Here is a 72089-nt window from a genome sequence, read left to right on the forward strand (position 1 = left end):
ACAGACTGGAACCAAATAAAATCAAACTAAACAGAGTGATAAGACTAATGTGGCTTTTAAATCCTGATACACTATTAACAATGTCCTCTGCCTTCCTTTTTTAGACAATTCTTTCCCTTTCCCTTTCTCAGGGTGCTCTGTATATTTTGGGTCCCACTAACTCCTTTAGTTTTTAGGTTGGGGGGGCAACCCATTATCTAAGTGCTGTTGAGCCTTTTTACCCCTGAGATTGATATTGAGCTGGATGCTTTTACTTACTAAAACCTCAAGGTTTCCCTTCCTTATAGCTGAGTAGTTCTCCACTGCACAAAAGTGTCATGACTTTTCAACCTATCTGCAGCTGCTGGACAAGTTGTCCCTATTTCTCTCTAGTTCTTTGTCACATAGAGCATCATTTTCTCATCTTTGACTTTCATTTTATTAACCCTCTTTCAGGTTGAGTATATTTCTTATTCAGAGCATCTTGATGGATCTTATATCCAGATCTACTGTACTGAATTTCTTTTCGGTAGTGTATCAAGACCATCTATGTTAAAGATTATAGCCCACCTTCTCTGCCCTCATTTTTGCTATTCTATTTTTCTGCAATTATTTGTCCACTTTTCTCCTTTGTTTCACTGTCCTCCCTGTTCATTGAGGCCTCTCTGCCACTGTTGCTGGAATCCTGGTAATTTTTTTTTTTTTTTCCCTATCTTTCTCCAGATTGTCCTTCAGTACTTTTTGTAGGGTTGGTCTGGTGGTCACGACCTCACACAGTTCCTTCTTGTCTTGGAAACATCTTGGTTCTCCATTAATTTTGAGAGAGAGTTTTCAGGGTACATCATTCTGGGTTGGAGGTTATTTTCTTTCAGGGCTTAGATTATTTCACTCTAGGCTCTTCTTGATTTGATATTTTGTGTTGAGAAGTCTGTTGTTATTTTGATGGATTTTCCTTTGTAGGTAATTTGCTTCTTTTCTCTGACTGCTTTTAATATTCTTTTCTTGTGGTGATTTTCTGGGATCTTGATTATTATATGTCTGAGTGTAGATCTGTTTTGATTGTAGTTGACTGGAGTTCTGTATACTGCATTTATCTGGATATCATTTCTTTTTCTATGCTTGGGAAGTTTTCCTTAATTATTTCTGTGAATAGCCTTTGTAATTCAATTGTGTTTACTTCTACTTCTTCACTCATTTTTTTTTTTTCCTTAAGTTACAGATCCTCTTATTGTCTTCTAGCCTTTGTATTGTTACTTCCTAGTTCCTTGGTTTTTTTAAGAGGTCTTTTCTTTCACGATCACACATTGCAAATCTATCTTGAAATTTTGAAAAGCTAACTTTAGTTTCTTTCAAGGCATTTTGCCAGCTTTCGATGGAGTTTATAATGGAGTTGGTAATCTCTTTGGATCTGTTTCATGTATTCTAGATTTTATTTATATTCTTCACCAAATGTTTCTCTTCTTTTTCTGGATTCCTCCATTCTTCCATCTGTGTCTTCTTGAGAGGGGCTTAGAATTTCTTTTATTAGTCTTTTTATATCTTGCCTCAGTTGGATTTGAATTTCAGTTTTAAGTTCATCTATGAGGTCACGAAGGTATTTCTTTATGTCCACTGATGTTGTGGCCAATATTCCATGATTGCTGCACTGGATCCCTTCTGTATTTACCTCCCCTTGACTTAGTTTCCCAGGGTAGGTGGCTGGAGGCTTTTTCTTATTTTTTTCTCTAGTTATGTTTCTGGTTTCTTTCAGACAGGTGTATGGTTAAAGTTTCAGGCCCTCTCTGTATTGCTTAAGGTTTTTCTGAAGTGTGCTGGTTGGGGGCTTGCTGCCTTCTCCAGTTTGCTGTTATCTGAGGTGCACACAGGGACTGTGGGCTGGCCCATTTTCTCTGAGCCAGTCAACTGGCAAGTGCCTTCAGCATGTTAGTCTGTGCTGTGTGGATGTCACAGGTTCAGGGCACTTTTATCCCTGGCTATGGGGTCCTGACCAGGGAGGGGTGTGACTCAGCCCAAGCATGTCCTACTAGTCCTCTTTTGGCTAGGGGCAAACTGACTGATGCCACTGTGGTGGTTCAGGCCTGTCCTGCCTAACTCCAATTTATCCTCCAGCTGGCCCCATCCACCATGGGACCCAATTTCCAGCATTCACCATGAATTATTACAGTTCTCTGCCTTGGATCCACTCTATGTTGCACCATGTCCTCTCACCAAAGGCCCCAGACTCACCAACCCCCAATTTTGGTAGCTGTGGCTTCAGTACGACCATGAACCATCCAACTCCATGGTATGCCCAGCACAGCACTGGACCAGTCCCAGTGAGCACATCTGGTTCCAGCCTTTCATCCACGTTTTTCCTTCTTTTCTTTTCCTTCAGTTTCTTCCTGGGTCATGAGAAACTCTCCTTTCATCTGGTCTTCTCCATGTTGTTAAATTGTAGTGTCTGAGTTGTTTTACTCAGAAAGGCTCTCTACCCTGCTACCTGTCAATCCGCCACCTTCAGAACTTCTTAGTTTTGTTTTATAGTCTGTTTTGAATTCTGCTTGAGTGCAAAGAAATTTATTTATTCATTTATTTATTTTTATTTTGTACTACTAGAGATTGGATGCTAGGGCCTTCACATCCTCAGCTCTTTTCTACATTATTTACTATCATGATACATCCTTATAATCCTAGTATTCTGAGTTGATGAGACAGAAGGATTACAAAATCGTGCATTGTTTGGACCTTGTCTCCAAATACAAAGTTTAAAAGGGGGGCCACTGAGGTATAGCTGTTTACAAACCTAGCTTTAATTCTTAGTAGTGAAAAAAAAATGTAGGTGTGTGTTTTAGATTCCCATCCATGTATTAGGTACATTTTCTTTTGTTTTGCACGTGTGTTATACTAAACTATGGATTGTTTCTTTATCCTCTTGACAGTTTCTTTCATAGAAGAGAAACCTTTAATGAAATCCAATTTAATACCTTTCTTTCATGGATTGTGATTTTTGTGTAGTATTTAAAAGTCACCACAGAACCAACAAGATCTAGATTTTCTCCTATATTTTCTTTTATAAATGTTACAGAGTTTTGTTGTTTGTCACTGTTACATGTAGGTTTGTGATCTGTTTTGAGGTAATTTTTGTGAAAGGTGTAATATCTATTTCTAAATTAATTTTTCATTGCAATATATATCTTTATTCTGACATCATTTTAAAAAAGACTGTCTTTATTGTGCTGCCTTTGTTTGTCACAGATTAGTGGACTATATTATTATAGTTTTATTTATGGGCCCTTTTTTATCCTACTGATCTGCTTGTATTCTTTCACCTTTGCAAACCTCTCTTGGTTATATTATTTTTATAATGAATCATTGAGTTATGTAGCAACAGTCCTCTAATCTTTTCTTTTTCAATGTTTTGCTAAGCTGGGTTTTTTTCCATACATTTTCCCATATAATTATGGAATGAATTTACTGATACCCAAGAAATAATGGATATGAAGCCATAGTTTTTAACCATAGCATAGCATTATGAAGTTATAACCATTACATGATTGACTCCTTATATAGTTTAAACGAGTTTTGCTTTGTTGATATTATTTTAACTTTTCCATATTCCATAATATTAACACTAAACAAAATCAGCTTAACCCAACTTATCCACTTTATTCTCTGTAAGTTGATTTTTACAAGTTTATTGCAGTTTTTTCATGAGCACACAAAACCTATGATGACTGGATCATATCTTCTTCACAGTTAAGTCCTACTATCCTGAATAGTCCCATGCACAAAAAATTCTCTCACAAATATTTATTAGCTAAGTGAATAAATCATACGTGATAATGCTGGTAAAGAGAAAAGAAGCTTACCAAGTTTTAATACTGTAATGTTGTAATTAAACTTCCTATTTGTTGGTCCCCCAGTTGCCTAGCTCTTTTTTATTGTACTAATTTCTCCAATTAGCTTTCCATGAACTGCCTTTTACTTTTGTGTTCAAGTCATCTACTATTTCTTGGAACTATTGAGAAAAGAATCTAAAGATCTAATATTAAGCTCTTGAATTTATGAGTTTCAGTTAAAATAAAAAAAAACATGCTACTTTATCAAAATCACTTCCTGAACATTTATTTTTGCTGTTGAAAGCAGTATTATACAAAACTATTTTTTTAGATACAGCTAACTATGAATCAACTTACAGAGAATAAATTTGATGAGTTGGGTTAAGCTGATTTTGTTTTTGCAGTAAAATAGTGGGAACTGCTAAAAAATCTTCTTATACAGAAACTATCCCCAATTTAGCAGCAATGGGTTTGGGCTTGTTCCATAATTGGAACATGAACTTTAGATTCTGTATTTGGAAGTTTCACATTGATTTGGAATGTAACACACATACACGATATCTTGTCACTCATATTCTCTGCATTAGATCATAAAATGAAAGTACTATAGTTAACTTTTAGAGTCCATATTTTCCTCAAACTCAGTGTAAGAGACTAAAAGAAACTAGCAGCAAGAAACTAAACAACAGTATGTTGCACTAGTATTTTCCCCATTAATTAATAAGCTCAATTTAAGAAGTATTTATTGAATGCTTTGTTCAAGGCCATGGACATCTTTGTATATTTTTCACAACTTCCAGGGAAGAGATACTTAAGTATCTTTAAAATAATGAACACTAATGCACACTTTGTCTGAATAAGTCAACTCTAATGAGAATTCAGACATCCGGTAGCACCACCCTATAGATAAAAACAAATAACGATCAAACACAAAACAGGGCTTATTATACAGACCAAATGAGTCTTTCTTTAGTTTTAAAAATGGGGCTGACATACTGCAGAATTGAGAGTTTATCCCAATAATGTTGGAGTTTTTCAAATAAACATTTGCATATAAATTGCTTTGAAGAATATGTTATAAATTCAGAAGGTAAGAGAAACTTTGAATTAATTTTAATCCTACTTGAGCAGTGCGGGTCTAAAGTTTACTGCTAAAATAGGATTTCTTGAGAACTTCCAATTTTGTAAATATAGTTCTTAGTTCTTAGGCTTTAAAACTTTCAATAGCTCCAGTACTTCAGAATAATAACCACTTTAAAAATTTTCATGTGTGTGTACTGCTCTTCTCCCATGAAAAATATATTGCCGTAAAATTCTAATGTTTTCAGAGGAGTAATACTATCTTAATCTTTTCCTCCTTTGCTAAACTAAATAAGACTTTCCCATACCAGTTATGTTAAATGTGAAAAATGGAAATTTTAAACTTGGCCAATTGAAAATGAGTAAAATGGGTAATGGCAATAAAAAATTTAAAATAACTAGTTTATTTTTGTTTTCAAAAACTAAAATATTCTTAAATCTTCATAATTTGCCACAAAACATTTTATTGAAAGAATAAAAGTAAGATGCAATATCCTTTCAAATATGGGGCTGGGGATGTAGCTCAGTGGCACAGTGCCTACCTGGCAAGCACAAGGTCCTGATTTAATTTCTGGTACAAAAATAATAAAGAGACTAATTGCCAAACTTATTTAGAATAAAAAAAAAGTAGGAAGTCAATGATTTTTAGATCTCAACAGCAAAAATAACATGAATAATTTTAGCAATTAATATTAACATAGTATCTTTATTTTCAACAGCAATTTTCATAGATTACCTTATTTGCTAAAAGAAGTTCCCATAATTTCAGTAGTACAAATTAAGATATTAAAGAGCAGGAATTCAGTAATTTATCAAATCTCACAAACTAATAACTGATAGTATATTTTTCCAAATTTAAAAATTTTTATTTTATCCTGCCTGACTGAAAATTAATATAAAGAAATTGCTTAATCTAAGTTTTCTAAATCTTGAGAACATTAGCCTCATTCATAGCTGCAATAAATGTGAATTCTACCTTAAGAATATATTGACTGTTTTATGCATGTGTAGTACAGATGAAAAAAATAATTTTTAAAGGCACATTTCTCTGTAAAATGTTAGGTGATTTTCCTCAAGGTTTAAACTCGATGTCATTTTCATGTAATTACCCCAGGTAGTTAATGCATATATGTATATGCTGATCAAAATGAAAATACTTGTTCAGTTGTTTTTGAGTAAGACACTATAATAACATAAGTCATTTTTTTTTCTTGTACCAGGGATCAAAGAAACAACCTAGCTCTTGCCAGACAGGTGCTTATGCTGCTGAGCCAAATCTCTGGCACCAGTTATTAAATCTTAAAGCATTTCTTTTTAGAGAATTTGCATATGATTCTTTAAAAACAGACTCTATAGTATTAAACAATATTATTTAGCTTCATTTCAGGTATTTAAATTAAAAGTGAATTAAAACAATTATAAATAATATATCTGTTTGTAAATGTTTAGTCCATGTTTAGGCTTATTTCATTAATCACATTTTAAAGTTTGGTGAAGTAGAAGTGAGCTGGAACCATGTGTAAGAACAGTAAAATAATAGAGAAAATGCTTAAATATTAGAAGGAAGATCAAATGCACTATGGTATGAGAAATTACCTTAACATAAAAGAGAATAATGAAAACTAAAAAGAAAAAAAATACCCTAGGATGATCAAAGAAACGTACTGGTAACTGTACAGCACCAGTACTCATCAGCAAGCTCTGATTATCAAAGAAGAATGTAGGATAGGAAATACATTTTACATATACAGAACTTCAGACCCTGGAAGATTTATTCATATCATTCACATACATAGAGTGTTGTCAGGATTTAACTAAATCGATGAAATGAGATTGCTGTCAAATGTAAGAAATGTTATAGGTTATATTTATTGGAATAATCTTTAAGATCATTCTATTAAAGCTTCTATTATTACAAATTGCTTTTATTTTCCATTAAATTTTGAAAATAATGTAAATAATAAAATATAAATTATCTAAAATATAATTATGCATAAAAAGCTTAATGGAAACTATCTTTTTAGATTTGTAGACTTAGACAAAATATTGCATCTTTGGAATAATACAATAATTTAATGTTGTTATAAATATTTATTTGTGTCCCTTTCCACAATGTCTTACTGTTTACTATTCTTTGTATTTGGCCTAAATGATTATATGCTTGCTGAATATTTGGAGATGCTGAATCCTAAAATTCCTGTTCATATTGTTTGCTCATTTTTCTTACAGGGCATATAATTTAACTCACTAAGAAAACTTTATGAAAATTATTGTTTTGAAATAAACAAATATGATAAAATCATTTTATCTTGTGATATTTGAAAAGTAAGCATCATAAAACATAGAGTAAATATTATAAACACTCATATCGAATGACATAGGTAAAAATTAAAGCAGTTGGAAAATTTTAAAATTACAGACAAACATGTAAATTGGCAAAACTTACTAGCATTTAATATTTACCCTGACTATAATACTTTTAATATATCATATAAATTTCCAGATGTACCTTTTCAGTTAATCACATTAGATATGATTCACTAGACAGAAATAGTGTTTTCATTTTCCTTCATTTTCATTTAAAGTTTGTGATTAATCAATGCTGAAGGAACAGTATTTTTTTAAATAAGTAATTTCTATGAATATCAAGTTGATTCTATTGGTTTTTGATTAAGAAGTAACTAATTAGCATAAACTTAGTGGATTAAAATGGTACAGTGGGTCAGAAACACAGATCTGAGGCACCTAGTTTCTTTCATTGAGATTTCCAGTTTGAAACAAGTTATCAGCCATGCTGCATTTTGAGAAAGACACTTGCTTAAGGAAAAGTTAATTTCAAAGTGCACTCAGGTTGTCAGAATTCAGTTACTTAATGTTGTAGGCTGAGAATCTCCATAGTTAGAGGCTTCCTGTTACTTACTGCCACATGACAGGGAAGTTTTCTTCTTCAAGATCAGCAGGAGAGCTTTCTCAATTTTAAAAGTTTCTTTTAAGTGCTCACTTGGTTAACTCAAGTGACTCAGTTAGAAACCTTTGTTTCTAACTGAGAACTACATGGCCTTGGGAATGTATGCTAAAGGAGGGATTATTTAGGTGTGTGCATCATCAAAACCATTTTCAAATACACTCAAAATAGTGTTCTTTAACACTAGATCCACATCAAAGTTTCTTTCTTTCTTTCTTTTTTTTTTTTTCTTTTTCTTTTTCTTTTTTTGGTATCAGGGATCGAACACACGATCTCATACTTCCGGGCGGGCATTTACGCCACTGAGCTAAATCCTCAGCCCTATCAACCTGTTTTTTACAAATTATTTCAAAGCAATCTATAATTTTTATGAACAATCTGAGTACAATATTTATTGCTGTATTAGAAATTATACACACAGAAAATTAAGACAACGAATATTAGTTCATACTGTTTGGATCAGTAAACTTCACATAACCGTGATAGATGTGTATTTGTTTGTTGCTGTAGAATTCATAACAGCTAGACTTTGGAGGCAGCCATTGTGGCCATCAACAGATGAATGGGTAAAGAAAAGTGGCATTTACACACAAGTAAATGAGTACTACTCTTGTCATAAGGAAAAACTTGAATCACTTGTAGAGAAGTAGCTTCACCTTAAGAATATGTCAACTAAAATAAATCAGATGTACAAGCTTCCATATTGCATGGTTTCACTTTAAGGAGAAACTGAAAATGTAAATAAGGAGCAAAAAGATGATAGATAATAGGAAATAGAGAGAATAATCCTTTGCAAAATGGGACAAAGAGATGGAGAGAAAAGAATAGAGAAAAAAAGGATGAAAAAAGAATTAACATACTGTTATGAACATGTACCAACACCCCACAAGGAATGTTGTTACTATATAGTACAAACAAACTAAAAAAATTTGAAAAAAAATGCAAAAAAATAGAATTCAGGAAAGGATAAGCTCAGTATTCACACAGGTTTTACATGAGGCTTAGGGTTTAGGGTTTTACGTGAAGTTTTAGTAAGGATGTAGGCTGGCGATACATTTTCCTCAAAATCTTAACGAGGCTGGAGAATTTCAGTTCAAAGCTCACACATGTTGGCGGAGGTCTACGTCACTCAGTATTGATGCTTTTCCACAGTTTATGGCTGTGTAACTGAGTTTTCTCAGAGCAATGACTGAAGAGTGATTGTTGAAGTGAGAACAAAGACAAAAGCTGAAGTCTCGCAGTCTAGTCCTACCAGTCTTTGAACCATTTATGCTAATTCTGTTGGTCAAACAAAACAGTCCTAGAGCAGAGAAGAGATAGCCCCAATGTGAGAACAGGACCAGGAAGATTGGGTGTCCGCTAGGAAGCTAATCACATCCCTGAGCAAATCCCAGCACAATATGAAACACATAATTACAGTACAGATATTCATATTATTATAGTGAAATAACTGTAAATTAGGAACTTCAGTTCTGTATTTTAAAAAACCCTTCTTTAGAATACAAATGTGCACCATTATGATTCTGGGGATGGGGATGGGGAAATGAGATAAGGAGAGAAGGATGGTGCAAACGTTATAAAGAGAACACCTATGCATCTTTAGTCTCCCTTTAAATGGTTTGCATTATTATCTGAGGTGTTATGGATTTCTGGTTCAATTGACTTACCTTTGTTCACAGGTGGCAGAACTATTAGAAAACATCTTGCAGGTTATACTTCCCCTCCGTAATCATAACATGATCTTTATCATTCTTAACTTCCCCAACTATATTCATAGTCTCCACTGCATTTCAGCCATTAAAATTGCAAGCCACTGATTTCTTTAAATATCCATTGATCAATTTTTATCCAGTTGGTTTACATTACTTGTTCTTTTTGCTCTCAACTCTGACCAAATTCTGAGGATTCTAACCAGAACTAAAGAGCTCTCAAATCCATTTATTTTTCTCCATTGTTACTTCAATCACCAGAACAAACTGCAATCATAAATACCCTAGAATTTTTCAAAGAGTCTTGTTACAAATATTATTACCTCCAAGCTATTCCTTTTTGTAGATTTTATAGAAAACACCAGGGAAGACACCTGCAACTTCTTGATTGATGTTGAATGATTCCTTGTTCTTCACCACATGGGTCACTTGAATGACTTCTTACTCACATGACAGGTAGCCACGTTCATAAAGAGGTACACTAGGGCAAAGCAGAAAGAAGAAAAGAACAGTGGCTTTTATGACCTAGTTTCCAAAGTCACACACTGTCAGTTTAGCTTCATCTATTCAGTTGAAGGAGTTTGAATCCAGTTCTCATTCAGTGGGCCTTAGGCTCTGTTCTACATAGGAAGATATGAAGTAATTGTGAACGTATTTTGAACATTGTGTTTAGCTTTCACAACCTTTTTACACCAGAGAAAACCTTGAAATAATTTTTGGTAATCAGGGCTCCAATGAACAAAAAATATTTTATATGAATCTCATTTTAATTAAGCATGATAAAATATACATTATTCAAAATAATTTTCAGGACTCTCTTAAGAGCATATATGTATCAATTGGCTTATTTTGGCCTAATCATGTTTTTGGCTTCATTTTTACGTGCAAAATAAAACATGATGAAACACAGTAGTTTAAGGAGGAAATTGTCAGTGTTTTATTTTTTCAAAAATATTTTACCATTGATAAACTACAGATGTGTTCCAAGTGTGAGGAACAATAGAGAACTCATGTTCCCTTTACTTAGTTTCCTTCAATAACAAATTTGCAACAATAGAATATTTATTATGACATGACCAAAGTTTTGACAGTGATACAACCTATGTTGCTCAGATCTATTGTTAGTTCAGAACAATGAGGTCAAATGAATATATTCATGTGTCATCCCTATCAAGATTCAGAGAGGTGATATTGTCCTGATGTTACTTCATAACATTGTATTTTCCTTCCATCTCTCTCCTGGGCTTAATTACTGGTGAGCATGAATTCATTAGCATTTCCTATAAGTTTTCCATTTCAAGAATTTTAAAGAAAGAGATCATTCAGTGTGTAAGATTCTAAACCTTGATTTTGAGTTTGTTGTACATATCAGCGGTTCTTTTTTATTGTGCGTGATACTCTAGGACATGACTATGCCACAGATCTTTTAAACATTCTCCCCAAGAAGGACATTTGAGTTGTTACTAGGTTTTGGCTACTATAAATAGAACTGTTTACAAAATTCACAAATGGGATTTGTGTAGATTTAACTTTGGAAAAAAAGACCATTATTGTCACTATTAGAGTTGTATAAGAAATTAACAAACTCTTTTCCATAATGGCTGAACTGTTTTATATTCTCACCAGTAATATACAAGTCAAGTTTTTCACATCTTGGCTAGATATTGTTGTTACTATACTTTGTATTAACCACTTGATCATATAATATCACATTATGGTTGTAATCTACATTCCTCCAATGACCAATGAGCTGCTTCCTACTATTTGCTTATGAGTTTGAGGACTCCTGGTAGTGATATGCTGCTGCTAAGTAGAGGATGAGAAGTTGCCATTTCTGGTTGGCTGTCTGCTATTGGGTAGAAAATTGGGTAAATTATGTCTCATGACTTCTGTCTCATGACTGAGTAGAGGACAGAGTGTTGTATCAGACTGTTGGTATCAATAAATGTAGACAGAAGTGGGCCTTTTGCTAACAGCAATTGTGGAACTAAAGTTGAATCAGCCTACTTGGGTGCTGCATTGACATGCTACTACATGCCAAATTGTGGCTTTTACTGCCAGTGGCTGTGGAGCGGGAGATGTGGTAACTCCCAAAATGACACTTGTGTCATTGCTGGGGAATATTACCCAGCCCCCACTACCAATAAGCTAAGATAAAATTTTGGCCCAAGAATATTAATTGAAAATTTTACTGAGTGATAAATTTATTTTCTAAATAGCATGTCTTACAACATGATCACTTTTAGACATATCGGTCAAAAGCTGCTATTTACATGTAATTTCTTGATTTCTTCTATTGACCTGTAAGTACATATAAGAATTATTGTTTAACAAAAAAAAAAAAAAAAAATCAAAAAAATCTCAAAGGAAAAATTTTCTGTTTCTACAATAGAACATATTCAGAAAAGTAAATTGTTGTATGTCAAATTGGATTTTATGATACCAAAGATATTAGTGGAACAATGGACAAATTTAAGTAAAATTTTAATTGACTTAGAGGTATGCTAACAGTTTGTTTTTAGAAGTGTACCACTGTCAATTTAAAACAGGATTATTAGATTCAGATAGATTAAAATATATAAGAGGGCTGGGGGCTTAGCTCAGTGGTTCAAACACCTGCCTGGTAAAGGACTAGGTCATGAGTTCGATTCCCAATACAAAAAATAAAATATGTAAGAACAGTAGACTATTTATTAACTCTTTGGAATTCTAATGTTATGTCAAAATAATAAGCAAAATACTTGTTGAAAAACTATTCCAAATTACTAGGTAGGTCCCCTAAAATATAACTGACTTTATTAGAAATCTTAAGAATTACAAACTAAGAGATGAATTCTTACATATACTTAAATAAAACAACTGATATTATAAAATTTGTTAAATTATAAATGTGACCCAAAATAACAGATTAAAATCCTAGGCATCCCAAGCACAAGCAGTAGCACCTCAAGTCTTGAGAAATGTCAGCAATTTGAGCGGATCACCTGCAGTCGTGCTATAAAATCCAGTAAGATTTGAAGATAGAGCAAAACCTGGGAGACCAAGCAGATTTCGGTTCCTGTATGGCTGAAAAAATGAGTAAAACCCGCTGAAGCCCCAGGCTTTGACCTTGGGAGAAGCAAGACACATATCTTTGTCCCAGTCAGATCATGCTCTCCCATAAGGTGGAGTCACAAAACACTGCAGGGAAGAAAGAAAACTCACCGCATGCATCCCATTTTCTGACCTGATAGCAATCAGAGTCAGCTGTTACCCCTCCTTTGAGCATAAAATGAGGCAGAAAACATTGAAATGTTTGGAGAACCAACAACTGAGGATTTCAATACTTGTGAAAGAAATGAGAAACCACAGGTCTAAGGAATAAAAAAAAAAAAATGAAAATGAGAATATTTTGTTCTCTCCTTACTATACTATTTTTTCTCCCCTTACCAGTTGAGTGACTTATGTTATTTTTATGCTGTCTGGGAATATAATAACACATATTTGTTCTGCATCCAAAATCACTTTTGGATTCTTTGGCTCACTTCTCTAATTAGATTCATTACTTGTAATGAGTCTTTCTGAGTTAATTTGTCAGTTCTCTTTGCTAACTTTTGCTTGGAGATTCACTATGAATTTCTTGAGAATAATAGTCCTGTGTAACTGGCATGGCCAAAATGATTTTTCTTTTGCTTTTGATATTATATTAGATGCTTAGGTCAATTTCTTTTTTTCCTGGTCATCTAGCTTTGACCTTTTTCTGGTGAAGTCTAAAGCCAGCAGTGATGAAGCTGTCTTGCATTCCAAATACAGATTTTCTGCTTAAGGAAAAATAAAACTGTGATTTTGTTTTCATAAGTATGTGTGTCTATATCCCTCTATCATGAAACTCAGAACGCTTCTAGCAAACAGTAATTTTCATTCAGTCCCTCATTTAATGCCACATCTCTTGCTCTTCACCCTTCGAGTCACGTTTCTCCTGGTACCTCTGTTTGACTCTCTTTCAATGCTGCAATCAAAATATTTAGGATGGATGCACAAACTCGTGTCCATCTTTTAGTCTATGCCTAAACTTTTCAGTTGCATTACCCTTTAGCCAGGGCACTGACTTAAGTTCTTGGAACATAGTTTTCTTTTCCCAAGTTTAATTCCTAAATTGAACTATCCCTTACTTTCATAAAAACTGACATTTTAAAAAGCTCTCTTTTTTCTTGTTTCTTTATAAATTAGTTTCAGGAAAAAAAGAAAACTTCTAATTTGTGCATTTTTGACTTGAAATGAATGCTAAAAAATGCTAATAAAACTAAGGTAAATAAGATGATACACTTTTCACTATGGGGAGCCCTTTCCTGAATCTCATCTCGATTCCAGGAAGTTTATATTTGTAATCCCATGAAACATTATTGGAATTCCAGTGAGTTAATTCCAGCCTACCACTTCTAGTGCAACCCATGGCAATAATGAAGACATTGAGACACCCCCCTCCCCCATACACATATAGTTATGGGGCCTCAAGAAGGTTCTAAAGCCACCCAAGATGGTGGTTCACCTTAACAAAGGCCAAGACCCAGGTCCCAGTCTCACTCCATAAGGGGTGTGGCTCCCGGATGAGTGACAGTGAGACCGGCGGGAGATATGCGAGTGCTATGAAGGGGCTAGATAGCAGGACTGAGATCACCTTGGTGATACGCAGAGGCAAAATTGCAGAGAGAATAATCTGCATGAAACATCTGAGGAAGCATCTAATATCTTAGGGTCTATGCTGCAGCTCTGATGTACACTCTCTTCTGCTCTGGGAAGTCCTAGGCTCTTTTCTTCAGGCTCCACCTTGCCCTGCTCAAATTATGTTTTTCAAAATTCACTGGGTAGGGAAACAGCTTACCTCGCTTCAAAGATTACACATCAGCTCCTCAGCTAACTTCATTTATATTGCTTAAAATCAATTGAAGAGTCAAAGAAATGGCCTAATCAGCTCTTTACATATCAATACATGAAGTTCTGGCCAAATTTATCCAAAATGAACATAACTGCGCTTCTTTCAAGGAGAATCCTCCAGGTGATTTCCCACATTTCACAACATTATGGATGCATTTAGTATTTTCAGACTCATCAAAATAATATAACATAAAGTAATTTAGTTGTTTATAAGCATTTGATTTATTTTATATGTTTTTGCCTTGTCTCATTATAAAGTGTGATTTGGAATCTCTTTATTGAACTGCATAAATAAAATATGATTGTATAGAAGAAAATCTGATTGAATTCTACTATCAACTTACTTTTCTTTAAAATTAATTCTTTTTGTCAAAATAAATGAAAATCTTATCCCACTTTCCACTCTTATCAATATATAAATTTATAATTGATTTCTCTAAATCTTACAGATATAGAACACATTATATAGGCTGAACTCATTTAGTTCTTACAACTTGTTCTATTAGCGTATTAGCCCATATCACTTGATCCTAATTCATTTTAATAGCCTGATAGATGAATAACATTGAAATTACAAGTAATTCTTTAAAATTTATTCTCACGAATTTTTATATTTTTTAAAAATTTCATTATTGACAAATTATCATAAAGGCTAGTAAAAATATATCACAACTATGGTAGAATATTATTTTTAATTCTTATAATTTGATTTTAATAAAAATTTTTTGATTATGTATTTCTCTCCTAATTGGGTAAATATTTTACTAAAGTTTAAATTTTAATGGACTAGCAATAGTTTATAATTTATAATAGTTTATGATAGCTTATAATAGTTTATGATGAAAATTGATGAAATATTGATGAAAATTATTTTAGAAGTCAATAATTTTTAGAAATATAAAAACAACTGAAAGTTTAGAAATTATTATAACACAATTTAGCTTAATATTTAACATATGTTAAAAATTGAAGTAATATATATTACCTGACCACCTATGAAATCCAGAAAAAATTTACATGGAATAGGTAAAGAAAAATTTTTAACTAAAAGATGATTAGTAGAGTTTACATTTCAATTAAATGTAATGGACAGAATGAGTGAACAAAAGAAACATCTTTGAATTACAAGAATATCTTTGAGTCCTGTATATTGCTGTTCCCAAGATGAATAATTGTGGTCACTGTCAAAATTTGTGGCACTACATACTTAGATTAAAAATACCCACACCCTTTGGCCTACCATTTCTGTTTCTAAGTTGACCATTGTATGAATATGAATATCTGAAGTCTTCTTAGAATGTTCAGAAGCTGAATTCCAGAAACTGAAAAGTCTTTCACTGCTCATTAGCTGAAAAATGTACACAAGGATATTATAGAGTGCTTATGTAGTGGGATAATATATAGCAACATTGGAGACTATACTAAATTCACATGGAACAATGTGATTGCATTTCATAATCATAACTCAGTAAAGCATGCTAAATATGAAAGAATATTAGATAATGGCACTTCTGGAAGTTTGAATTCAATGAAATTATCCTATGTCATTATACATAAAGATATGTTCTCTTTGGGACTTAAGAGGTGATGCAAAAGGGCTTTAGGAACATGGATGTTTTGTTTCTGGAGAAGAGAATTTAAGTTTTCAATGGTGTTAGCTTTGTGAAATTATTGAGTTAAAGTATATGTATGTAATTTGATATTCAAAAAATTTAAAATAAATTAATTTCACTATATATATGTTTTCACAATATTTCTGGATAAAACCAATTATATACATATAGTATTTATCTTTCTTAAAAATCAATGTGTTTAAATGCAAGAAAAATTTCTAATCAAAAATGCCCTGAAACCATATTTTTTTCCTGATATCATCAGTCAAAATTTTACTGTAAACCAGAACATAAAGTTCTTACATTTGTATTCAAAGGTTCAAATTAAGTAGTAAAAAGAAAATCATGAGAAACTGACTACTTTAAGTGTACTTTGTGTCATATAATGAAAAATAATTCAAACTAAAAATCTATACTAGTTTCATTTTGTTTAATGTCATCATCTCTATTGATTACATAAAGTATACAAATGTAGAATCTGATTTTTTGAGGGTAATGAATGTTACCTAAATGTCTAAATCATATTGCACCAGTGGAAGTAGGGATGTACAAATGGATCTAGAAATGGGTCATTAGTCTTTCAATTACTTCATAGAAGTTTGTCCTTAAGTTTGTTTCAGTTTTGTTCTCCCCTTTTTGTGACATTCACATAACTTCACTGCTCCAAAATCAACTGAGTTTCTTTATTTGAACCACAGCAGTAACTTATCAGAACTTCTGATGTGGCAGTTATTTCACTTTATCATCTTTTATGGCTATTTTTATGGATTTTCTTCTTTGCTAGATTATCAGCCTTTTAGGATCAGAGATTATGCTTTGTGTACCTTTTTTTTTTTTTTTTTTTTTTTTTTTTTTTTTTTTTTACTTCAAGAGCTGATTTTAAGTCTTTCCATTTGAGAAGCACTCAACAATATTTTTTGAATGAAATATTTTCACTTCAAATGAGAACTACAATCTCTTAGTGGAGACTTTGGAATTTCTAATTGGTGTTTTCTGGGAGCAACAATCCAGTTGCAAGAGCAATTATATTAAAGCTGAATTTTTATTACAAGTAGTATTGGAGATGTTGATCCAAATTCTGTTTTGTTACATACTCCTTAGAAGCTTCTTTGCAACTCTAAATTCCAAATATTTGTATGTTTTTAAAAGATTTTATTTAAAATACAAAATTCTTTTACAAAGTTAAGCAAGCTCTCAGATGCAGTAAGCAAAACTTTGTAATGTCATTTGTCATATTTTATAATTAAAAATCTGCGAAAAGCAATAAATTTTAGGGGCCATTTTAAAATATGTCATTTCATATAACTTGATTAGTTGCTTTCATATTTAAGACCAGCTACCCCTGTCCATAGCTTTTCCTAGTATTATAAGCAAAGTTGAAGTTTGTTACTTTTATCTATAATTTTAAAAAATACAGATAATTTTCTATTGATAAAGGGTGAGGCAACACATTTGGGATCCATCCTGTCTCTAAGGAACTATTCCTGGTCCCCATTTGTATTTCCCAGTTAAATTTTTATGCTCTTAAAAAAAAGATGCTTACAGTCAGTATAATATCCCTTGGTGCATAGTCAATCAAAAAAAAATGTAGCTTTTAAGTCTCAGAAGACACTGAAGCTATTCTGCAAATATCTGTCAGTAAGCTGTAGAGAGTTCTGGGCTTTTATCCATGGTAATTTGAAATAATCAGGAGTATAAGACTTAAACCTGTTGAATACCACTTGGCTGCCCAGGTTTTCATATCTGTTAGTAAGCTAAAAGTTAATGAGCATTTCCTGAATAAACTAAAGAGAAACAGATGAACATTTTCTTCCAGTGGCACAGTGCTAAATACTAATCTACTACAGAAATCATATTTGATGATGGCTGAAATTTGAAGTAAAACATTTGCTCGTTGCTGAGCATGACTATATGTCCAATGCACAACATCTTAATTTATAACACCAATTTTACAACAAAGACAACATTAACAAAGACGCAAATGATTTTTGTTCTAGTTTCTTCGTAATTCTAGGCTAACTTCTAGTGGTGCTTTTCTACTCTAACTCATGGTTACAGTGTTTGGTGTGCTTGTCTATGTTTACATACCCAAAAGGAAACTATGGTTTGCCAGCTATATTAGGGAAAGCTATATTACAGAAAGATGGAAACAGCTGAGTGATTGTATGCATGGTTCCCTGGAAGTGAGTTATAAAATCAAGTCATGATAAAAATGACATAGGCTAGCTGGTCAACTGTAGTATACTCTTTAAAGTTTGACATTCCTCTGCGAGAAACCTAAAGTAAGTTTATGAAACTGTTTAGAGATGATTTGCAACTGGCAGCCTGTCTTTGCCATAATTATGAGTGTATTTTAAAAAAAAAGACAGAGAGGTGGGGATGTGACTCAGTGGTAGAGTTCTTGCCTTGTATGCACAAGGCTCTGGATTCCATCCCTAGCACTACACACACACAAGTTAAATAAAAAGAGAAAATGCTAATCTTCATACAAAGATCCTCCTGCGCACTGGGAATTCATAGTACAGAGATGAATCACCTCCCTTAAAACTTAAGAAGGACTCAGAGAGGTGAACTTCAAAGTCTCCTAGGCCCAAAATGCTTCCCTGAACTCTCTTAATCTCCATTATCATTAGAATCTTAGGTGTCTATTATCTGCAAAGTTCTTTAAGTTCTTTACATTATTACATCATCATAAATGTTTGCATGAGTTGACAGGTTAATGAAACTATTTCCTATAACCAAAATGACAAACTTTGTTTTACATAATTTCATCTACAAGTTAAGTGAAATCGATTTGTGTTACAAAAAATCACGGTAGTACCTGTCAGTATGTGCAAAACATTTTGAATTTATAGTAAGTTATGTTCTATCATCAAAGTGCTCCACTAAAATACTATCAAGCTCTATCTTTTTACATGGTAGTGATCATAAAATGGGTTACATTTCTTCTCATCTCCATAAGCTTCCTAACAAACTCAAAATGTACACATAACTCTAAGTAAAACCAAAGCAAACTTCTAGCTCCCATTTTAGATATGCTGAGGTTTGTTAAGTCACCTGACATTTGAAGATTATCACAACTGATATGGAAACATCTGTTTCTAAAAAGAAAACCCAAACCAGTAAAAATTAAGACTCAAGAAATTTAGGCACACTTCCTATATTAGTCAAGTTTCCCATGTCTGGGATATAATAACCTCTTTGTGCAAATGAAAGGAGAGGTTTATATTGGTTCATGGTTTTAAGAGGACGCAGGTTGTGATTGGTTGGCTCCAATGCAGAAAAGGCATGGTAGAAAGACCTGGTAGAGGAAAGTTATTCACATCATAGAAGCCCTAGAAGTAGAGATCAAAAGTGAAGAGTCTGGGACAAGAATGTGTTTTTCCTGGCCACTCTCCAGTGACCAACCTCAGGCTAGTTCCTAACTGCTAACAGCTTGTCCAGCTATAAACTCATGAAGGCATTAGTCCACTAATGTTAATAGCACCTTCATAATCTAATTATTTTCCATAAGCACCACCTATGAACACAAGCACCTTTGATAAAACATTTTAGATCTAGATCACAATATTCCTGAAGTCTCAAAGAAGTCACTAAAACTTGGATCCTCATTATGCAACTTAGCCAATGTAGATTTTCTAATAATAGTTTCTAATACAAGTTTTAGTGATTTCACTGTTATGTTAGCATATTAATCATGTGAACAGTCTCAAACACTGAATCACTTACACTTGATGAATCTCATCATTTATAATAGAAACCTTAATTAACTGGATCCATTAACCTCTTGCTAAACACCTTATTTGATTATTTAATGATTGTATAGTTTGTAATAGGTTAATTTGTAAATTCTGGGATGAATCTGAGCTAACAAAAAGTATACTCATTTTCTTTTAAATAAAATTTCTCCAGAAATACCTGTGTATTTTTAAAAATATTATAGACACAGTTTTATCGTATTTTTTCTAGGATATGAAATGGTAGCTCAGGTAGAAAATTAAAGAAGACACATAGTACAAAAGACACATAGTCTTAGTTTATTGAGGGAAAGTAGAATATAGGTATGAACAAATGCAAATATCACCCTCCGAATTCTTAGCTTTTAATAGAGTACACATTACCTGGCAGCAGCTTTTCAGGAGACATGAGATTGACAGGTTAATTATAGGAGATGTAAAACTGTATGTACAGATAGCAAATCAAAGGAGTATTCATTTACTTGGCATTCTACCAGAAAGCAGCAGACAACTTTTATTTGAAACTATTTGAGGATACAAATCATATAATGCATGACATTGAAAATTCCCATAACAAATACATAGTGAGGCTTCCAGCAAGATTACTGATTCACATCCAAACATAAATTTATAGGAGAAAAAAAAACACCTCAATGCACTTCAAAGTAAATGAATTCTTCTATTAGGACAGCCCGTTGCATAGTGTGCTGCACAATATCCTTCAACTTGAATGAGATCACCTTCAAGTTTTACTGTTACCCATGTTGATGTCGTGACATAACTTGAAAGTTGTATTATTTCCTTTGTCATTTTGCATTGAAGAAATGCAAATACACCAGTAAGGAATTTCTTGATTCACTGTAGTCAGATAAATGAAAATACATTTTAATCCACATTCAAAGGGAAGAATTCACCTTGCTATGGAGCAGTATGAATTTCTGAAAGTAGATATAAGGAATATCTGTTTGAATAAATCTATCTTGAAATGTTAAAGCTCCTGGAAGGCATCAATTCATCAGATGCTTATTTTTTTTTTCCATAACAGCTACCTACTCCTTGAAGCTTTAAAGCTTATTGTTCTGCCTCCCCATAGCCTTGACAGTTCATGTTACTTTGGCTATGATTGAACCCTGAAGATGTCCAAGGTATATTTCAAAGGTTTAAGAAGAATTTTACTCTTCTTAGCCAAAATTATTTTTTTTCTCCACTGTTTCCCTTATGTTCCACTCAGATTATCTACCTGGCTCCTACTATCAGCTCAGCGCATGATCTCATTTCAGAGGTGAAATGATCTCCGTATGAAAAACGCTTGCAGGGCAGGCTCGAGAAGCTTGGGCATTCACAAGATGAGTTCATCTATGTCACTCAGAGATGATTTTATGACTCTGAAATTTCTTTAAAACAGCATGGATTAATAATGTATTGTAGTATTAGTTCCTCATCAAAAATGTGATTTGAAAGTCCTTTTCCTTTACTCCATTGCTTAATTCTGGAACATAGAAAAGTACACTAAGTATCTTTGTAAAAAAAACAAGTAAGCCAAGTATTAATGATTTCCTACCTATTATTTTTCCTTAATCTGAAGTTATCAGTGACAGTTATTCACTGAGGACTGTCTATGGCCTAGGTCTTTTTTAAAGCATCTTACATATATTTATTCATATTTCCCTCTCAGCGTCTCTATGGGACAAGTTATTTTACCGACATTACCTAAATGAAGTAGCAAATTCATTTACGTTTAACTCACTTAATCAAAAGTATCTGTTTACCAAAAATGGATTGATTGGGAAACTACAAAGACTGCGATTCAGAGCTATTAGTTTTCAGACTCTTCTGCAAGCCAAGAAAGGTGGCTCATGCCAGTAATCACAGCACTCAGGAGGCAGAGCCAGGAGGGTTGTTGTAAGTTTGAGGCTGCAAAGTGATGTCAAGGCCAAGCTGAACTGTATAGTGAGACCCTGTCTCTAAAAAAGAAACAACAGTAAAAAACGTTCTCCTTTCAATGTTCCAAATGAAGCCCTACAATTGTGCTCTTGTGGTTGTCCTTGAACACTCAGTCCTTATAATGTTGTATTTTTATAAATACACTCAATTTGTATGAGGTAGTTGATACAAGAGTTTGTAACCACTCTTAATTATTATAGAACAGTTCCCCTCACTTAGTGTCTTGGTTTGAGAAGTAGTGATAACAAAATATCAATATACAAGGTTGTTTATAGACAATGTAAGCTTATTTAACACCACTCTGGAGCCTGGAAATGCCGGGCTGAGGCACTGTCAGATTGCCTATCTGATGTGGGCCCACATTTTTGCTCCTAAACAATGCCTTTTTACTGTGTCCTTACATAATGAAAGGAGCAAAGAATTTCTCTCTGATCTCTTTTATAATAAAGGCACTAATTCCATTCACAAGGGTTCTATCCTGGTGTCCTAATCATCTCTCCAAAGATATCACCCTTGTAAAATTGCATCGGTGATTGAGATTTCAAAATATGTATTTAGGGATAATGTAAACATTCAAATTATAACAACAGGAAAACCAATTGATATATGCTTTAGAAAACCCATAATGATAAGGAAAGTAAACTGCCATGAAATACCAGATGTGTCACTCAAAATTCCTAATTTCATTTAAAAATGTAATAGATTCATAATGACAGGAAGAAAACAGTCTCTTTGACCAAGAGTTTTAATATTATTATTATTATTATATTATTCTCAGGCCTCAAAGATGTGATAACTAGAATATTGTTATAGTCATAGGGGGCAATAGCAGAAGATGTCATCTGAAAATCAGTTAATTTCAGATAATTTAAAAAGGACCTTTCCTGCAAATACGAAGCCGTAAATTACCAGCTTTATACTCCAGTGCCAAGGTTGTCCTCAGTATCCAAATAATTGTGGTTTTCTCATAATTCTAAGTCTTTTAGAGTTGCTTAAACTATTTGTCTTCCAGGTACTTGGGAAGAATTTTTGTAGGGAAACTATTTTGAGCATCATTGTTATATTAATTATTATCAAAATGCAGAGAGGGATCAGAATTTGGTACAAAACATGTATTTTAGGCTAATATATTGATAATAATGGTAATAGCACATTACCTTGTGGTTCAAAATTAAATTACCACTTTTATAGTTTATTACTAAAGCTATTAATTCTTTTAAAAGACCACTGGAGTGTATTTGTTAACATGTAAAACAAGTTTGTTTATCTGCTTTGTAAAATAAAGTATCAGCCTCTGATTAGAAGTAGGCATTCAAGGTTTCATAATACTGTTGTATAGTTCATTGTTTCACAACAGTAAGTGATTTTTGTCTCCTATCTTAGAGAACATTCTTTTTAAAAATCTCATTTGGAGTAGGAAGTGTTACATTAGTGTCTTGAGTTGGGATTTATGTAAATGTCTTACAATTGACTTAACCACCTCCTGCAAAAAAAAAAAAAAATGGCGTACAGTGCAATATCAATAGTGCTGAGGTTTAAAAACACTGTATTTTCTTTTAATATTGAATGGGGCTGACCTGTGCAATCAATAGGATGCTCTGGAAATGATAATATGTATGGTCAAATCTCCATCAGAGCAGATAATGTTCCTCTTCTTCGATTCCTTCTTAGGGGAAAACTAGTTGCTATGTTTTTAGTACACTCCACAGGAATATAGACAGGTGTAGGAAAGACAGACTGAGATCTCAATCAAGATATGTGAGTCATACCCCTTGGATCAAATCTCAAAACCCCAGTTACACCTTCAGAAGACTGCATTCCTAGCCCCTTGGTTTTAAGCCACAATGACTCTATTATGCTATTGAAATACATACTAATAATTATATTTGTTTAATAAGCTAGAACTTGAATCATTTAATATGCAGAAATAGATAACAAATGTAAAAATTAAATTTTTTATATAAATATCAGGATAGTTAAAGCCAAGTACAGATGCACCATCAGCTGCTGAGTTCCAGCCAGTTCTTTAAATTCTGTCTCAAATGTGACCGCCCCAGAGAAATTGGCATCAACCAGGAGAAGCTTGTTAGCAATGCAGAATCTTAGACAATATTACAGAGGTACTAAGTAACAGTGCAAATATTTAAAAACTCTTCAGGATACTCAAAATCCTCAGACACTTAAATACTATCTTAAAAGGAAAAGAAACTAAATACAATAAAAAGCTCAATTAGGCTTTACTACTCCTAACAGATTGTAGAATTTGTTGGTTTAAACAGAAAATTAGCTCAAATGCATGAAGTATTGCTATATGTTGGTTGATTGATTATTTGTTTCTGGACATTTTATGAATTTTGCAAAAATAACAGGAGTTTAAATAATTTTCTCTTTACTAGAGCAGTGGATCAGCTATTTCTTCTGTGGCTGAATATCTTCTAAACCTTGAGGGCAATTATGCTATATTTACTGATTACTTCTTTACAAGAGAGGCTTAGATCACTTGTGTATGTGTGAGTCTTTGCTATATTCAAGTCTTTGCTATATATAGTGACATTTAGACCAGTTCCACTGGCTAAATGAAGGATCATTCTTCAAAGTTATTTGCTTTTTAAATGGCAGTAATGTCAGAAACTTGGCAACTCTAGCCCCCAAAGGGGATTAGTAGCTTCTGTGCTGTCAAAATGTTACTTTCTCCTAGCATCAGGATTTAAGTTTCTTTGAATCTAAAAATAAAACAGGCTTCAAAATGAAGTAATAAATTTGAAAATATATTTTAATTAAAACTCTATTTCTGAAACGGATACCTTCTTAATTATGATATTGTTATTCATCTTTTTTTTTCCCTTGCATTTCAAACTATAATGTTTCCCTTTTGTTAGTCTACCTTGGTTTTGGTCAGCTTGCTGTGTATTGTTTGGGTTATGCTCCCTACTGGACCTCTTATATCATCATCCTTTATCCTTCCTGTGGAGTTTCTCCTAGGTAATCATCATTTAGAAGCTGTTGGTTTCTCCCTATGAATCTCCAGCATGAAAGTTTCAAATAATCTTTAGTTTTGTATTAACAACTTTCCTTTACTTGGAAATTCATGGATATGTGAAACTGAATATGTTTAAAGTGCTAAAGTGATCCGTTTACTTCCCACCTACAAATATCTGCTCATTATCTTATGTGCCAATTTCAGCAGAGTAAGATTGTCTGCCCAAGTCAGAAAGCCACTTGTCATTTTTTCTTTTCCCACATTGTCTCCTCAGTTGTTACCATTTTTCCTTACTGCTTCTGATTTGAAGTGCATATTTAATGTGTTTTCTAATAGTTTGAAATAATGCACTTACTCATTTGCTTCATGAATGTTTACCCACTTTATACCAAATTAGTATATCAGGATAGCATTTTTAAAAACATAAATCATACCCTATATAATTTTCTCTTTAAATTCTTTAGTAGCATTTCATTACATCAAGATAGAACCCAAATATATACTGTAGTAACAACTCAGCTTCATATTTACCCCACTCTAATGTAACTTTCTGCATCAAACAAATTATAATGAAAATTTTTCTTTACTAAATTAAATCACATGTACTTTATTCTGTAAATTATTTCTGAAAATTCAAGCATAAGTCTTTATATTTATCTTTTATTATAAAACAATACTTGTGTATGGAGATTTTGAATGGAAATAGAACACTAAAATATACATCATTTATGATAAAATTTATTCAGACACCAACTTATTAAGCCAAGATGTTATTTTTAAGTGCTTAGTCCTCAGTGTTTATTTTAGGGGAAAAATCATATCATTGTTATTTTGGAAATTGAATTTTGTCAAATACAGCATCTGTCTGTTTTTAAAATTATTAACAGTTCTTTGGTTGAATTGAAGATCCTCAGTTCTTTATGGACCATATTCCTTCCTTTGTGAGGAGAAAGAGTTTGCAGGGTCTGTATGCTGCCCCGCCTCTCCAGCACTCCTCCTGTACTGTGGACAGGGAAACAAGGTTGGTGTCTCGCCAGCCGGAAGGATTATCTGTAATAACATGTACTATAGCCCTCAGCCTGCAATGAATAGACGCTGTGTCTATCCTCCTTAGAATGAATGTGCTGCAAGAGGTCCACCTGCTTAAGCACAGCTGAGCTCATTCATTTCTTACACATGAGGGAGGATGTAGGGAGAGAAATTCATACCTAAAAGATACTCGCTATCACCTGAAGTTTCTCAACAAATTTAAATAATAAAATTTGAAACTTTCACTAGCAATATATTCTGTGGATTTTTATCCAAATAAAAGTATTTTTCTGCCTAAACAGAAAAGGGTCCAAGGCCAGTGATTATCAGTGTATTCTGTACTTACAGATGATTGATTATTTTGACAAAAACTCTAGAACAGTGTTTAAGAATGTTAATGATGTTAACAACATAAACCTATAAAAAGTATCATCTACATTTCCCATTGCTTTCTGACTTTGCTACATAATTACTACATCAACTTTACAGAGAATTGAGTTAAAAATAACACAAATATTTTACTCAAGAGCTATAATTTTTTCCCTAAATAACATAGTTTCTTTAAATTCTTGTGTTGCATCTCACCATGACCAATAGTTCCGCATTGTCATCACAAAGTGCTCCACAAAAATACTGTGCTAATTTTGTCATATTTGTTATGCTAACAATATTACACATAAAGTATGTGATTAATTTATTTTATATTAATATGCATGATTTCAAGACAAGATTTGTGTCAAATGTGTTCTAAAAATTAATGAAAAAGGGGGCTGGGGATTTAGCTTAGCGGCATAAGTGCCTGCCTTGCAAGCAGGCAATCATGAGTTCGATGCCTGGTACCAATAAAAAGGAAAAAGACAAAAAAAAAATTAATGAAAAAGGCACCAAAGGCAATTTCAGTACCATAGGCCACAAATTTAAGCAAAATAAGCATATGTTATTTTGGGTTTTAATGTTGAATATTTTCAAAGAGTGTGATCTATAATATACTGCTCAATGATAGAACTTTTGACAACAACTCAATTTCTATAAAGAGACAAAAACATATATTGAAATACTTAACAGAGGATTTTTTCTAATGAACATGTTTTACTTTCTGTGAAGTTATACTTTGTTTGAAATGATTCCTTGGAACCCACAGTAACAACCTATGTCACATTATTCCATTGATGGATAATGATATTCTGCAAGATTGATTAAATCCAAAAATAAGCAATTCATAATACTTTGTCCCCCATTTTGCTATGAAGATTAAGAGCATGTGGCTCCCCATATATTAAGCACTGCATAGAATTTCCTTAATATATATTAATTATCAATATGGTAAATTTTCAATGTTAAGGCAAAATACTTGTTCTATAAGTGGATTAAATGCTATAGAATATAGAGAGCAAATTAAAAATATGATAGTTCAGGAGAAACCTGTGAACACTTGGGAGCAGAGAGGTTTCTGATTTAGGAAATTAAGAGAGAAATTTAAAACATAAACTCTAAGATATTGGCTAGACTGCGTGTGCCATGATGGTCTCTTATCCTCAAACAGGTCTGAGTGATGGCACAAGACAGAAGAAGGTTTTCTACTTCTTCATCTTTCCATTTTATCCATCTAAGAAGTAATTTTATTTTCCCACATGCTTTCTATATGTTTACTAATTTAAATTCATTATCAATGCCTTGTTATTTTCTCCAATATATTCCCATTATGATTCATAGCTACATGTACATCCAAAACCTCATGCAAGCAAAGGTGTGACTTTTGAATGGTGACTTAATTATGGGTCTGTGATTAGCCCACTGGTGGGTTTATCGTGGCATGTGATATCAGGAGGTAAAACCTGTTGGGACGAGTTAGGCCACTGTGGGAGTGACCTGAAGTGGTATACATCACTCCTCTTCCCTTGATCTCAGGGCTGCTTCCTGCCTCCCATGAACTGTTTATCGTCAGCTGTGCCCATCTGCCATGGCACTTTGTTTTAGAGCCAGTCAGTTATGAACTTAAAGCTCTGCAAATTCTGAGCCAAAATAAAGTAGTCTTGTTTAACTTGTGTCAAGTATTACATTTCTGCAATAAGAAAATAACTAAGACAATTCCCTTAATCAATACTATATACATTTTTTAGCCTTCTACCTTATTTTTTAACAGAAGTCACTAACATCTCATCCTTGATACAGTAATTCACTTAAACAACAATGAACAGAATTAAATAACATATAGGTAGAACCTTTAAGAATCACAGAAATCATGTTGTGAGTGACAAAAAAGAAAAATGCATGGGAAAAATGAGCTGTAATAATTTTTATAATCTGATATATAAGCAAAGTCCCAGTGATTGTCCCTTCACTATTGTAATGCAGGTCCTACTTTTTCATAATTGATGTATGTATAAGAAAGACAACAGGCAAGCATGGTTGCTCTTCAAGGAGGTCACAGCTAACCCACTAGTGGGGCTTCCTGAGGAGTTTTCATGCAAACACAAATCCAACTCGGAGATTTCCAGGAAGGCTTCTCGCAAGACTTGACACAATTCAAATTTTGACAGAATATAAGTAAGTTCATTAAAGGAAGTTCTCTTCAAGCCTAAGATTCACCAGGCCGAGGGATATAACAGAAAGAATTTAGTAAGTAAGTTTGGATATTTTCCTGAGAACTATGTTAGAAGATACCACTATGTGTTTTTCTAATGGGCTTGAATACTATGGGGAAGTTTGGGAGGAAACATAAATAAATGATTTGAGGTTCATAAAATGTGTCTTAGAATAATGAAAAAGTGTATTTCAGGTGAAGAAAACATAATAATAGAAAGAGGAAAGCCAATTAGTAGGAGTCATAGAGATAAATAGATATCAAAAAGTATGGAGCAGCTGGACAGTGGCTGCCCCTCTTCCAATGTCATGGCAAATTGTTCATGAAATGGCATTTTGATTTCATAGTGTTGCTTGCTTGCTTGCTTGTGTCTTTGTGGAATATGATTTAGGAATAAATGTTGTGTACTGCCACTCAAGAATATCAGAATATTTGTATATTTGATTTATTTTGTGTACACCTTATCAAGAAAGTTTCCTATTATTTTCATTCAGCCTGCATGCATGCACTGATCACATTATAGGCAAGACATTTTACTAAGAGATTCATTACAAAAACATAAAGTCATATGCTGCGATAGGATGTGGGGCTTGCTTTCCTGAAGCACATGAAAAACACATTTGCAAGTGTGAAACAAGTTCAAGAAGAAAATGTGTCTGCATGGGGAATAGCATCACTTAAAGAGCAAACAACATACTAAGAACTGAAGGAAAATAGGTGCCCCATGGACACAGAGAAAGAAAAATATGCAGAGGGAGTAGGAATACACGTATCAGAAGCTGTTGTTTACAGAGTTGCACTAGGAAGTATACAAAGGAATTCTCTACACCGTCATTTGATATAATGGAAGACTTGATAAACTTTACTCACTGTTTCTTTAACCAATGCTATACAAATGTCATGGGTACAACAAAGGCTTATACGTCCTACTTTTAACTGAGTAATACATTAATGAGGCTAAATTCCAACATCACTTCCCCAAGGAAGTTGGGGATATAGGTTAATGGTAGCATGTTTGCCTAAATGTGAAAGAGTCTGGGCTGAATTCCCAGCACTGCAATAAAGTAAAACAATGTTTCAAAAATGAATGAGAGTGAACATTTAAAAATGGTGATATCAACATCATTTTTGTACATGGATTTCTGATGGAAACATATTTTTTCTTTCATATTTAGCAGTTTCCTTACAGTCAAGATCATACCTAGATAGTAGTAAAAATACTTAACTGGAGATGATGAAATAATATTAGCTACACCAACCTGCACATCTGCCCTTTTGGCTATGTTAAGTGAGATATTTGACCATTCCACACTCAACAGGATGATTATGTTTAGCTGCGCATTTATTCACTGATAGAAACATGTCTGTTTCAGTTGAGAAGATTTACAACTGTGCAGGGTGAGCAGCTGCGCTGGAAATGGACCATACACTCAGGGCTAGAGTAGAGCCAGCCCTGAGAACACAGAGCTCCAGAGGTGAGCCATAAAAACAAGCTCATGAGAAGAGAGCAAGGCCGGTCCAACAGATGCTGGGCCTTGGTGTTTTTCTCTGTTAACCACAGCAAGATCACTCTGAGAATGTTTAGCTTTCAGTGTTCTTAGCAAAACACTGAGACCTTGCACTTTTGACCCTATTGCATAGATGTAGACTGCACAGGGTGTCACTGTTTCTCCATCAGAGGGGTCAGGTCCCACCTAGTCCCAGCTGTCTTTGTAGTGCATGTTCTTAATCTCCTGTTGCTCCCCTCAGGACTCCTCTGGTTATATAGGTCACAGCACACAGCACTTCAAGGTCATCTAGAAGACAATACTCTATTCCTTTAACTCCAATTATAGAAGTTAATGGGTAAGACTAGAAAACAGTAAAAAAAAAAAAATGATGATTGTAATCACTTCCTTGCCTTAGGACACCTTAACCCAACTGAGAAAAAAAATTAAACTTCCACTACAATTTTTCTGTATCACTTGCATTGTGCTCAGACAATTTTTTAAACAGCATTGAAGAAACAGTTTATTTGCAGCTCAAGTGTGCTTAAACACTGCCAGATATTTACTTTATATATCATGTAAGGTGACGTTAAATTTCTAAAAGAAAATCACTTTAACATGAACTTGGGACCAACTAGCATCATTATGTTTCTTCTTTTCTGCTTTTAGCTAATAATCGGGGAACTAGGTGCATACCATGTCAGGCTCACAGCAATGTCACTTTTTTATAAGCAGCAATTTACTCTGATTTTAAAGGGCTTTTCCAATACTGTTTACATGGATAATGGCAACATAGATAATAGCAAAGTATACTTGAATTAAAATAGTAAATCAAGAGTGCATCATTATTTTTCCACATCCATATTTCTAACTTAATTTTTTCCATAACTGCAACATCACAGATTGACAATGCATTAATTTAAATATTCATTTCAAAACCAGCCTTAGAGTTAATGCTTTGAAATTGGTAAAAGCAAAGTTAACAGCAAGCTAAAAGCTTTGTATAAAATGAAATGCTATCAAATCAATTTAAATAATTTTGATTCTACCATGATTTGTCTTCTTTATACTACAATAAGACATATTCACCTTAACTAATGCAGATTTGGAAAACTTAAAGACTTCACTTTGATGCCTTAGGTAAGTGAAGCCTTAGGTAAATACCAGGGTTTCTTAAGTGTTGTAAGGTTTTGGATGTACATGTAGCTATGAACCATAATGGGAAGATATTGGAGAAAATAACAAGGCATTGATATTGAATTTAAATTAGTGAACATGTAGAAAGTGTTTCCTCCAAAAGAAAATTAAATTGAATCAGAGACTCAAAGTCATGCTTTATATGTTTCAAGTCATTATTATATTTGAGAATACATCAGATGAAATGAGATACGATGATATGACAAGATTTATAAAAATGTATGATGCACAAATATCTATGCACATAATTAAATTTATTGCAAGAACAAAGCCTTGGCCTGGGATATAGCTTAACAATACCTGGCAATATACCTTAACAATACCTTGCCTACCTGGCAAGCTCAAAGTCGCAAGTTCAATTCCCAGTAACAAATACCCCACCAAGAAAAATGCATATTATATAAATAGTATAATCATAAGTAGAACACATAGAGTGAAAATGTCATGGACTTAAGAGTATTTATATTACAAAGTGAATATGGGGAAAATCAGTAGATACAATATAATTGATCTGAGATGAACTATTTCACATTTTTACTCAAACTCATATTAAACAATATTACTAAAGTCTAATAAATAATATACACCACTAAAGTAGATAATTTTGGCCATTTGCTTCTGGTAATATAGGAAATACTACCGAAGCATAATTCAAAAAATAATGCTAACACGAGAACTAAGCAAATTTAAAGCTATATGATATAAGTCTTAACTACAGCTTTAAAGGACAATGATGTTGGTTTTTTAGCTTTTAGATTGGTACTGTTTTACCTCATTGGTAGATTTTTCTCTTCCATTTACTGTTTTACTTAGGAAGAACAGATTATTTGCTCTAATCTCCATACATACCCTAAACTTTAAACGCATGACTTTTGAGAACAGTATATATGTTCTCTATTTCTTTAAAAAATTCTTGATTCCAGTCTTATTTATGAAATATTCCTTTGGAGAAAAATATTCAAATTAAGGAAGAGTTCTAATTACTAGTAAGGCAAAGAAAGTGTTATAGGAGACTTAAAAGAAGGTAATTCCAGTTGAATTAAGAATGAAATCTAAGAAACTGATGAGTCACCAAACTAGGAGTGAGTTTCCTCCCTGCAGACCCTGGGTAGAAGTAATATCTGAAAGGCTCAAGAGAGCCCTAATCCTAAAGTTTTTAAAGCACTGCCAAGTGAACTCATGGTTGCCAAGAGATCTACCAAGGCCTACTGCCCTTGCTCAAAAAGATTTTTAATTTTCATATTAAGGTATTAGAGTTAGGGCTTCAAAGTATTAATTTTCTGTGTACATGGTTCAACCTGTAATACCTCAAGGTACTGAGCATAATTACAGATAAGTAGATTATTTAAATGGTTCTATACATATATATTTTGTTTTTAATTAAAAGTCTTCTGAATACATAAATTTGAGACCTAGATAATTCCAGTTATCTGAGATTTGATGAAGAAATACAATTTGACACAATCTTTTTTGAAAAATAGTAAAAGATGAATCATTCCTACTTAAAACTATAAACCATCATAATATTGAAATCAGAAAATAGTATAAGAAATATATATTAATCATTCTATTGCAAAACAGTTACAAAAATACTCCAAAAATATTGGAAAATCAAATTCAGCAATTATATATATATATATATATATATCAAGACTGATATATCTATATCTATATCTATATCTATATCTATATCTATATCTATATCTGAAGCTATATCTATGTCTATATATATATATATATATATATATATCAAGACTGGTTCAATGGCAGAAAAAGTGATCATTTCACTATATCAGAGTGAAGATGAAGTCTATGTGGTCATATCAATTGATGAAGAAAATCACAAAATTAAATATCTATTGTTGCTGAAAGCTTCAGAAAAATAAAAAAAAAAATAAGTAATTCCTAAAACTGGAAAAAGGCATCAAACAAACAACTGTAACTGACCACATTCTTAATATTCAGATAGAATGAATGCTTCTTCCTCAAGTCTAAATCAAAGCAAGGGTATCCGCATTCTCTGCTATTTAACAACATAATGAAAACCTTACTAAAAAATTAAGCTGGAGAAAATTATTAAAACATGTATATACTTCAAAATTTTCTGCCATTTCTAGATAAAATTGTTTGGAAAGAAAAACTCACCATCTCCAAAAAATATTAAGCATATTAAGCCTTGGGTGCAGAATATAAAACATTCCACTAAAAATTTGTATTGTCTATACAGACAAAGAATTATTAAAATTCAAATTTAGAAAATAATACCATTTGTAATAATTTCACAGATAGAATATGTAGACAAGAAGGTAGTGAATTATTATTTATAACCCAAAATCTACCACACTAATAAAAGAAATGAAAGAAAATGTGATAGGTTAGAAATGTATTTTTGGGGTTAGAGCCATCAAAATATTAACTATGTCAGGTCATCTCCATGCTTTAGACTTTAGAGTATTCAATCAAAAATTTAGAAGGTAACTATTTGTATATGGTTAAACTGATTCTAAAAGGATACAATTAAAATATTACAAATGATTTTGAACAAAGTTGATGAGATCACATTATCTTATTGCAAAACTTATGAAGTGACATGGTGTCTTAATTGCAAAAGGCTGTTCATATGCATAGATTAAGGGAATATAATTAAAATCTAGAAACAGAACAACATAAAGGTGAACAATTTTTGGTGAAGTTTTAAGATAATTTAAAATAACAAAGTTAATCTTTTAACAAGCTAGACAGGGACAATCGGGCATCTTTTTGAAGACAAATGAACCATTACCTAAGTATCCACAATATATCATTATAAAAATAGTAACTAAATGCATTATGTATCTAAATATAAACAACACTATTTTAGAAGGAAAATTTCATAACCTACATTCAGGACAATATTCTTAGACATAACTCCAAAATATAATGCTTGAAAAGATAAATTTTAAAAGGGAACTTGATTAAATTTATTTTAGTAGTTTGTGAAAATCATGAAAAGATAGTCAACATATTGGTAAAAAGCCTGAGGAAAAAGCATATAGAATAAAATTACTTTGTCCTGAATGTATACACACTTCTTAAAATTCAACTTCAAGGAAAGGAAAAAATCTAATTAAAAAATAAATATAGAACTTGGGCATTCCCTCAAAGCAAAACCAAGGATAGCAAATATGCTCATGAAAGATATTTGGTGTCATTAAGGTACTAAAGAAATGTGAATTAAAACTATTAGGAGATTTCATTTTATATTTAATAGCATAGATAAAATATAAAATTCTGATACTACAGAGTGCTGACAAGTATAATAATGCCACTGGAAGTTTAAAAAAAAATTATAAGCATTAAGTGTTTCATTCTAACAGAAAATAGATTTGCATTTTTCAAATAGATAACTGTATATTATTATATATCCTGGTAATCCCACTTATGAATATGTCTAACCTACTTCCCATCATGGGGACAAATACCCAGCAATCAAAATGATAAGGGGGGAGGTATATATTGGCTCGTGTTTCAGTCCCCAGTTGGCTGGTTCCAAGGCACAGACAGGATATTGGTGGCATAGCAGAAGAAATTCTGCTGAACCTGTGACATTCAGAAGGAGAGAGGTAGGAGAAGTGGGGAAAGAACACCCCTTCCAGTTCATAGAATCACTGATAATACAAACAAGGTTTACACAGCAGCACCTTCAGCTACTGAACTCCTCAGTAGATAAGGCCACTGATGAATGCACTACTCTCATGAACCAATTACTCTCCATGCACATGAACATTTTGGGTGACATTTTAGATCTAAACCATAACATTCTGCACCTGACTCAAAAGATGTATGTCCATTTCATTATATTAAATTCATTTAGTTTGTCTGAGTCACCAAATTTTTACCATTCTAGCTTTGCTGAAAGTCCAAGTTCAAAGTTTCCTCTGAGAGTCAAGGAGAACTCTTATCTGTGAGCCTCTTTAAAAATCAAAAAGAAAACTGCATGCCAATACAGTGGTGTGGGTATACTGCTCTCATAATCCAACCATCTTCCACACACATGAGAATTTTGTGGGACTTTTTAGATCTATTCCATAACTGGAGAGACTTAATGACTTACATTTATAAAAATATCTATAGAGGAATGTTTGTTGTTGCCTGTTTGCAATTCCCACACCTGGAAACAGTTGAAAGTTCTTCAGTTGGCAAATGGCTAATTATCTGTTTACTCAGGGCAATAGAATGCTAAATATTTAGAAAGCAGCATACTATTGCAATAACTCAAATAAATTGTCAAGGTTGTCTACTGGGTGAAAGAAACCATCTCACAAAGTTACATGCCATATGATTTCCCTGAAAGGATGCCTTAGTCACCTTCTCCTTGCTGAGACAAATTGAAACACCTACAATTTAAAAGTGGTTTATTTTGGATCACATTTTAGAAATTTCAGCCTATTTTTCAGCAGGCTCAATGTGAAATGTGGTGTCAACTGCAATGGATTAATACATGCCTAGCAGATTAATATATCACAGTTTGGAGTGTTTCTGGATGATTGACTTGTAAGCCACAAACTGAAGAGGGAAGATTCACTTGCGATTGGGTGACATCAATCAATAAGGTTGTAACTTGAATGGAATAAGAAAGAGAAAAAGGAAATTTCCCCTTTTTGCTTCAGAAGAGCTCTGCTCTTCATCATTATCTTTGGGCATTCATCTCTAGCTCATTGAGTTTTACAGTGCAACTCCTCAATCTTCCAATACCGATCCATTGAATTTTTGCATACTGCTGTACCTGACTGTTAGTGAATTCCAGGTCTTCAGACTTCAGCCGGACCCTCTGGTTCACCAGTGCACAGCTGGTCATTTTCTCATTCTTCCTAATATGTGCCAACATTGAAACTGAATGCTGGAAGGGTCTTGGTGGAGAGAATTTTTTGTCTGACATCAGTAAGAAAGTGGAGAGTAAAGGAAGAACAGGGGAGATAGATAAACATACTTCATGTTTAGTTATAAAGCACCCCTGATTCAAACACCTTCCAAAAGTCCTCGTATATGAGACTCTTGGGGGCATTCAGACATAAATCATAACATAGTTAGTCTAAAAAAGAGAAACATGATTCATATAGAGAAACAAGAATATGCAAGCTGTTGGAAGATATTTATAGAGATGTAATGTAAAAAAAAACTAAAATAATTCGTATATTTCATGTAATTTTTGAACTGATACTGTGAGACTCTATGTTCCTACAATTTGCAGTAAAGCTAGTATAAGAATTCTACTTTTAGGGCTGGGATGTAGCTCAGTGGCGTAAGTGCCTACCTGGCAAGCACAAGGTCCAGAGTTCAATTCCTGGTACCAAAAAAAAAAAAAAAATCTCATGCTACTTTTCATATTTACTTGCTACTTCAAATAATACTAATACTAATGAATCTAATCTAGTGGTGTCTGATAATCACATATTAAATACTAAGGAGATACAGTAATTTCAAAAATTTAAAACAATAATTCAATATAAGTCTATACAATAAAAAGTTTTCGAAATATGGAACTGGTTGTTATTACATACTTTGAAAAACGGATAAGTAATCATAGTAAAACCATAATAAGTAGATATCCAAAAATTCTGTATTATTTTTAAATTTTATAATTTACTCAGGTAATAAAAATGAAAGACTGTAAGGCCAAATGATTGAATTGTATGTTACTTCTTGGAATTCAAGTAAGTTTTTTAAGGTCATATTCATTAAAATTCCTAAACACAACAAAAAAGACAAAAACAACTAATATGTATTACATATTGTTATTCGTAAGATTATTCTTCTAGTAACTTAATGTGAAGTATTATATGGAAAAACTATAAAATTAGTAAGTCATTAAATAGAGTATTTACTTAAGATTTTATCATCAATTAAATATTTGTCTCTTGTTAAGGTTTAGATGCACTCATAAGTGGGGCATTGAAAAGGAAATTGGATCATGAGAGCATGATATTTATCAATGGGTTAGTCCACTGATTAGTTTATAACTAAATGTGATGTTAAAAGATGAAAGTTGGTTGGAGGAGATCAATCACTGGGGGTTGACCTGGAAGAGTACATCTCTCATCAGGCAGCATATCTATGGACAGGTAATGTGTAAAGTAATTGTAATATGTAATGTGTAATGTGTAATGTGTAATCAGTAAAGTCAAAAGTGTAGTGGAGTCCCCAGCTGTTAGAAAAGCCAGGGACATGGAATGCCTAAGGAAAATTGCAAAGATTGAACAAGACTCACCCAAAAGAAAAGCCATGAAGGATATAACTACTGATGATGTAATGGTGGGTCCATTCAAGCCCTATGGAGTTTGCACTGAATCACTCACGTGTTGCACATGGAATTGTAGGAGGTAATGTTTGCCCTGCTGAGTTTTGGTCTTGTTTTGATGCTGTTCCTTTCTATTCCCTTGTTTCTCATTTTGAAATGGAAATGCTTACCCTGTGCCCTGGTATAGCCCTTGTGTATTGGAAGTGTTTAATTTTATTTTTGATTTTTATAGGGGCTCACAGATCAGAGTTTGTCTTACATTTCAGGGAGACTGGACTTCGGCTTTTCAGCGATGTTGAACATTATAAAACTCAGGCAGTTCTTATAAAAGGAATAAAAGCAATTTCCACAAAAGGATGCACGTGAGTCTTTTGGAGGGCAAGAGAAAAAGTAAGGGTTTATATCTGGATGCTTCCTCAGAGGTATCATCAACTGATAGGCAGAGCTTTTGAAAGATCATTGGATCATGCTTGTGTGATGCTTACCGGTGGATTAATATGCAATGATAAAGATTCCACAGTCTTCTAACAGTACCATCCTGGGGACTAAGTCTTTGACATATGGGCTTTTATTTTTATTTTTATTTTTTTGTCTTTTTCCTTTTTATCAGTACCGGGGATCGAACTCACGACTGCCTGCTTGCAAGGCAGGCACTTATGCCACTGAGCTAAATCTCCAGCCCCGACATATGGACTTTTAAAGGAAGTTAAACATCCAAACCATAGCACCTCATTATGAAAAGATTATAATAAATAACTATAAATTTATATATAGAACAGAAGCTGAAGAACAGAAACTGACCAGACTGTTGTATTAGAGAAGGCTTGAGCAATCTGATATTTCTAGGATGATGAATTAAAAAGTATAAATTAGCTAGGTGCAAGTAAAGCATGTTGAGTAGGGCTGTGCAGTTGATTTTCTTCAGCAGACAATAGATGCAAAGGATCTATAGTGTCAAGGAAAAATAATTTCATGTAAATAAATTACTGTAATTGAAGTCATGGAGAAAATGCTGTGAAGAGAAGGCGGAGTAATAGACAGAGCTCAAAATTGCCTATTTAGAAAAGAAGCAATATGAAGTGACTGAAACCCTCCAAGGTTGAAGTGGATACTGCTGCATGACAATAGTATTATTTTATATATCTTTTATGCCTTTTACCACAGAAAAAGCAAGTGATGTTTATTTCTTATCACAGGAGAGGTACTTATAAATAATATTCTAGCATGCATATGTAATATTTGCATTGAAAACCATTGACCTGAGTGTCTGTTTCATTGGTAAAGCACTTGCCTAGCATTGCACAGCCATGGGTTCACTACAAAAATATGTTTTAATAAATCAAATAAAAAGAATTATTCATCCAAATAGCCCTCCTCTTTCAAAAGTGTGAAGGTTATTTCTACTAAAATAAAATAATTATTTGCATAATAAGTTAAAGAAGGCCAGTGATTTATTACATTTCTAGAGCATTCCTGAAACCTTCCCACAAGTCAAGAAAATGCCAATTGTTTCTTCTCTCCATCAAGGCACGCTCCATAAACTTTGTGGATAATTTGTCTGCCCAGGGTCTAAATATCTGAAGAGTTAAGCTTAAATTTTGCTATTACTCATATATCTCTAAGGCTGCTTGAAGTTAACTGTGATAAACTAGCCATTTTAGTGAATGATCTGAACAGAAGTTTCAGCAGCACTGGGTCCAAATTTATTCAAATTGACACTAAGGAAGTCATAGATCTCTGATTTGAAACACACTAGTACTCTTCTGTGTGCCAAGAAAGTTAAAGAAGATAAAAGTTTGTCTAGCAAGCCAGCAAAATGCAAAAATCAACACCGCAGCAGCAATTTATGAGCTGTGTTTACGTGATATATATGGGTATGTCTACATTTTCAGAAGACTGATTTCTTGTAATGGATTTTAAGTAATCTGAGAATCTATGGTCCTTAAAGGGAATGAAATGAAGAGAATAACTTCTGAGGACAAAACAGGAAAAGCAGAGTAGTATGAAATGTAATGAGGACAAATGAGAGAGGTTGCTGAAAAAAGTGCTACATTGCCAATGCTGTTGCATAGATTATCTCAGTTAAAAATCATTGTGGGCCTTGAAATAGATGTTATTAGTACCTTCATTTTGTAGGTGAGAATACTTAAGAAATCAAGTAGTTGGCTTGTGTGACAGAGCTCATTAATTATATGGGTAGAGTCTGAACCAGTCATTTCTTGAGATAAAAGTCACTAGACTAAATCATTTTGTAAACCACTCAAGAGCTAATTGCTTAACACATGCACACCTGTTTCCGGAAAATGACCCAGAAAAATGTAAATTTTTATTTTGGAATATAAAGACTGAGAAAATATTTCGTATGGCCTTTTGCTTTACAAGATATAGTTAAGTACTGTAATTTGTTAAAAATAGTACATCTGCATTTAATCAGCCTCTACTAAAATAACTTTATGTTAAATGTTAAAGCAGCATTGAAACTTTTGGGTCAGTAAGAAAATAGTACGTAGATAATACTTAGAGGGAAATATTTCAGATAACCACTTCTAAATGCACTCAGAAACTGTAATCCCAAATCAAAATACTATATAACAATTAAAATGTTGAAGAGAAACAAAGAATAAAACAATGGTAATTGTGTGAATCTTAGGAGTGAAATCATATTTAGAGTGTTTATTTGAAAATAAGCACCAAAATAAAAATAAAGATTAAACCACCTTAAAATAAGTCTGGCATAAGAAAACACTCATTAAATATTTCTGCAAAGCACTGTAAGTTAGAATTGTCTGGCAAAGCTGATATTTGTCAAAAATCTGTAGTTTTTTTTTTCAAATTGGGCAAAAGAAAATATCTTATCCAATAGTGAAAGATCCCTATTATCTGGTTGTGTCTTCCCACTGAAATTGTATTTTATTACTTTTTATTTCCCATCCATATTGGTCTTTGACTTTTTAAATTTCTCCATTTCCATACCCCCTACATACACTGACATAATTATTTTGTTCCATTATGTATATTTGGAATAGCTTTTTTAAAAAATCCAACATGAATATTTATGTTTCCATTCATCTCTGACAGTGTAACACTTCTCAATGTATCTGTAAACATATCTTGCCCAAAAATGCTTCTGAATTGATCAGGAGTTAATAAAGTTATAAAAAAATAAGTTTAGAAATAAATATAGTTTATCTCCTTTCCCCTTCAGAAAGTTCTTAAACTTGAGAAAATTTGCTTCTCCTTGTACCGGTAAACACATGTGCACAGACACAAAAAACACATTCTCATCTAAGGGTTGATGCACTGATGAAGTTAATACCAGATTGTATCATATTACTGTGTATAATTGACAATAGACTTCCTATAATTATCCAGGTTTGAAAATTGTATGTGTTGTATATTCAATCTTTAAAGTAGGTATAGTTACAGTTGTAAATTTATCAGTTTTTGTGCATATAATTAAATTTTTCTTAAAGAAATATTTTAAAATAAAATAGTACATACATTTATATGAAAGTGTATAATGTATACATTATATGATAGTATATACATTTATATGAAAATTTCTTATTATATAATGATTATTTACAGCTAACAAAATAGTTTAAATATTTGCATACATACAAATAGGAGTCACTCATTTTATTGAAGTAATTCGAAATATCTTTCAAAATTGCAGTTATAATACCTTGTCAGGAATCTAAGTGATACTGAGCAACCATCAAGGAGAGAAATAATATAATACTTCTTATCACTGAATACACTGTACAATCAAGTATGAGTAAAAGAATTGAGAATTTTTAATGTGTCACTGAGTATCAAATACACTGGGTACAGTTTTACATATCTAATAATAGAATTTCCAACCTAACTTCCAGTACCATAAATTTCAAGTCTGCTTTTCCTTTTCACCTATGTGCTCCAAAGGGAATGCTTGAAAAATACATCTGCCTTTGCATCTTCTTTATTTCAGTGCTGAGTCAGCAGAGTAGGAGGGACATCTATGCATAGAAGCACTTCCAATTATGAAGCAAATAAATGCATTCTACAAAATTAAGTTAAATATATCAGCAGAGAATTTCCCTTTAGCTAAATCACAGAATGGCCTGCAGTCACTTGAAGGAATCCCAGAAAAGAACAAAAAGGTGAATGATTAAATGGAATTCAAGAGTGAAAGAATGAAAGAGGCAACAATGTTACCTGACAAATCATTTGCAAATGGGAAGGGGACTAAGAGATAGAGGGAAGAGAAAGAAATTCTAGCAGAAGGCAGTTAAATGTGTTAAAGGTCATGTAACAATTATTAGTTAGTACTTGCTATGTTCTATATTTGCCACAGTTAGCTATATTTATTTGCTTTAGAGAATTTCAAATGTAATAAGAAAAATAAATTATGTTTTAATGGCAATTTAAAAAATAAGAATTTTGATGTGTTACCTACAAGTACTAGTTCGCCATGCTGAATGTAATCGTGTACTACCAACATGTATCAATAAAAATTCTTTAAAATATCATTTTTGTAAATTTTGCAGAAACATATGACTTCTGGGATATATTCCTAGGTCTCTCAAACTTTAAAAAAAGATCCTTATTGTTATTTTTTGTAGCTTACTCTGAATTAATTTTATAGTCAATAGTCTGTTAGCATTACAAAGACGTAGTTCAATCATTTTGCTCACTTCTGTTAATTTATGTTTTTTTTTTTTTTTTTTTTTTTTTGCCATAATGCCTCTTGCTGTCTTCAGAAGAGTTGCCCATATCATCAGGCATAATAAAATTGAACAAAACAGTACAGAACAAAACCAATAAAAATGTAATATTGGAGATATTACAGGCTTCAAAAGAAGATAATAGTCAAACCAGAATGGGTATCATAGTGAATCTTATTGTCTTCAAAGTAGTTTTCTATACCCTCAGGCTTGATACTATCAAAACACAATAGAATAAAATCAGTCAAAACAAGACAGTGAAAGCAATACATGGCTTCAAATCAATTAATAGGAAATAAAAAATGATTACTATATTTCCTGCTACTTTGGAATAGCTGTCCATGCCATGAAATCTAATATAAGTAGACAAATGAACAGAATAAAACCAAACTAAACAGAACAATGAAAACAATATAGGTTTCAAATCATGATAAAAGATTAACAATGCCCACTACTTTCCCTTTTTAGACAATTCCTCCCCTTTCACATTCACAGGGTGCACTGTATATTTTGCATCCTACTGACTCCTTTAGTTTTTAGATTAGGGAGGCAAACTGCTATTCACCTACGTGATTCTGAAACTTTTTACCCCTGAGCATGATCTCAACTTGTATCAATTTACCTCCAAGAGCCTCAAGACTCTTGTTTTCATTATAGCTGAGGTTTTCTTTCTTTATAGCTGAGTAGCTTTCCATTGTATAAAAATGTTATGGCTTTCTAGTCAATCTGCAGCTCTTGGGCAAGCTATCTCCACTTTTATCTGGTTTCCTGTCACAAATAGCATTGTTTTCTTGTCTTTGACTTTCAGTCTTTAAACACTCTTTCAAGTTAATTGTATTTTTTATGTAAAGGATATTGATAGACTCTATCTCCTGATCCACTCTGCCTGTGTTTCTTTTTATTGGTGAATCAATGCCCTCCATATTAGTGATTATAGCCAAGCTTCTCTGCCTCATCTCTGCCATGTTATTTTTCTGCCATTGGTTGTTTGCTTTTCTCCTTCATTCCACTGTCTGCCCCATTCAGTGAGCCCCCTCTGCCCCTGTTCCTGAAACCACAGCTTTTTTCTCTCTCTCTCTTGAATGTCCTTCAGTATTTATTGTAGGGTTGGTTTGGCGGTCATGAACTCCCCCAATTCCTTTTTGTCATGAAAGTATCTTATTTTCTCCATTAATTTTGAGAGATAGTTTTACAGGATACATCGATCTGGGTTGGAGGTCATTTTCTTTCAGGACTTGGAATACTTTATTCCAAGCTCTTCTTGATTTGATGGTTTGTGTCAAGAAGTCTTGCATGATTCTGCTGAGTTTTCTGGTGTTTCTGCTAGGTGATCTGTTTCTTTTCACTGACAGCTTTTAATATTCTGTTCTTGTGTTGAATTTCTAGGAACTTAATTGTTATATGTCTGGGTGTAGATCTGTGTTAGTTACAGCTAGCTGGAATTCTGTATGCCTCATACCTCTGAATATCATTTCCTTTTCCTATGCTTGGGAAGTTTTCCTTAATTATTTCTGTGAAAAGCCTTTGTATTTCATTTGTGTTTACCCCTGCTTCTTTACTCACATTTTTTATTCTTAAGTTATAGATTCTCTTGTCATTTTCTAGCCTTTTATTATTATTTCTTGGTTCCTTGTTATTTTTAAGAGATCTTTCCTTTTGCTATCATAAGACGTAAACCTGTCTTCAAGGTTCAATAGTTTATCTTTAGTTTCTTTTATTCTATCAGGGGGCTTCAAATCTCACCTTAGTTACTTCCTGGGTTGAGGAGACCCACTTCTTTCTATCTTGTCTTCTCCAGAATGCTATATTCCAGAATCTGGACTGTTTCTCTCAAAGAGGCTATTTCTTCTGCTGCTTACTGTTCTACCATCTTCCCAGACTTCACTTCTGTTAAATTTTGAATTCATTTGTCTACATTTTGATTCTTCATTCACACATGCTATATCTAATGATTAGTCATTTCTGATATTTTACAACTCAAATATAGGTAGAATAACAATAGTATATATTAAAGAGATTCCTATCTAATTCCTATAATTAAATATGTTAGAATACTACTCTGGCCTTTATCACATCCATAAAATATAAAACACGACATTATTTTATATTTTGTAGAACAAATATGTAGCTACTTTTTTATTCCTTACCAATTCCATATCAATGACAGATATTTCTAATCAACCTGGTACATGCTGTTCATAATTCTTCATACTTCCCCTGTAACAATGCAGCTTATATCCTAATGACTGTCTGCAGTAACATTGGTGAGTGAGACCATATCCTTGGAAAGAAATGCTGCATTCTTTTACTTGACTATCACAATTAAATTAACCAATACTTCCATGCATACTTAATCTCCATTATAATTGTTCTGTTTTTCATCCTGATACATTTTACAGATGAGAAATATATATCATCCTTGATCTTCTGTGCTGTTTTGAGAAATTCATTTCTTGTTGTATCCACAAAAGTTCTGATATTGGAAAGCCCACATATGAAACTACTACAACTGCAAAGATTTATTATGAGTACAGACTTTTATTACACATGTGTGAAGCTGGAGAAGTTAAGTTCAGAGGTCAGATAAAGAGTTATTAGCCAGTTTACTTAAGGCAATAATGTAGGTGAATATGTTGAAAAATATAGATTTATCCAAGGAACCAACCACACCAAGTGTCAAAGAGGAATTTAAAGGGGAGAGTTTGCATGTTTACTCTGCCGGATAGATAGTAACCATATCTGTAGAACAATGGCCACTGCAATGTATAATAGCTAATAACCAAGAAAGATGAGCTGGATATGAAGTGGAGAATAAGGACGAGAATGTGGCCCCTTGTGTGTCTGAACAAAATAACCTTTCAAAGGATAAATCTTCATGTTTCAGCTCTGGCTTCCAAAATACACGGAAGGTTCTCTTTGGATTGATGAACTCTAGAACCACTGGGGAAACAACTTTTAGACTTAATCAGGTTGATATTACACATTATATTTCATTATTGTTCTTGAAATTCGTGTCCATTTATGAAACTGTAGCAATTTCTTGGTAAGACTGTGCTTATAAATGTTGTTTGGAAAATAAATAAATAAATGTCTTTATTTGTTAATGTCTATTTATTAATATCTATCTTGACAATAAAACCAGTATGTACATATCACATAGCAGGATGTTATGACCGCACATAGAGTTAGCAAAATACACTAATAAACTGTCTTAAAACCAGTGGAGAAAAATACCACTGGTCCCTATCTTATTAATTAAAAACATGAATTCACTTTTAGAATTTGCCATTCTAAACTTTTCATTAATATTGACATAAAAACACATAAATGCTTTAATTTACTTGATTTGTTTTTCATGTAAAATGCTATTTCATCTATTCTCTGAAATGTGTGGTTACCATTTATATAAATATTATTGTTATGTATTATGCACTCATCATACCACATTGACTGCAGTTGATGCACACTGACATATCCATCTTTATTTATGTATCTAGTCTTACATAATCAGTAGCTATTACACTGCTTCTAATAACAAATAACTGTGACTTTACAACATTGATTGTTAACACAGTGATACCTTTAAATATGCAGATTTTTATCCTTGCAAAGGTTAAAACTGTCATTATCTCTATGATAATATATGTGCATGTATCTGTGTATGTTATTTCTAATATTTCTTCCTAAAATTCTCACCTTTCTATTATAATCAAAGCTTTATATAGTTTATTTTCCAAGGGAATTATTCATTTACTCTTTCCCTCCAAGTAACACAATTTTGAAGTTATTTTATGTATTTTCTTGAATAGAGCTTTATACATTTTTCAAGAAAAAACAATGTGTGCATTTGACAAGAAAAGTGATTTAGTAACCAGCATGAAATATTCATGAGCTTACTTAACATATACAAATTATAATTGTATGATTTGTAAGCAGAAATCATCTCATTCATAACCTATATAGTTGACTGTGACTTTTTAAACTTCTGCCCTTTCAAACATCCTTTGGATGATACTTATTTATGAAAAATAAGGATTGCTAAAATATTTGGTTGAATGATACTTTAAAAAAATGTTTATTTTCATTCAAATATGAATTTCTGATAAAGATATATTGCTCTTTAAGTGATCTACATGCTTTTTAAAGGTTGCAATCATTAAATTACAATGTAACAGAAACATCAAGATGCCCATTTGGTTTGGATTCACTCTAAATATAATTACTACTCAGTTATTATTTACCAGAAACTGAACAAAGTACTCAGCAAATGGGAGTGAAGTCCTCAAGTGGGCAATGCATATGGTAGCCATGTAAAATTGGCCTTTTTCAGAAGCATGTAGTTGAGCATTTACTTATGCCAAATAACTTTTCCAGGAGCTGAAGAAATAAGTTAGACACTCAAGTACCCACTTTAAGTGTAACAATTGGATACACATTTTGAGAAGATAGGAAGGAACTGCTTGTATCACCCCTACTCAATCTTCAAGCATCCCAGTTTGGACAAGAAAAAAGAATGAAATGCAGCCCTGGCATTTGAAACATGGCGCCAGGTATGGCTCCCATTAAGTCTGTGGAACTGCTTTAGGCTAGATGTCTTAGTAGGCCACCACCCCTTCTGCAACCTAGAATCTCACAATGAAGTACAAGACTCCATAGAGGGTTCAAAAGGGCTCCAAAGTTAGCACGGGGCTTTGTCATAGCCCAGTGTCAGACTTACTACTATGAGCTCTTGCATCTGATAGAAAGTGTAGACCTAATAAACAGCTCAGAGTTTACCAGTGGAGTCTCTGGACTAACTGGAGCATCAGGGAAGAAAACTTAAGTATCTGCATTCACCATTTCCAGCTTTGGATTAAGCCGAGGGCATGACCGTCTTCCTCCCAAGACTCTAGAGTCAGATAGAATTCAACTTAGCATAAATGTTGGTAGTTGAGGGTCTGTCTCCATCCCCTGCCACTCAACTTGGGACAGCACAACTTTGTCCAGGCTGGGGCTCAGACAAGACTCTAACACTGCTCCAGCAGTGGGCAAAGATCTTTACCCAATGGCATGGTTATATGTTTTGGCCAGTATCACCACCAGTTTCATGTAACTGAATCTCTGAGATTGTATAATTCCAATTGAACATCAGCCTAGATGGTCAAGAGACTTCCTTCTTTAATATAATCCAATGTTATGCAGCATAGTGTAATGTAAGGCCCTGTTAACAGGGAGTAGCACAAAATAGTAAGCAGAGACTTCACACTAAAACTTCATGCAGCACTAGTAAAACCTAACACCGAGTAGATCTTAATGATCCAAAAAGAGGCAGAAAAGACATTCGATAAAAATCTAACACACTTTCTTAGTAAAAATGCTGGATAAATTAGGTAGAAATATATAACTAAACATAACAAAGATAATTTGTAATAAACCAACATCAAATATCATACCAATTGGAAGAAGGCTAAAAAACTAGGTTGTCCTTTGACCAACTTTATTTAACATAGCTCTTAGCTAGAACTTAGCTAGAACTTAGGCAAAAGAGAAGCCTTAGCTAGAACTAGGCAAAAGAGAAAGAAGGGACATCCAAGAAAACAATAATTCCAATTGTCACTATTTGTAAATGACTTGAATTTATATTAGGAATAATGCAAAAAGTCCACCAAATAACTGTTAGATACAATAAATGGTTTCACATTTTCATGGTAAGAAATCAACATCTTCATGTAAATATAAACCAATAGAGAATATTCTGAAACAGAAATCAGGATAACAAATCCACTTACAAATGGTACCAAAAAAAAAAAAAAGCTTAGAATAAATTTAACCAAGAAATTGAAAGCTCTTTGCAATTAAAATTATAAAATATTGATTAAAGGAATTGAAATGGACACAAAAAGTGGATTGGCATCCCATGTTGATGGATTGGAAAATCAGTTTTTTTAATGTCCATAGTACCTATTTAGATTTAGTATCCCATTTTCAAAATAATGATATAGTCCACAGATCTAGATGAAAACACACCTAAAATTTACATAGTACCACTCAATTCTCCAGTATGAAAAGTCTTCTGGAGCAAAGAAAGTAACATGAGTTATATTCCATGGCATGACATCAAAACATGCAGTTATTAAAACTGAAGCAACATGGCACTGGTATCTAAACAGACATGTAGAACAGTGGAACACAACAGAGAACCTAGATATAAACTGACAGATCTACAGTCAAATGATTGAAAGGTGCTAAGAAATAAACTGAAAAAAAAAATATTTTCAATAAATATACTGGATAAATTGGATATCTGCTTTCAGAGGAATGAAATTGGACCCCTATATCTCACTAGTTAAAAATTCAACCCAAAATAAGTAAAGACATGAAAATAAGTAAAGACATGAAAGTATCAAACTTTGGAAAAAAGCAAAGCAAGAATACTTCACAATATTGAATGGGAAATGATTGTTTGGAAATGACTTCAAACACAAAAGAAGCAAAAGTAAATAGATAAATGAGGACCCAGAACTAAATCACTTTGCACAACAAAGAAATAATCAGTGGAATGCAGACAAAACCTATGGAGTCTCATAAAATATTTGCCAATGTGACAAAGAATGACTTCTAGAATATACAAGAAACTCCAAAATCAATAGCGAAACGACCAAATTGAAATGGTCTGTAGACTTAAATATACATTTCTCAAAGAAAATATAAAAATGTTCAACAAGAACATCAAGCTGTTTAACATCGTTCATCCTCAGAGAACATTATTTAAAACCGTAATAAGATATTTCCTCACACCAGTAAGAATGGCCATTTTAACAAACAGCAACAATAACAAGTGTTAATGAAGATATGGAGAAATGAGATCCCTTGCATAATGGCTAATACTATAAATGTCCTTCAAGATAAAAAAAATACAAATTCAGTATGATATAATAATCCTATTATTGGCTGTATAGACAAAGGGTGTGAAATCAGTATGTCAAAAATACATCAGCAACCCCATGTTTCTTGAAGGACTTTTTGCTGGGGCCAAGAACACAGATAAGTGTCCATCTACTGATGAAGAAAATATGAAGCAGAATCATAATGAAATATTGCTTAACACTAAGATGAAATTAAAATACTGTAATTTCGAAGCATCATGAATGGATTGAATTTCAGTATGTTAAGTAAACCAAACAATAAACATAAACACAAGTACAACTTTATGTCATTCATATGTAGAAACTAAAAGGTTTATTTAATAGATGCTGAGAATGGAATGGTGGTTCTCAAAGGTTAGGAAGGGTAAGAGCGGGAAGGCAGAGACAAACTTTGACCAATAGGTACTAAGTTACAGTTAGAAATAAGCAAGAATTTCCATGTGTTACTGTAAAATAACTACAGAAAACAAAAGAACTATACATTTGTAAAGCCTAAATAATGGTTATCAATTCTTTTCCACATAAACAAGTGATAAATATTTGAAAAGATAAATATGCTTAATTTGATATAAACACACACATACAGAAGCAATGCATATAGTGTCTCATTAATATGTACGATTTTATTTTAGGTCATTTAAGTTTGAAATGCAGTTTTGATTCTAATGAAATGGAGCTAATTACTGTTGATTCTATTATTCTCATAAATGCTATGATGTTCATAGAAAAGATGAATAATAAATATATAATATAATTTTATATTTTAAACCATAATGAAAGAGGCCTAACATTTCCAGAAAATATATTTTCAATAAAAATACTATAAATACTACTATGTTTCTAAATAACTATCACTGAGGTTCATGTTTTCATGCCTTTATAGTCAAATTTGTATTTAATTCTCTCTTTTCCTTATCTTTTCAATGTTTTTATCACTGTTTTTCCTGAAACTTCAAAAATATATTCAAAATTTTTGATGTGAAATTAGTAAATTCTTATAATCTGAGAATACCTATCTTAAAAAGTGTATTATTTCTTTGAAAATTATCTCACATACATTTTCTAGGTTTTATTACCCCCTTTATGAAGACCCTGTTACTGAGGTATAGTAATCCTGGATTGGAATGAGAGAGTAGACTAAATATTCTTTGAATCTTCTTTGTGCGCTAAAATATTTTCTTCCTAGTAAGAAGATGAGAGTGTGATAAAAAATTCACATTTATTAAAATCACTAAACAACAAAGGAAAAATAATTATTATTTTTATGTCATTTAATTCTAATGACAAGATTAACTCTTGCTGGACAAGAGTGAATGGTATCTCAGGATTTTTGTTTATTTTTTGTTTTTGATTGATTGATTGAGACAAGGTCTTACTATTGAAATCATAAATAGAAAACGCTGCCATCAAGCTCTAAAATCCTCCTTCTTTGGCCTTCCAAATACTGAGATTGCAGCTGTGTTCTGCTGGGACCAACTATACCTCCGTTTAATTACATATATTTAATCTGAATAAAATGAGATGCTCTAAATACTTTTATTTCTATATTTAGGCTTATCTCAAAAGTGTATTTAAATAATCATATTTGTGTTTACCTTATGGAATGTGTTTCAACACACACACACACAGGTTTCATACTTATTTTAAGGACAATTACAATTACTTTATTCCTCTTCACATTTCTTCATTCCTATTCATCTCTCCACTGCAGCAAAGATCATCTGAACCCTTAATTCCAGACAGGACCAGCTTCTTAGGAGTGTCAGAGAGTGTGAAATGTACATGTGAGACCCTCTGGTTAAAAATGAAACAAAACAAAGACATATTAAAGACATATTGAAACGTCAAGATAGTGACAGCAAAGCAGCAAACAAAAAGCAGATGTCTAAACGCTTGGTTGTTTGCACAGTATGCATGCTCGTGTAGCTCTGTATCCCAGGTGTGTATTCTTTCTTGTTCAGCTTGTATATTACCTTTCATAGTAAAAACACATCAGCAGGTCATCTATGTAACCACCTGCTACTCTGTATTCATTTTCTAGGTCTGTCATACAAAACAACAGAGAATGTGCTGTTCAAAAAACCAACTTTATTTTCTCACACTTTTGAAAGCAAAAACTGTAGATCAAAGTGTAGATCAAAGGGTTCAGTTCTTTTAAATGCACCTGTCCTTGGTATACAGAGGGATTTTTTTATTGTCTTCATGTAGTCCTCACTCTTTAAAGCTTGGTGTTCAAATATTCTCTCCTTTTATTAAACACAAGTCATATTGGATTAGGGTTCACCACAAAATCTTCACTTGAAATTAAATTTACCTCCAAGTCTTCCCTGTCTTTCTCCTTTTTGTAATACTGGGGATCAAATACAGAACTTCACCCATGTTGTGCAAGAATTCTACCACTGAACTTCAGCTATGCCAGGACCCAAAGACTTCATATCTTAGTTCAGATACCTTCTAACATGCTAGTGGTTAGGAAATTAGCATGAATTTTAGAGTAAAACAATTCATCTTATAATATCTATTATGAATACAGGCTGTCTCGGGACACTGATCTGAAGTTGTTCACACAGTAAATCTAGCATCTATCACAATCTAGTATATTTCAATGTGTATCTTCTAACTTTGAATAAGTGAGTCAAGGGATCACTGTTTAGGTATGATAAATTCTTACAGTGTGCTAAGGCACTCCTGCTCTTAGGATATTTGTCCTTAAGAGTCCTTAAGAAAAAAGCATTTTCTGTATCAATTCAGAAAGAAAGTGTTGAATTGATAAAAGTAAATTTTAATCTGATAAATAGGCCATTGCCCATCCACACAAGTCTGCCTTTAGGTGATATATAGTAATGTAATAATAATTTTAAAACTAACATTCTCTATTTCGAAAGATTCATTTTAAACTATTCATAACAAATAATTGCTTGGTTAGCTTATGAAGACAAAAAGATTAAGTGGAAAACTTTTAAAAGAATATTTTACTTTGAATTAATATATAAGTTTATTGTTAGAAAAAAGTGGATTTATAAATCATTCAAATTTTAATTCTAATTTATGATGGTTATATACTGTTGAAATAAACTTGAGTAGAGAATATGATTCACTTTCATGTGTTATTGGGCCAAATGTATTACAGAAATTTGTATGTATACAGAAGGTGTTGAGTAATAATTTAGAGATAGTTGTTTTATATACACTACATAAACAATGTGCTGTAAGCAAAATGAATTGGACATTATTTGAACTAATAAATTTTAATTTTTTTCTATTGTGCTGCCGTAAAGTGTCACTGGACAGGTGTTAAGACTGAAAATCAACTATCTAATACAAAGTTTTAAATTGGAAATTATCTCCTACAATTGAGGAAAATATATTTTAAGTAATTTTTAACCACAGATAACGTTTTTCCCTATGATTCATTTGATACTTCTATGAAATATACTTATGAATTCAGTTTATCTTTTAGTGTCCTGTTTGTCAACTCACTACATAAAGAAGAATATGAAGCATAGTGCATTTCTGAATTGATATAATAAGTCTGAGATTTGTTCATAGTCTGAAAAAACTTCTGATCCATCAAAAAGAATCTCAAAATAAAAAAAAAATTAAAGACGTATTTTGGGGAAATAAACTATATACCCATATCCCCTTGTTACTCGCCCTCAATTTCTAGATGTTTAAGCACTAAGACATCTGAGCTAAACTTTTATACGAGTCTGACAATATTGTGCTGAGTTCTTCTCTTATCCTTTATCTTTTTTTTAGCCCAAAGTAACATTTGATCATGTTTTATTTTATTTTTCTAGCTGCTGAGTTAGAACCACTCTTGGGGCAAAATGAACACTTTTGATAATAATCTGAAGATTAAATAACCCTGAAATTTCTACCAAATAGACACTGTGAATTCGCCCATCTGCTCTTACCCAATTAGGCCCTGGTTCATACCCTAGGGAAGAACAGATTTGAGAAGTCAAGCATAAAGTTCTCAACATACATTTGCTTGTACGTATATTTTTCTCTCAAATAAAAAAATTAAAAACAAATTAGGGTCTCTGAAAATTTCAAAAAGGTAATATGATAATATAACATTTTGAAATTACAGGAGAATAAAACTGAAGAACAAAGGAAATTATAACTACATACATATCAATGACTAATTCATCAACTCCCCCTAAAAATACTTAAGATTTCAAGCCATGTTTTGTTTCAAATAGTTCATTTATCATTTATTTATTTGCTTCATTCACATTTCTTATTGTTAATTACCTCATCTGCTTTATATTAATCTTATCTAGTACACTGACTTTCCTTTGCAAACCTGCCTTAAAGCCAGATTTTGTGTTTTAATATTTTTGTCATGGTTATCCTTCATTTTTAACTTGTGTATAAATGAAATAAAATCATTTCAATTGCTTGTGTACAGTCAAAGCAAAATATGTTGTTTTAGATACAATCATAGATTTAATTTTAGTACTCATTTCTGTAATTCATAGTGATTTTTATATCTTTAGGAAAAAGAAATATGTAAATAATTTAGAGGTAGAAAGCAATGTGACAGTAACTCCAGTACAAGATTTTCTCACTTTTTAACCTGTAATATTTACTATGAAAACACTAGATACTTTTTTTTTTTGTACTGGGGATCAAACTCACAATTTTGTGCTTGCCAGGCAGATGCTTGTGCCAGTGAGCTAACTCCCCTGCTAGATGTTCCACTTTTCAAATGCATTCAATTTTAAAATACACATAACACTACGGGTTCACTAAATTATTTCACTATTCTAGTATTAGCTCAAATTTACCTCTATTAAACCCCTGTTAAGTATGTGAAAACAATAAGTAACACATAAAAGCCTTTCACATAAGCTTTTGAGAATATGACTGTTCAAAATATTGTGCAGTTTGCTTTTTTCCCTAAAATTAGTCTCACTCGTCATTTTACTTTTGAGAACTCATATTGCTATAACAGATTTTCGTACTCTGTGGTTCGTAATCAAAATTGGAGTTATCTAACACTGTAGGTTTTTAATAAAGAGCCTGATAAATTAATTTGGGTTCAGAAATCATAATTCAAGTGCATGAAATATAAATTTTTATATTTTTGCTTATTCTATGGGAGAGATTTTATTGTTCTAATTACTGCAAATTTGGAACATCTGGTAAATTATCATTTTGTTCATTAGAAAACACTGGGAAGAGTCTTCATTATACTTGCTTTTGGCATATTCTAAAACAATTAAATTCCATATTCACTTTTCATACTCCAAAGGACCATATGCTGTAATTATTCAAATGAGGTCACCAAAAGGCAAAGAAAAGTAAAATTCTATAGCTAAATATTTCATTAGAACTTGTTGCAGCACTACTAATAATAAATCAATATCCATAAGAAACTCTATACAACTATGTTTCAATAATTTTTATAAATAGATTCTTTTTCTTTAACCAATATGTGATGTAAAAATGTAAAAATGAGAAAAAAAATCAGAGAGCAGTAGGCACAAAGTTTTCTGAATGTCTCAGGCATCCTAGGTTTGCTGTAGAGAAATAACTGACCCAAAGTGATTAAAAGGTCATCTCGAAGGTGGGAAACATCACTAACCCTTGGAAGAGTGCAAAAGTTCTAAATTGTTTTTTGTAGAGATTTCAGAATTTTTATCTAAGAAATGAGGCACCAAACCTGGATTTTCTTTTTCTTTCTCATTATCTAGTTCTCTTAGTTTATCTCAAATATTGAAAATATCACACATTGTTAAAAGCTTATGTAGATGACTAAAATTGTAAAACAAATAAAAAGCCAATCAAGGTTGTTTAAGTCTGTAAACACAGCAACAAACTAGGAGGTTGAGGCAGGAATATAGCAAGTTTGATCCCAGCCTGGGCTCAATATTCGATACCCAAAATAATAAATAAATAAATGAAAAATTAAAACCATAGGCTCAACATCTATGATAATTAATAAAGTAGAGTGGTGGTAAAAGTTAATAAAGAATTGACAGATGATTTTTTAAAATCACTTGAGAGTTCCAAGAATAATATATTCTGGCTTCAGTGTTGAGGTTTAAATAAATAAAATCTTTAATTAATTATCTCAATTTAAAAATAGTTTCAATGAATTAAGATAGTACTTATGTTTATTCTTAATGTAATTTTCATTTTCCTAATTTGAATCACTTTATAAGTTTATTTTTCAATACAATTTGGTTTTTGTGCATAGGGGAAATAGATTTTCTTCTGGCAATTTTTTTTCTTTCCCTATACAAGTATTGCAAAACATTTTCCTCACTTGATATTTAAAAATGTCTAGTTGTATACTGGCACTAATGTCTCAAGTTTTAATTTTTGAATGTGGTTTCACATAAATAAATGTATCTTCAAGGCCTGGTAGTGAACACCTGTAATCCCAGCACTCACTGGGGAAGCTGAGGCAGGAGGATCACTGCATGCTCAAGACCAGCCTGGGCGACAAAGTGAGATCAAGGCCAGACTGAACTGTATAGTGAGACTTGCCCCAAAAAGACAAAAATAAATAAATAAATAAATTATCTGTTCAACTTGTTTATTCTTTATGAACTTTCTCCTTAAGATAGGCAGGAGTATTTAGAATCCACTTGAATCCAAATTCAAATTGGGTCTCAATGATAATGTTAGACATTTTAGTGGTATTTTTAAATGTTTTCTGCTGTGAAACATTTCAAGATTTGTTGATTTTATTTTCATTTTTTCCATCACACTTCACACATAAGCTCACACTTTTGATTTTACATAATGAACCATCAGTCTCTGTGGAGATCTATTAGAATATGCATTATCTGATAACTCACAACATACCAATGCTACTCTCAACAGAGGGACTCAACTTTAGTTCAGATTTGTGATACTGTATATGATAAAGCTCCAGTTTGAAAAGAAGGAATTTATGTTTTAGATTGGCCTTTTGATGATGGAGTTCCATCCTCAAATCAGATACTAGATGATTGGCTGAACCACTTAAAAACCAAATTTCTGGAGAGCCAGGGTGCTGCATTGTGGTACATTATGTTGCAAGATTAAGACAGGCACCTGTGTCAGTTGCACTGGCTTTGATTAAATGTGGAATGAAGTATGAAGATACAGATCACTTTATAAGACAGAAAAGAAGAACATTCATTTGCAAACAGCTGCTTTACTTGAAGAAATACCAACCTAAATGAGGTTATACTCCGAGATAACAATAGGCGCTGCTGTGTTCAGCAGGAAGAAACATAGAAAAGGCTTGTTTGATTGTGGCATTTAGACGGGACTCTTGCTACTTGGAAATGTGAATCTGAAGTCTTACCTGTGTCATTCAGATAGTGATGATGGATTCAGTTCATCTCAACCACTCACCTAATGATTGGAAAAAAGCAAATCCCTAACAATATAAATAAAATGTTTAAGAAAAGAAAGAGGGATCAATAAATAAACCTTACTAAATGCCTCAATATAGTCCCACCGTATCTTTAGCCCTGGCACTTTGACGCATAACTTCAATTTTGTCATCCACAGCAAATACAATATGAATTTTATTAAATGACTTCAATTGTCACCAGTATACTAAATAAAACATTTTGTGTTTTCAAATTTCTAACAAAATGTCATAGAAGAAATTTAGACAATGAAGGGATTCCAAGGAAAATTAATCTTTGCCTTTATAAAGCAACCAGATATATACTTAGTAAATAATGGAGCTCTTCTACCATATGATAAATGTATTTACTTAGATATTTTTGTTACACATAAACAATATTCATTTGATTCCATGAATAAATGAGTTAACTTGAAAATGGTACTGCCTAAAGACATACTGAGTATTTTCACAGGTATGTGGGGCCATTACTACAGAAAATTGTGAAACACTTTCATCAATTTAAAGAACATGATTCCACTTATAAGAAGCATCACATGACCCAATCCCCCCCCCCACATGCTCCAACTATGAGTGCACCAGACTTTAGTGAACATCTAGATATTGGGGGTGACACTTATTTAAAATATTAAAAGTATGTTATATTTTCAGTGTCCAGTGAAGTAGACACATGAATAAAAAGAAACTGAAAGTGACTAGTAAGACTAAAGAGCTGATTTTATTTGTTTAAAATATACTTACTTTTTATACATTTAATTTATATTTAAATATCTATAGCTACATAGAAAATACTATGCTTACTATGCAGACCAATAGGTTGAAACATTTCTAAATTCTTCAACTTTTCCTTAACTACTGCATTACCTATATCTTCATTTTACAATTAATATTTTTCATTTATATTTCATTTTGAGTTTCTAAAGCTTAGTCAACATTTTATGCTTTGTTTTAAATCAGTAGATTATTTAATAATGTTTCACTATTTTTGATTTGTATTTATTTATCATTATAGTTTTACTTTGCTAGTTTATAGAATTTTGCCTGAATCCTGAATACTCCATTGGTCATTAGTTTAACTTTTAGTCTGCTAAAGTTGATCAGCAAGTAACGACATGGTCAGATATGTTTTGCTAGAAAAGTCGCGTTGGACATGTATTAAAGACTAGCATAAGAATGGGGTCAGGTCCAGGTGTGGTAGTACAGACAAGTAATCTCAGCGTTCAGGAGGCTGAGTCAGGAGGATCAGGATAGCTACAAATCTAAAATTAACCTGGGTTACACAGTGAGTTCAAGGCCAGCCTGAAGTACATAGAAAGAACCTATCTGAAAAGAAAAAAAGTGGATGAGGGGGGTTTCAGGGAAGTTAGCTAGAAAATTTTTTCAGTTATCAAAGTAAGAAAATTTGAGCACATACGTCACGGTATGAGCAGCAATGCTTTTGTAAAGGGAATGGAATTAAAACATTTTTCTGAAGATAAAAAAAAATCAACATTTTTAGGGTTGGGAATATAGCCCAGCAGCACAGAGCCTACATGTCAAGTGTGAGGTCGTGTGTTATGGATTAACAACTGGTGGTCAATTTAACACCAGCTGAATTAAACCAGCATGGTACTGAGTGTAGATGGTACATGGGAGGAAAGTTGCCAGCATAAATAGCGCTGTGGAGAAGAGGGAGGCATTGTGGGTTCTCCTACATGTTGTTATGCCCTATTGGTTTTCTTGGAGGAGCTCATCATGACTAGCTTCCCCAGTGTGAGTTAGATCATTCTCACCAGAGGAGCTTGGGACCTTGTTGTTGAGAGTGGCTGTGGTTCACTTTAGGGGAACTCTGGTCCTTACAAGGAGCTTCCTGGCTCTGGAGAGGATGACATGTGCTGCTTAATCTCTAGGAGCAACTCATCACGCTGGCTTTCTGGCATGTACTCAGCTGTTCTTGTCATCAGAGGAGCTCGGGACACCCGTGTCACTGATGATGGCTGTGGTTCTTTTCAGGACAGCCCTGGTCTTTATTAAGAGCGTGACTTCTTGGCTCCAATATAAAACCCTCAACCCACCAGCACAGCTCTTTCACCTCACTGGCCTAGACTTTCTGGCTTCCACCACTGACCTTTGGGCTTTCCAAGCATGGATATGTAAAACAGGCTGGTGTGAGTCTTTCTTGTGGGTTCCAGACCTCCAGTTGGACTTGTGGGAGACATTGGCAGGGACTGTAGGTTTTCATCTGGACTCATGTCAGACATTGCTGTGGGATCCAGGCCCTTGGCTGAATATTCTGTGTCTTTAGTTTTTTGGACAGATTTCCTGCACTTTCTTGTGTGTAACTTTGGATATCGTCATAAAAAATATTACAGATTCTGTATCATGTCTAATTGTTCTCACAGCCCCTGACTACAACATTGTGCGTTCAATTCTCAGAACCAAAAATTAAAAAAAAAAATCAACCTTCATGAGCACTGAAATGGTCTCTTGAGAATTTAAAATATAGATATAATGTCCTCAAATAAGTATAACATTGTACATCTTTCAAATGGAGGTATAATGTTTATAGGATTTTAAACTTATAAAAATGATTGCTGTGTATTTTTCCATTTTCTACATTACTTGCTCCTATAGACAGGTGGACTATTATCACTGTTAATTTTTAACAAGCAAATGACTGGCCATCAGTATATATTTGAGGCAGTTTAGTATTTTAATGTATAATTTACATCATTCCTTCTTAGCAAGGAAAATTTTTGACTGTCATAACTGAGATGCCCAGAGCCAAAACCCAGTAAGATTTGATCTATCGTATCAAATATTTCCAAGATGATCATAATCTTAGTCTCTTTATCTTCTCTGTCAGCATATAAGTTTTTTCCCATAACATTTCAGCACCTTTTGTTTTGTGGTGGTAAAAGGATACACCTTCAAATTCCTTTGTAAGAGTCTATTCATGTAGAAACTGAGGACGCAAGGTGCTTTGTTTTGCTAGAATCCATAGATAATGTCTTTTTAATTGGCCACAAGTAGGTCCTGTGTATATTTTTGAACAGAAGTAAACTTGGAGAGTCTCTGTAGTGTCTACTTCCAGGGACAGAGATTGGCACAAATACCACCTGCATTGCATTGTGAAAAATGGGGTAGTTAATCATAGATTTTTAAAATTCAGATAGTAGTGCTTTGTAAGGAGGTTGAAAATGCGGGATGTCAAAAACAGTGTCACCTGGCCATTGGACAGTTGCTATAATTTTTGAAATCTTTAGTAGAATCATTTTCTGCTACAACCAGTTCAGATGAAGTTCCTGTAAAAATTGCCAAATTACAAGTAATTGTCCATTAAAAGGAATTTATTTCTGGGTTTTCAATACATCAAAGAAATGTCTAATTCTATTCATCAAGAAGTGATAAATAAAAGCAACCAAAACATGAACAGCAATAAAATAAAAGATTGACATAAAATTGTGTCTAATAATTCTTTGGGTCAGGAATTTAATTTTGTACTCCTTATAAATAAAACAATGGATTAGCACTACAATGGACAACTTCATTATTCATTGTAAGACTTGAATATATTTCAAAAATTTATCTGTGAATTTTTCAATGAAACATTAATAACTGTCTCAGTAACTTATGTGATACCTAAGAAAAATGATTTTAAAGCAAAATGTTGGATTAAGAGGTCAATTCAAATTTAAATCAAAATATTATAGAGTTACACAAAAATTATACCTAGAAGATGAACTTCTACTACATCATTTTTCTAAAGTATAACAGAAACAGTTTTGAGGCCATGAATTCCACCTTATTCATTATTCAGAAATCAAAATTTGGTTTTATTATCCTTTACAAAATTAAAAACAAAATAAATAAATCAATATAGGAAATTATGAATGTGTAATATGTACCCATATATCTATACATAGAGAAACACATATATAGAGAGAGAAAAATAGAGGAGTGAAGAGAGGAGAGGAGGGAAAGACAGCTGTCCTTATTCAGGATATTCTTTCTATGGTTGCAGAACCAGATGTAACAAATCTGAATCCTATTTTTTTTGATACCTGGAATTGAACTAAGTACCTTGCACCTGCCAGACAGGTACTCATGCCACTGTACTATACTCCTGCCTCACTGAATGCATATCGTGTGGAGATTACATTATTGGCATTTTGAACACTCATGAAAGAATCTTAGGAACAAAATTCATCCAATTCATAAATAGTATCTATGACAGTGATAAGATAATAAATACAGAAATTTAGACAATGATGTTTTATGAATTTAAATTATTATCATTCTTCATAGCAGTAGCCATGATATTGTAATGGTCTACAGGCCATTTTTAAAACTAGAAAAAGTGCAAGAGAATTTAAAAATGGGAAGGTACCAAAAGATGGAAGGAAGAGTGGGTGTGGAGAAAGGAAAAAAAAAGTTAAACTGTGTTAAGTACATGTACTGACTCCCCATGATGTATGTAACTATTATGTACTGCAAACATTTACTAACAAAAAAATTTAAAACTACATTGAATGATATGGTCCTTAACTGTTGTTTTTGCAAAGAGTGTTCTCAATTTGCACTTTCATGTTCACAGAGCATTCATCCACTTGTATTCCATGCCTTAATTATTTACTAAGTTTATGCCTCATCCCAGGGTAAAATGGTATAATTTCTATCTTTTCTACTTACAGTAGTATATTCTGAAATAACTACTAAAATAAATTTAAAATTAGCCTAAATAAATAATATTTTTTTCTTTTTCTTCTTCTTCTTCTTCTTCTTCTTCTTCTTCTTCTTCTTCTTCTTCTTCTTCTTCTTCTTCTTCTTCTTTTTTTTTTTTTTTTTTTTTTTTTGGTACCAGCTATCAAACTCATGACCTTGCACTTGCCAGGCAGGCTCTAATACCACTGGCCCAATAATCCTTCTTTTTACAGAAAAAACATTGCAATAGTACAGGTGCAAGAATTAAAGTTAAGCAAAGAAAATTTGCTCAGGTTCTTCTTTGAATACCCATGCTCTTCAACAGGCAGTGGAAATGAAGGGGTGTATGGAAAGACCAGGACACAGGGACATATCTTAGGCACTGGAACAATTTACCAGGAAGTAAAATTATCAGAATGAGAATGAACGGAGACTATGAGTTGGAATTAAGAGAATTTTATATATGAACAGAAATACATAAATATACAACTTGCTCAATACAGATGATGCTCCAAAGGCACTAAATAGACTACTCTCTGATTTAAATAGAAAATGTAAATGAAAATATGGAGTCTTCACTTATGATGGTACTTAAAGTACATATAACATTGATCAAATTAATTGTCACTCATGGTAATTGCTAAAATGTTAGTAATTCATGTTTGTGTTTCTCAGCATGAAAATAAATATATTGGCCATAAGGAATGTATTAATTGTTAGAATGAAGTGGTCTCATTAATGCATCTACTCTGTGTTTATGACTATAATTTTAGTATAAAGTAGTATGCATGAAATAAAGTAGTATTAGTGAAATAAACAAGTCATTGTCCTGTGATGACTAGAGCATCTTTATTGATAGGTTTGCTATAGTTTGTGGACTTTTGTAGGATGTTATTTTACCAGAGAACTAAGAGTACTAGATTTGAATAAAATAATCTTCCATAATAAAATAAAACCTTTCAAAAATGTTTGAAGACTTCATTCTTTAAGAAACGAATAGGGCATATGTTAAGGAGTTCCTCCTTGTTATTATTCATATTACTTTTTGTTGTATGGAATATAGTTTTGTTTGAAGAACTTAAAACTATGTACAAGCCCCAAAATTTATGTTAACCAGTTATCCTTTAAACCTCACTTTATACCTTTTTCTTAACATTGCTTCAATCAAATTTTAAATCCCATAATCTCTGAATTTAAATTGTATTTAATCGTTGTGGTCATTAACCATTCTAGTAGTTACATGTTTTAATTGCGCACATCTGTCCATTAACATTTATGAGTTAAAATAGTTTTGTATGTGTAGAATTATAATACTGTAACAACTGTGTGAATACAGCTGCCTAGCAATCACAAGGTCCTGAGTTCAATTTCTGGTATAAAACAACAACAACAACAACAATAATAATAATTATTATTATGTGAATTAAAATTGTTTGACTTTTATGGATACATCTATGGACTAGCAATATTATTTAATTCTATAGCAAAGGAAGCCTCATAGTCTGGTACACAAACTTAAATCTCTAAATTTAGAGGTTTTCTTGTTGAGCATCATTATATATAAAATATAAAAATATGTGTGTGCCCATATTAGAGTAAAAATTTTACAGAAACTCATAGAATCAAAAAAAGCCATCACAATATCTATAATAATTCTTAATCATATTTACTGGTAAAAATGTTGAAATAATACCAACGTCTGTCATTTTTATGCATTTAGTAAAAGGAAAGAAAACAAATATAATTGTGTATAAATATGAAGAATGTAACAATGACATTACAGCATACTGATGAAATTAAAATTAAATTCATTTCATTTTTAGTGACCTAAATAAATGTAAAAATCTGCAACGCAAGTGAAGAAATTAAACTAAGAATGTATTGAATTTGAGAAGTTTCTGAAAATAGGATACTGTCTCATTATGTAGTTAAGGCTGGACTTGAACTCACTATGTAGCCCAGGCCGGCTTCAGACTTGTGATCCTCTTGCCTCAGTTTCCTGAATACTGAGATTTAGAGGTCCCCTAATTTTCTTCTAAATCTTGCTTGGAATTTTTGAGACAGAGTCTCACCATCTTGCCCAGGGCATCCTCAAACACTCAGTAATACTCCTGCCTGATATCTATGGGTAAAATAATTTATTAGAACACTTGACACAGGATCAGTCAATCTGTCAGTCTTGTTTTATGTATTCCAAACTGTACAATCACATAAAAAATTTAAAATCGATGTATCATATTGAATTGGCATTTATCATTATGAAATATTGTTCATAAGACTTTTGTCATTTTTACAATATTACAGAAATGTCTTTTGATTATTATTTAAATAATACTCTCCTCACCTTAGTTTCAATTTTTGTATGATGTCACTTTTAAAGTATATCTTTCATATTCAGGATACAAGTGAATTTTATATAATGCCACATATTTTTTATACTCAATTAGAATTACTAATTTGTTTTTTCTGCACATCTTGACTTAAATTAAAGTATTCTAACTGTGTCCTCTACGTTTATTCCATTGTAATGTCATTAAAATAAACTAGCTTAACATTTATGTTCTATATGTCAGTACTGATTTGATAAAGTTTTTTTCAGTATTTGCAACTCTATGTTTTCTTGATGTTGACTCACAAAAAATAAAATTCAACATCAAAGGTAATTTACCTGGGCCAATAGATTTTGTTTGAATAATTAAATTACATGTGCATTCTATTTTCAAACACCTTATGAATTAAAGTAGCATTGTTTATGTTTTAATCAAGTCCAAAGCTTATATTTCAATCTTTATGTTGAAGGGTAAGAAATATAAGTGGAGTCTTTATTTTTGATAAAAAAGAATAATGAAGCACAGAGAAAATAGTGACTTGCCAATGACACAAAGCTGTTGAGAGTAGACCACAAACCCAGATTCCATATCTTCTGACATTAACAAACATTCAGTAACCGTATTTTATTAATTTATGAATTATATATTTATTAGGTTAATCATATTTTGTATAAATCCAGCCAATCAATGTTATTTCAGTGTGATAAAATGATAATGTAGTTAAACTTTTTAGGTTTTTCTTCTTAATATAAAACATCCAGAGATGATAAAATTAGTAAATGAAAAAGAAGGTGCTTATTTCTTATCCACAAAGCTGGATGACTCAAAAAGCATATTTAACACATAGTTGATATGAAAATTGAAGAATACCAATATTGAAGAATGGATAATATCTAAGGAGTAATAAATGAGCATCCATAATAGCTGAAGCTTCTGTTTTCTGCTCTTTACCTTCAGTCTGACTACCTTGTAACTGGTGATATGACTGTATTATTCTATTTCACACTCACACCTTTCAAATGCCAAGTAAATTTAAGATTTATATCAGTATTACCTGAACTACAAATTGCAAGCTATGTAAGAGCATTTTCTTGATTTCTCAACAACTGAGACATAATTTTTTTTTTTTTTAAATCGGTACCAGGTATTGAACTTAGGACCGCCTGCTTGCAAGACAGGTGCTTATGCCACTGAGCTAAATCGCCAGCCCCAAAATTATAAACTTGAGAGCTGAAAAAATAAAAACTGCAGTGTGGCCATTAACCAGTAGTTGTTTGCATATTTATTCATTGCAGCACTATAGATCATGCATAGGGCCCTATGCATGCCAGTACAGCATTCTCCATTGGTCTGTGGCTCAAAAGCTGGCTGTACAGATAAAATTGGAGACAAATCAAAACCTGCAGTAATGTATCTTTCTTTTTTTTAATTTTTTTTGTCTTTTTATTGGTACCAGGGATCGAACTCACGACTGCCTGCTTGCAAGGCAGGCACTTATGCCGCTGAGCTAATTCCCCAGCCCCCCCGTAATGTATCTTTCTTAAGAAAGTATCTCATAAGTATTTATAATTTTTGTAATTATTTATATTAAAGGAAATGCATTAATCTCATTAAATGGAGACCATTACTTTAATTAAAGGTGAAATGTAGGTTTTTGCTTATAATTTGTAGATTTTGTGAAATAACATAAATTGGAATGAAATCAAGTCATCTCTTTTGATCATATACTCTTTCTGAGTTTGGGACCTTCCATAAGATAAGTTCCCCAAAACTTATGATTAAATAAAATTATAGCTATGTAGCATGCAGAATATACAGAAAACAAGATTAAAAGAATGAATATAATATATGCAATAGACTGATTTATTCTGGAGGAGGTGTATATTTTCTGAAAGTCTAGTCCTAAGAGTCATTGGTTCACAGTGAATTTAGTCATTATATATGATAAAGTCCTCTGTCCCATGATAAATGATAGGTAACTAACAAATATGTTTCCCATTATCAATATAAGCCTAATATTGGGCTTTTTCATTTCAAATTTAAGTTCCAATGGATTAATTATTCCAACAAATAATTATCTAGCAGAATAAGTCACATGAATTCAATGAAAAAATTGAAAGTGGCTTTTATGATTCATCTCACTCAGTCTTACTGTATCATTTAATGATTTATAATGGTTAGACATATGTGTTGTTTCTCTTAAATTACTTTGGAATTACCCAGACATTTTAAAATAATTATTTATACCTCTTTTGTCTATTTGTTGATTTTGGGGAAAGTTATAGCATATTTATATATAAGTATATATTACACACACACACAGACACACACAAGTCCATATATATGAAGAATTTTTATGAAGAAACCTGTGTAACACTCCTTAGAGTATTACGATGTCTAGATACGGATATAGGTATATACATAGACAAATTTTTCAGGGAAGTTATCTTATCTCCTGATCACTTAAAAATGTTCAGTGGACTAATTTCCCGGTAGGAAACTCATATTTAGAATCTTTTGAACAGAAATTTTAAACATAATCAAAATATGAATGGAAAGACAAATTCACCAACTGAAGTGATTCACTAAACATGGTAAAGTTGAGACAACTTAGAGTCAGAGTTGGGTGAAAATGTTTGACCTTGAGAGCGAGATAGAAATCTCTAAGGAACAGATTAGTGATGCTTTGGGTACAACATAAATAATTCGTGATTTCAAATTCTGTTTTTTTTATTCCAAATTTTAAAAGTTATAAAATTTTCAATCCCACAAAACAAACAAAATGTTTATTCATAAAATTTTCCTAGGGTTAACTCATCTTCTTTCCCTTGTAATATATTACAAAGGGATCTAGATTATCCAGAAATCTGCAGAGCATCATATTTGTTTATTACTTTGAGAGAGATATGGTTTGACACTTCTGGAAGCTTTGGAAATTCAGTGTCTTCCCAAAATGTGAAAGATGATTCCAATCATCTGGATCAGTGATCAAAAGCATGCTGAAATACGCCTTCCAGAAGGTAAGAATAATTGTTGCATAATGATTCTTTTATGCAAAGAGGAAAAACAATTGTGTGTTTACACATATTCTGAACTTCTCAGCACAAACAATAAAGTCACGAAGAGCATGGAGTAAAGTATTTCAGATCCTAAAGAAAAGTGATTTCCAACCTAGACTAATGTACCCTGTAAAACTGTCCTTCAAAATAGATGGAGAAATAAGATGCTTCCATGACAAAGAACAGTTGAAGAACTGCAAGATTACCAAGCCAACCTTGCAAAGAATACAGAAAGACAGTTTAGATGCACTTAGGAAAAAACCACTAAGCAAAGCAGACAATTAAACAGAGCAGAAAGATAAAGATGCAACAGCAGAAAGATAACATGTCAACAATAAACCAACATGTAACATGTAACAGCTATAACCATTAATGTCTCACTGCACCAACTAAAAGAAACAGACTGGCACAATGGATCAAGAAACAAAAATCCAACAATATGCTGTCTAAAAGAAAATATCTAACCCAAAAAGATACTCACAGACTGAAAGTCATAAGATGGGAAAAATTATTTCATGCAACAGGAACCAAAAAAAAAAAAAAAAAAAAAAAAAAAAGCAGGGGTAGCTATTCTGTTTGCAGACAATATGAACTTCAAACCAAAAATGATCAGAAGAGATAAAGAAGGTCATTATATACTGGTTAGGTGAAAACTTCAAGAGGAAGAGATACAATCTTAAATATATATGCATCAAATTCCAGAGCACCCGGTTACATAAAACAAGCATTAACAGAAATTAAAAACCAAATTAACAATAACACGATTATAACAAAAGACTTTAAAACACCATTGACACCAAGGGACAGATCAACCAGACAGAAAATCAGCAAAGAAATAACAGAACTGAATCACACCTGTGAACAAATGTGCTTTATAGGCATATAAAGAGTGTTCCACCCAACAACATCATAATACACTCTCTTCTCAGCAGTACATCAGTTATTCTCTAAAATAGACCGTATATTAGCTCACATAACATATTTAAATAAATGCAAAAGAGTTGAAATTATCCCTTCCATGTTATCGATCAAAGCACCATGAAATTAGATATTAATGATAAAAGATACTGCAAAAATCCCACAAACACATGGAAACTGAATAACACTCTTGAGTAATCAGTGGGTCACAGGGGGAAATTAAAGAATAATTTAAACAATACCTACAAACAAATGAAATACAAATACAACTCACCGGAATCTATGGGATGCAACAAAAGCAGTCCTAAAAGGAAAATGTATTGCACTGAGTTCCCATATCAGGAAAAAAAATTCTGTAAATAATGAATTCCACACTTTGCACTATTCCATCAATCTATATTCTATGGGGAATGAAAAGATGCCAACTTAAGAGTCATCTAGAAGAGAAAATATATCTAGAGTAGGTAGATAATACGTTTACTCCACATCTTTATACCTGAAGAGAGTATATGAAGAGAGTACTCCTGAAAACCATTAAAATATAGGGTACTATCTAACAATATCTTATATATAGGAGTACATGTATCATTTAATAAACCTAAATAATGTATTTTCATTGTCTTTTTCTTTAGAAGATCCTTAAATCATCTTTCCAACTGAATACTACCTAACACTGGAGAATATGTAATTAAGAGAAAATCAGAAGGAAGATAAGCAGAAATTAAACTTATGATTATTAACCACTTTTGGAAATATGATTAAACCAAGTGTTTCCAAATACATTCCTAGCATAGCTTCAGATGCCTGTCATACAAGATAGCTTTCTTGAAGCCTAAACTTCACTAACTTTATGCCTAATCTGTTTCTGCCATTGTCCTTTGCTATGTACATACATCATTTATCTTCAGAAATTATTTTATTACTTTTTAAATATAAGTAACAAAATGCTCTTACAAATATTCTTTACAAGATCCACAAGAAATAAACTGTAGTTCTCATTCTCAAATAAAAAAAATTAATTAATTTTAATATTCATCTATTAAAGTTGAGGCAGAGATCTTACTAGTCTTCAAGACACGTATATTATAAACATATTACCAGGGAAATTATTTTGCTTAGTTTGTCCTATCAGGAGAAACAGAGATTAAGTAAATTTCAGTAGAGCAAAAAACTCATAGAGAGCACCAGAAACAAAATAAATCTTCAAGATAAATTAACAACCAGTCAATAAAAATGTACCACAAACTCATGTCCAGTGTACAGCACTGTGAAATAAGTAGAATGGGTGCATGCTGTTTTTTACCCTAATAAAGAAATGACTGATGAAGCAGTGTAAATAAAAGCCTATATAACATAGCATTTCAAACATGTTGACATATCAAATCCTGAATGACTACCAAGTCTAGTTGTCTGATAGAAGGATTCTAAAATGAAGTAGAATTTTAGAAAATAGACTTGAATGAGATGATTATCACTAAGTCAGAACACTGCGTTTTAGACAAGTCCTCTCTTCTACAGTCTAACAAAGGCAAAATTGGAAGTGGATATTTTGTACAATCTGTTGAGAATTAGTCTTATACACAGAAAAATATAATGAAAATATCCAACTGCATACTGCTGGTCTCAATCAGCTAGAATCTACAGCTCTAGCTGCTTACCATTTGGAGGAAGAATGTGTGACAAATTCATACACTATCTTACATGTCCAAAAAATGATTGAGTCAGAACACAACCTTATACTAGCTGTAGGACATACTGTCTTTGCTATTGGCTGGCTCACAGGTATTCTAATCAATCTAATCTACTTTAGACAAATAGGTGAAATTTCACAGGATCGAATGACATGCTTTTGTGGTTTTTATTCTTGTAGATAAGTCTACATGTACCAACTCTCTGTGATGAATACAGTCATTATGCATGACAAACATGTACTACTAATCATAAAAATTTTAGAAAGACCTCTCTTTGGATCTAATTTTCAAGTAAAGTACGTGCTTCTAAAATGTCAATAAACTTTATTTTCTGGACACTTTATTTTGAGGTACACTTTATTTTGAGGTATATTTTGTTTTCTTTTATCAAAAGAAAAACAAAGTTTATGCATGGATTTTGATAAACATCTTAACAATTCTCTAGATTATAGTAGTAACCTCTTAAAATTTTTGGCATTTGATATGATCTTATGAAGCTGATCCTAATGAGGAATTTTAAAGCAAAATAAACTGCCAGACATAAGTTACTGAATACTGTTTGAATTTAGTAATGATTTAGCACCATCCAGGTTATTTATGCCATTCCCGAATTGTTTTTAAAGGAAACTAGAAACAGGGTTTTATTCTTGTACTGGAATTTATGAAGGGGTGCCTTAAATTTAGAAGTACAGAAAAGAAATAATAAAATATAAAATGCTTTATTTTTTTCTGTTCTATATTTCCTTAGATAGTTCACTTTATAGGAATATTATTAAAATTGTACTATTTTTATTTAGAAATTTTATTTGAAGAAAATATTTCATATTATCTATAAACCAATTGTAATTAAGGAAACAAATATGTTTCTCTGTCCACAAGAATATTAACCATATGCATAATGTCAAGGATTATTGTATTCATGAGAATAGAAATTACAGATATTAATTTTATTAATTTTACTGGCTCCAACTGCATAAAATACATAATGGAATGTGTCTTGGAAACAATTGAAACCCGTATATATTGTATATTATGACTTTTTTGCATGACAAAATTGGTAGATACTTACAGATACAGTTGGCAAAATATTATATACAAATATGTATAAATCCTTCATACTTTATCTATTATGTCAATAATGTATTTAGTGTCATAAGTGACAAGCACCTTAACAAGAAAAAAATTTTATCAATGAATGTAATATTACATGGTTAATATCTAAGATTTATTAGGTTGAAGTTGTTATCTTTTCTCTTTAGTTTTCTGAATCTAAAAATTTCAAATATCGTATTGTTTGACTATTATCAAATTTATTTCATCAATGTGTTTTTTAAAGTTTGGTGATATTTCCTCTGATTTTCTAAATGATAAATCACCTTGAACCTCAATAAATAAGTGTGGTCTATAATAATAATTTTAACATTTTAGATTACATTTGTTATAATTTTATACAAATACAAGTTTTTAAAAAGTAATAATTTGTTATTTTAAGAAGTGATAAGTGGATTGTCTATCAAAAAATGCTGAGTTCAGATAATGAGATAGGAAATATGTTCTGCCAAATAGTATTGTTTTCCACATAATATCTCTCCTAATATTAATAATCTTTGTACATGAGGTAGGAAAACTATTTCTCTTATTTTTTATTTTGTGTTAAGGTAAAAATTGATCTGCAACATATTTGGTAGAATGCGCCTCTTGATTGGTTTGTCAAATGGCAAAAATATTGGTATGTTTTATTTTTATTTTCATTCAACTCACAATCCATTTTAATTATCTTTCTGAGTTCTTCATTTTTCTGGGTATTACTTACAATATTACTTTTAAAATTTTGGAATATTTGAAAATTTTCTATGTATTATTCTATTATGCAAACATGCACTGTATGATTGATCCTTTTTTAAAATTTATTGAGACTTAATAGTCCATAATAGTTTAGTAAATGTGGCAAATATTCTAAAAAGTGACAAACTTTGCAGTTACCATGTGAAGTAGTTTATGAATGTCACTCACATCTGATTGACTGTTAACACTACTGAAGTTTGCTATGCAGTTACTGATTCTCCATCTGCTTGTTCTGTTAATGATTGAATAATAAAATTACAATTTTTGGCTATAATAGTGGATTCATCTCTTTTCCACTTCATCACTTTTATTTGTTATTTAAAGTTGTTACTAAAGCAAATATTTATGAAATTCAATATTCTCCAGATATAAAATACTGTATAACATTTAAATTACCTTGTTTTTCTTTGCAATATTATTTGAGTTGAAATATATTCTGTGATACTAATTAATCCATTTTCATTCTTTTTGGTGATGCCTTAGCATAGATCATTTTCACTTCTTTTTAAACAAGAGGTCTTTATGTTTATATTTAAAATGGGTTTCTTTGGTTTTTATAAAGTTTGATCTTATTTTTCAAAACTTCTTTTATTTAAGTATAAATCATTTATATTTAATATGGTTATTATTATGCCTGGATTTCAGACATTATTCTATTATTTATTTTCAACAGTCTACATTCCCATTGGTTGTACTAGTCTACATTCCCACCAATAGTAGAGAAGCATTCCATTTTCCATGCATCCTCCTCAGCATTTGTTACTTGTTTATTATCAATAACTGCTATTTTTTTCAGGAGGGAGATGGAATCTCAATGCTATTTTCAATTTTCTTTCTAAAATAATTGATAGTGTTGAACATTTTTTCATATATTTATTTACCATTTCTAATCCTTTGTCTTGGAAATGTCTGTTTACTTCAGGTGCCAAATTTGGGACTAGATCTTTAAATTTGGGAGAAAGTCTGATTTTTATTATTATTATTATTATTATTATTATTATTATTATGTTCTATATACATGCTTGATATAGTCCTTTTCTGAGGAACAGCTGGTCAAATTTTTTTCCACCAATGGGTTGTCTCTTCACTGTGTTGATCATTCTTTTGATCTGCAAAATCTTTTTAATAAGATGAAATCTGAGTTGTTGAGTCTTTGTAATACTTCCCAAGTGGTCTGGGTTTTGTTCATAGTTTTTGCCTGTACCTATGTCTTCAAGAGTTCTACCTTTTCTCTTTCCAGCACATATAGTGTTTCTGT

This window comes from Cavia porcellus, unplaced genomic scaffold (assembly GCF_034190915.1).
Source record: "Cavia porcellus strain 051 isolate PalLab524CR breed Dunkin Hartley unplaced genomic scaffold, mCavPor4.1 scaffold_9, whole genome shotgun sequence".
NCBI classification, from domain to species: Eukaryota; Metazoa; Chordata; class Mammalia; order Rodentia; family Caviidae; genus Cavia; species Cavia porcellus.